At 49.0% G+C, this 70,446-nt stretch overlaps 9 non-coding genes and 1 pseudogene across 9 annotated transcripts; all 10 read left to right on the plus strand.

The window, feature by feature from the left end:
* Nucleotides 1–9,402: 9,402 nt before the first annotated feature.
* Nucleotides 9,403–9,542, plus strand: LOC146184396 (U1 spliceosomal RNA; annotated as a pseudogene).
* Nucleotides 9,543–15,378: 5,836 nt separating this feature from the next.
* Nucleotides 15,379–15,542, plus strand: LOC146184397 (U1 spliceosomal RNA). The gene has a single exon (XR_014709030.1). It is a non-coding gene; the product is annotated as a U1 spliceosomal RNA (small nuclear RNA).
* A 5,837-nt stretch (nt 15,543–21,379) lies between these two features.
* Nucleotides 21,380–21,543, plus strand: LOC146184398 (U1 spliceosomal RNA). Its single transcript, XR_014709031.1, has one exon. It is a non-coding gene; the product is annotated as a U1 spliceosomal RNA (small nuclear RNA).
* A 5,837-nt stretch (nt 21,544–27,380) lies between these two features.
* Nucleotides 27,381–27,544, plus strand: LOC146184399 (U1 spliceosomal RNA). The gene has a single exon (XR_014709032.1). It is a non-coding gene; the product is annotated as a U1 spliceosomal RNA (small nuclear RNA).
* Nucleotides 27,545–33,381: 5,837 nt separating this feature from the next.
* On the plus strand, nt 33,382–33,545 carry LOC146184400 (U1 spliceosomal RNA). The gene has a single exon (XR_014709033.1). It is a non-coding gene; the product is annotated as a U1 spliceosomal RNA (small nuclear RNA).
* Nucleotides 33,546–39,685: 6,140 nt separating this feature from the next.
* On the plus strand, nt 39,686–39,849 carry LOC146184401 (U1 spliceosomal RNA). Its single transcript, XR_014709034.1, has one exon. It is a non-coding gene; the product is annotated as a U1 spliceosomal RNA (small nuclear RNA).
* A 6,141-nt stretch (nt 39,850–45,990) lies between these two features.
* LOC146184402 (U1 spliceosomal RNA) lies at nt 45,991–46,154 on the plus strand. Its single transcript, XR_014708958.1, has one exon. It is a non-coding gene; the product is annotated as a U1 spliceosomal RNA (small nuclear RNA).
* A 6,139-nt stretch (nt 46,155–52,293) lies between these two features.
* Nucleotides 52,294–52,457, plus strand: LOC146184403 (U1 spliceosomal RNA). The gene has a single exon (XR_014708959.1). It is a non-coding gene; the product is annotated as a U1 spliceosomal RNA (small nuclear RNA).
* Nucleotides 52,458–58,597: 6,140 nt separating this feature from the next.
* LOC146184404 (U1 spliceosomal RNA) lies at nt 58,598–58,761 on the plus strand. The gene has a single exon (XR_014708960.1). It is a non-coding gene; the product is annotated as a U1 spliceosomal RNA (small nuclear RNA).
* Nucleotides 58,762–64,901: 6,140 nt separating this feature from the next.
* LOC146184405 (U1 spliceosomal RNA) lies at nt 64,902–65,065 on the plus strand. Its single transcript, XR_014708961.1, has one exon. It is a non-coding gene; the product is annotated as a U1 spliceosomal RNA (small nuclear RNA).
* The last annotated feature ends 5,381 nt before the right edge of the window (nt 65,066–70,446 follow it).

The raw sequence follows: 70,446 nt of genomic DNA on the forward strand, positions 1-70,446 counted from the left end.
GCTGCTGCTGCTGCTGCTGCTGCTGCTGCTGCTGCTGCTGCTGCTGCTGCTGCTGCTGCTGCTGCTGCTGCTGCTGCTGCTGCTGCTGCTGCTGCTGCTGCTGCTGCTGCTGCTGCTGCTGCTGCTGCTGCTGCTGCTGCTGCTGCTGCTGCTGCTGCTGCTGCTGCTGCTGCTGCTGCTGCTGCTGCTGCTGCTGCTGCTGCTGCTGCTGCTGCTGCTGCTGCTGCTGCTGCTGCTGCTGCTGCTGCTGCTGCTGCTGCTGCTGCTGCTGCTGCTGCTGCTGCTGCTGCTGCTGCTGCTGCTGCTGCTGCTGCTGCTGCTGCTGCTGCTGCTGCTGCTGCTGCTGCTGCTGCTGCTGCTGCTGCTGCTGCTGCTGCTGCTGCTGCTGCTGCTGCTGCTGCTGCTGCTGCTGCTGCTGCTGCTGCTGCTGCTGCTGCTGCTGCTGCTGCTGCTGCTGCTGCTGCTGCTGCTGCTGCTGCTGCTGCTGCTGCTGCTGCTGCTGCTGCTGCTGCTGCTGCTGCTGCTGCTGCTGCTGCTGCTGCTGCTGCTGCTGCTGCTGCTGCTGCTGCTGCTGCTGCTGCTGCTGCTGCTGCTGCTGCTGCTGCTGCTGCTGCTGCTGCTGCTGCTGCTGCTGCTGCTGCTGCTGCTGCTGCTGCTGCTGCTGCTGCTGCTGCTGCTGCTGCTGCTGCTGCTGCTGCTGCTGCTGCTGCTGCTGCTGCTGCTGCTGCTGCTGCTGCTGCTGCTGCTGCTGCTGCTGCTGCTGCTGCTGCTGCTGCTGCTGCTGCTGCTGCTGCTGCTGCTGCTGCTGCTGCTGCTGCTGCTGCTGCTGCTGCTGCTGCTGCTGCTGCTGCTGCTGCTGCTGCTGCTGCTGCTGCTGCTGCTGCTGCTGCTGCTGCTGCTGCTGCTGCTGCTGCTGCTGCTGCTGCTGCTGCTGCTGCTGCTGCTGCTGCTGCTGCTGCTGCTGCTGCTGCTGCTGCTGCTGCTGCTGCTGCTGCTGCTGCTGCTGCTGCTGCTGCTGCTGCTGCTGCTGCTGCTGCTGCTGCTGCTGCTGCTGCTGCTGCTGCTGCTGCTGCTGCTGCTGCTGCTGCTGCTGCTGCTGCTGCTGCTGCTGCTGCTGCTGCTGCTGCTGCTGCTGCTGCTGCTGCTGCTGCTGCTGCTGCTGCTGCTGCTGCTGCTGCTGCTGCTGCTGCTGCTGCTGCTGCTGCTGCTGCTGCTGCTGCTGCTGCTGCTGCTGCTGCTGCTGCTGCTGCTGCTGCTGCTGCTGCTGCTGCTGCTGCTGCTGCTGCTGCTGCTGCTGCTGCTGCTGCTGCTGCTGCTGCTGCTGCTGCTGCTGCTGCTGCTGCTGCTGCTGCTGCTGCTGCTGCTGCTGCTGCTGCTGCTGCTGCTGCTGCTGCTGCTGCTGCTGCTGCTGCTGCTGCTGCTGCTGCTGCTGCTGCTGCTGCTGCTGCTGCTGCTGCTGCTGCTGCTGCTGCTGCTGCTGCTGCTGCTGCTGCTGCTGCTGCTGCTGCTGCTGCTGCTGCTGCTGCTGCTGCTGCTGCTGCTGCTGCTGCTGCTGCTGCTGCTGCTGCTGCTGCTGCTGCTGCTGCTGCTGCTGCTGCTGCTGCTGCTGCTGCTGCTGCTGCTGCTGCTGCTGCTGCTGCTGCTGCTGCTGCTGCTGCTGCTGCTGCTGCTGCTGCTGCTGCTGCTGCTGCTGCTGCTGCTGCTGCAGGTAAGGGCAGGGGAAGGGCATACAATGCTCTGGCTGAGGCGATCGCTTCATGGATTCTTGCACAGAGCGGGGGAGAGGCTCCTTCACCTTTGGCAAGGAGACGAAGCGCTAGTTTACCTATGCGCTTGGTGTCTGCGCACACTTTATCCACCGCAAGGCGCCAGGTGATGCGGGCATCAATTTTGAGGCCGAGGTAAACAACCGTTGTGCGCCAAGGCAGGGGGGTTCCGTCCAGGCGAAGAGGGCGTGTTTTGTTGCGGGCTGCAGCACCACGGGGATGGTAGAGCAGGGCTTCAGTTTTTTCGGCCGACACTGCGAGGCCGACACTGCGAATAAACGCGGTGACAGCATCGAGCGCACGCTGAAGGTCGCGAAGCGATGAGGCGTTGCTGCGGGTTGTTGATGAGGCGAACAGGGCAACATCGTCCGCATATACACACACACGCGCAAACTCGCGCTCAGCACGGGGGAGACACAAGGGTAGTTGGGCCAGCACGATGTTGAATAGGAAAGGGCTCAGCACACTTCCCTGAGGGACACCGCATGGCACTGGACGGGGGGCACTACAGGTGTTGCCCACCTTCACGGAGAGTGTTCGCTCGCTGAGGAACGCACTGACGAAGTTCAGGAGGCGGCCGGTGGCACCAATGTTTTTTAGCGCGTCGATCACTGCCCAGTGAGGAAGACAATCGAAGGCGCTTCTGATGTCGAGCAGGATGAGGTATCCCACTTGGCTGGTGTTGCGGGCGTTTTCAAGGGTGCTGACAACATCCGCAATGCAGTCAGCAGTTGCTCGTAAGGGGCGAAAACCACTCTGCTGAGGCGCCAAGCACCCGCTTTCCGTAGCAAGCCACTCCAGTCTGCGAACTCTCTGAACTCTCGCGAATACTCTGACTCTGAACCGCGCCGTAAGGGAAGGGAGGAAGGTGGGAGTGAAAGTGGAATGAGAGAAAGGGGAGCCGTTGTGGAGGGCTACGGAGTAATTTCGACCACCTGAGGATCTTTAACGTGCGCTGACATCGCACCAGCACACGGACGCCACTTCGTTTTGCCTCCATCGAAAAACGCAGCCGCCGTGGTCGGGTTCGGACCCGGGAACTCCGGCACAGTAGTCGGGCGCGTCTTACCACTGCATCACTCACTCACGGCGGGGGCCGTCTACGCCACGTGGTTTATTAGATTTGTTTAAACTGATAGGAATTATATTCGGAGCGAAGCGAAATACACGCAGATTTGCATGTGCTTTTTGTTAAATTGCCGAAATTAGGGTACTGTTTAGTATAGTACGAGAGACGCAGAATGCTCTGATTTCATTCGAAATAGTAATTGTCGTCTAAGCCAAGTGGTTTATAAGGAAAAACAAAAAACAAGTAAGCACGTATGCGTGCCACCTCCACAAGCTGCGTTGCCTGCTCGATTTCTGACGCTGCTTTCCCCACGTAGTCTTTGTACACTGTCTCCGAGTATGAAAGGGAACTATCAGTTTGCTCAAAAAGACGGTTCGTTTTATTTTCTCAAGTAAAGGCGAAAATTACTTTTGGACGTTACATTTATAATCAATAAAACACACAAAAAAGTATACTTGACACATAAACGACAGAGGAACGGGTAACTTAATGAATGGCATAACTTTGCTGCTTTTCATATTGAACAACCCTACGCAGACCGTGAGGGTTAACTTTTTCATATTTGCGCTATGTAAAGCAAGGCGAGGGTCGTGGATGAGCAAACAGGTCAGTGCGTTGAAAAGAAACAGGTAGAAAGGTGGTGAAATGAATTGAAAAAAAAAAAAAGAAAAAAAAAAAACACGGCAGGTATAGAAAGCACGTTAAATCCTAGGACACTTAATGTATGTTAGCACGAAGAGGGAAATGGAGGTAGGGCGTGGTTAGCGGAATATCGGGAAGGAATACGGGACCTCTACAAAGAACGTGCGCAAAAAAAAAGACAAGGAAAAAAGTTCGAAAGAAAAAGCCCGGAAAAGAGTAAAAAAAAGAAAAAACTGCTGAGAGGGCGAGGATTGTAGCCGTGACGCAGGTTCAACGTTACCCTTGTCAAGTGATAGTCCCGTGGCACACTACTACAATGCGATCGGAGTCCGTGACGCCACTTGCGAGACTCACGGGAATGGTTTCTTGCCGGAAACGCGCGAATCGCTGGGACTTTCTCCGGTACGAACTGCTTGGGGGCACGAACTCTGCACGCTCAATCGCTCAATACGCTGCAGTGCATTGCCGCAGTAGAGGAATGCGAGAAGTTGGAAGGCTGGTGAGGTGGCGCCACCACCCGTTAAACATGTCTATTAGCAACACTGAGACATACGCCAGCGTGTTGTGCGAGTTTGTAGCCTATTTTGTGCACATATAATGGTCAGTAGGCTTCTACAAAATAGTTTTGAATTAACAGCTTGAGAGTTCGCAAGAAAACATTTGTTATTCTCCGGGTGGACAAGCAACACGGAGCAGGGAGAGGCACGTTCTTTTATTTCCCAACGGTCGTAACTTGAGCAGAAGGCGGTGTCTCTGTAGGTTGCCTCCGCGGCAGAGACGTCGTCCAAGCATACTTACCTGGTGCCGAGGTTACCGTGTGAGGTGTTACTCTGCCGGATTGCGACCAGATCTTCAAGGCAGACCCTGGATTCTGCCCAACGTTTCAGGCCAGGAGTCCTTTCGCCGAGTCGACCGCCCGGGCACCACAGCAGTTCGCCGTGGGAGCCAGGGCTCCGCCGTGCCGTAAGATGGTCTACTCGGCCCCCCCGCCCAAAGCTCATTGCTTCATAATCAATGCACCAGATGGCAGCACCGTAGATGATGTCATCGATGCACTTGAAATAGTCACCGGCCCAGCCGGAATTAAGTCCCTCCAACACATGGGAGGAGTAAAGTTTGGTGTCGCTGCTGCCTCTAACAGCGCTGCCATGAAACTCAAGACCCGAGGCGCTATTTTGCTTAATGGCGTTTCAGTACCACTAGTCAGCGTTGGTCCAGAAATTGTTCACGTATCAGTGTTTCGAGTGCCGCTGTGGGTGGCCGATGCGTCGCTCGCCGCAGCGTTATCAGCTTACGGCAACGTCCAAAATGTCCATGAGCCGGCTTTCAAAGGGCGGCCAGGTGTTGGTACAGGCATTCGAGTCGCTCGGATAGAGATGAAAAAGCCCATCCCGAATTTTCTAAAAGTCCAGGGCTACACTGTAATGTGCGACTACCGCGGTGTAGAGAAGCTGTGCTCACGTTGCCGCCTGACAGGCCACATCGGAAAGGACTGCCACACCCCCCGCTGCAGTAGGTGTGGCATTTTCGGACACGAAACGGAGGGCTGCGAAGAACCGTGCCGTAAGTGTGCTGGCAGTCACGCCACGGTTGACTGCATCAGACCAAGATCTTTTGCTGCGGCAGCGGCCACGGAGGCTCAAGAAACGCCTGAAGTGCCAGCTACCACCTCGGATGGCAACACAGAAGATGAATTCAACGCTGACACCTTCAAAATTGATGAAAAATCGGAAGACAACGAATGCCCGAGCGAGAGCGGCACAGAATCAGTTGACACATACTTCCCAGCACTGCCAACGACCTCTGAAGAAACCACAAGCGACGAGGCCACTCACCAAAGCTCGCCCAAGTCAGTCACCGTACCAGCGTCACATAGTGCTGCAATCCCCCACGATAGCAGTGCTTCAAGTACTAGCGAGCCACCGCACAACCCTGATGAACGCGGCTCCCGTGCAGCTGAACGAGAGGGCCAAACATCCCGCCACAGCATGCCTGCGTGTGTGCCTCAGCCTCCTCGTGTCGGCAAGCTACGCGTCGAAAGCAGAAAAATGGACTTGAACCACCCACCCAGCCACCGCATCAGTCCACCCCCCTTGGACATCGCCATGGAAGAAGATCGCCACGGCATGAAACGGGGACACCCTGCCTCAGCGGAAAGCGACAGCTCCTCTGAAACCAGTAAGCCCCACAAGATTGCAAGTGCCCCGGCACAGTCAGGGCACACTTCTCCCTAGAATAATGGCCTCATTTCAGTGTTTTCCTCTTTTTCTTAGTTTCAGAATATCTGCGTGCGCTCTTCTCATAATGGCGATTGTACACTTTCTATCTCTGAATGCTCAGGGCTTGCGCAGCCTAGACAAACAGAGGGAGATCGTGAACTTCGCACGAGCACGTAACGTAGATATTCTCTTTTTACAAGAATGCAACTTTAGTTCCCCGTATGATGTTCAGTCTTTTTGTTCCCGGTTTTGTGTTGAAGCATTTTTTACGTTAACTGATGCATTTATGAGTGGAGTCGGAGTTGTATTTCTTACGCCTGCTTATCGACGCGGTGCTCACTGTCATTTCGGGTTTGATGGACGCACGTTGGCAGTTGACTTTAGCCTGCATGGTCGTCGTGTGAGGGCACTTGTAATCTACGCTCCAGCGCAGCGCTCCTGCACCTCTGAATTTTTTGATTCACTCGATGCCTACATGTTTGATAGCTATCCCACTTTTCTGGTTGGGGATTTCAACTGTGTTGAGGACCCTCACAGAGATGTCAGTGGTCGCAGACAGGGCAGGCCTTACACAGGTGTACGAGCACTAAAACGACTCATACGTAGCTTCAGGCTTAGAGATGCGTGGATCGATCTGCATGGTAACGAATTTGAAGCAACGTGGCAACGCGGCTCTAACATGAGCCGATTAGACCGATTCTACTTCCCTGAAAATCTAGCCACTCATGTTACCAGCTGTGACGTCCTCAGATTCCCGCCTGATGTCCCACGCATCTCTGATCACTTCCCCGTATCTGTAAAGTTAACATTCCACCAGTCAGCTCCATTTAAGAATTACTGGAAAATGGACACAACACTCATATATGATCCGGTGAGCGTTGCCACCCTGCGTGTGGCACTCGAGTACACGTGCAGCCGCCCAGTAGAGCCGCGATGTTGGGATGCCTTGAAGGCCAGCTGGCGTGCAGAGCTAATGAAAGGAGGTCGGGAAAGAAAGTTGAGGCTGACAGCTGAAATAAACGACACCCTTCGGAGAGCACGTATAGTGCGGCGTGGTGAGCCTCTCACTTTCACCATGCAGGACTATTTAAATCAGTTAAAAGCTCGTTACGAACTCCTGCTTCGCCTTAGCTCGCGCACAGCCGCAGAATTGTTTGTAAAGGGGAGGCCTGTTGCTGACCCCGCGGTCCTTCGCAGTGTTCGCAGCGGCTCTTTAGAAAGAGGTACATCGATTCCCTTTGTTGTACTGCCGAACGGGACACAGTCTGACAACGCCGAAGACATAAGGGAAGTATTCAGCGCACATTTTTCGCACTTGTTCACGACCGAAGGTAGAGATAGCGAAAGCCTGAACTGTGATGTTCGAGAATTTTGTTCAGGTATAGCTCGCATTCCTGAAGAACTCCGGGAAGATCTTTGCAGTCCAATTACCTCGGATGAGCTTCGGATAGCGGTACAGGGAATGAATGCCTCTGCAGCCGCAGGCCCTGACGGGCTTCCAATCATATTTTATAAGACGTTTTTCGAAGTAATACAAGTACACCTACTGTCAATGCTCAACGGGCTCCTCAGGGAAGGGATTAGACCGGAAACATTTCGCGAGAGTAGAGTCGTACTCATTCTAAAGAGTGGCGGTGAACCGTCTGAACCGAAGGCATGGAGGCCCATCTCCTTACTCAACTCAGATTATAAAATATTTGCTGCAATACTAGCACATCGTATAACAGCTATCTTACCCGAACTGATCAGCAATGCCCAAACATGCTGTGTACCAGAGCGCACAATCTTTTCTTCGCTAGCTCTAACCCGCGATCTTTTTACCTTTGCCACACATACTCAGGTTTCAGGCGCTTTTGTATCCCTAGACCAAGAAAAGGCATTTGATCGTGTAGAACGAGAGTATCTTTTTGCTGTTCTAGAATGTTTTGGCTTTCCGGAGTGTTTAATAGGAACCCTTCGGTTGCTGTATACCGATTTAGAAGCTTACCTGGTAATCAACGGCCAGCCCAGTGATCCAATTGCTGTGAGCAGGGGAATACGGCAAGGTTGTCCTCTCTCATCTCTCCTTTTCGTGCTGTGCATAGACCCTTTGTTGCAGCAGATTCAAAACTGCAAGTCAATACGCGGGTTCCCTCTCCCAGGCCAGGGTGAGGTGAAAGTAGCAGCATACGCTGATGATGTTTCTCTTTTCATAAGAAATATTGATAGTTACAACGCATTTCTGCGTCTTTTTCACATATATAGCTGCCTATCAGGTGCACGCCTCAATCCGGCAAAAAGCCAAGCACTGCGTTTCGGAGCTTTTAACGAAGACTTTCCTGATGGTGTTGCCTGGGTAGATGGTGTGAAAGTCCTGGGCGTTACATTCCTAGCGTCCGGTGAGGTAGCTCGTAGCACCTGGAAAGAAATAAGACAAAAAGCTGAGAAACGGATCGACGTAGCTCAAAAGTTTCACTTACCTTTCTCTGAGAGAGCATACCTCATCAAAAGCAGTGTGGTGGCGTCCCTTTTTTACGTAGCCAAAGTGGCCCGTCCTCCTCGCAGAGTCCTACAGCGGTTAGCTACTGCTTGTGGTTCGTTCCTTTGGAATGAAAAGAACGAGAGTGTTTCAAGGGCTCTGGTCCGCTTACCGACTAGAATGGGAGGCTTCAGCATCCCGGACCTTGAAATAATGTGCCGCGTGCTGGCCCTGAGAGCCACTTGGGATATCATCGCAGATGTAGTATACCGTGGCAAACAACTTACTGTGTATTTTATGGGCACCTCTCGCCGTCTTTTTGGAATGGACTCATGCACAGGTCCGGCAGCCGAGAGACCACCAGTGTTTTACACATATATTGTACAATCACTACGCATGGTTCAGAATGCATTACCCAATTGTGACCCCAAGGAAATGTCCCCCACAGACATATGTGAAAACATAGCTATTCAGCGCCTGGATGATGACCAGCGCAGGAAGGTTTGCGAAAGAAAGCGGAGGCCGTTGATCACAGCCTCCCTTCCAGCGGATGTCCGCGATTTCATTTGGTTACGAGAATGGCAGGCACTACCAACAGCCGACCGCCTTGCAGCGTGGGGCGTGGCGCGCTCCGCGTTATGCCCGCAATGCGGTCGCACTGAAACCTTAGATCATGTCTTGCATGAATGTTGTGTGGCGCGCACATTCTGGCGCCTAGTGACGCGCATGTTTCATGCCAGAATGCAGTGGCAGAGTCGCCACAGAGACACTTTCATAGAGCTTGTCATGTGTATAGGTATGTATGTATTGTGGAAGCGGAGAGGCCTGGCTGTTTTGCGGGGGCGACCGCAAAAAGCCATGTTTCCGATGCTGCATAGATTAAGAACATTAGTATACACTCACCTGAATGAGGAACTTGTCATGCTGGGGGAGGAAGAATTCCTCCGACATTGGTCAACGAGATTCATTGTTGTTGCAAATAGTAAAGTGACCGCGCCTATCCTTCCATACTAGGAAGATAGGCAAGTGAGAGAAACGTTTCGATGGTGTTATCATGAAATAGTTCCACAAAGCAAAAAAGCTGTGCAGAAATGTTATCAGCGAAAAAGCATGTATATTTGTATGTGTATTTGTATGTATACTTGTGTATATGTATGCGATTGAACACCTCTAGAATTATTGCAATTTTTGTCCGCTAAGGCCCCAGACGAATACATTTTTGTTCTGTAGATGTTTTTGAAAAATAAAATTCTCTTCAAAGGCGGTGCCTCCAGGGAGAGGTGCGGGCATTGCACTACGCTCGTGCTGACCCCTGCCACTACCCCAAACTGGGGCAGATGGGGCATGCAATTTTTGGTAGTGGGGGACTGCGTTCGCGCTTTCCCCCTCGCTATACCATCAAAAGTCAGATTTTATAACTCATCGGCGGCTGTTTTGGTGCTGCTCCGTTGCAGGCACTTCGGTAATGCGAGGTCGTTCGCTTAAGGAGAGTTTAGTTACGTAATAATTCAGATCATAAATAGACAAACCTCGTGGAATGCACAGGTTTGCTTAGTAAGAAATGACCTTCAGCAGTCTATTTCGGATATTAAGTATCAGGGGAATCCCTCCTCTCCTCTATCATTTGCCTCTTATCGGCGTTAATTAGTCGCACTTTATCCGCCTAGAGCAAGTTTGTAGGTACACCATCGCTACTGTCGCTGGAAGAAAAAGGCGCAGTATCTGTCACACTTGCTCTGTGTGACAGATAATAATAATGAGATTCTTGTTGAGGGGGGAAGAGAAGGGGGGGGATTACACGGCCCTATAACTGTCTCCTGTACTTGCAGGGATACACCGCTACGGGGCCGAGTAGAGGGTAAGGGGGAATGAAAGAGGGGAGAGGAAGGGGGAGCGAAAGCGTTGTCGTTGGTAGTCAATGTCGAGGACCCCTGGAGAAAAATGCCAAACATGGAAGGGCAAACACTCGTACAACAAGGATTGGTGGATTTTGAAGCGGGGACGTGCCGCGCAAAGGAGAAAGCCTTCATGACATATGTAGAGATAATTATGAGGTTTAAAGAAAGGGAAAAAAAAAAAAAAGAAAATCTGATAGGGAGATTTGGAATGTCATGGATGCTTATGCTAGCAGTTGGATGCGCGCGGTGGGAGGAGTGGGGCCTTGCAGAAGGGGCAAAGAGCCTTGTGGGATAATATAGGAGGAGATAAGATAATAATAATAATAAAAAATAATAATAATAATAAAAAAAAAGTAGTCTGAGGGCATATTTGAAATGCGACAGATAGGCTGGGAAGGAAGGGCCTTTGCAGAGGTTGCATGGGACCTTATGGGATATATAAAGGAAGAATTGATGATAATAAACACCACAAAAAAAAAAAAAAAGAAGAGGGAGAAAAAAAAAAAGTCTGAGGGGATTATTTGAAATGCAGGAGATAGGGCCTTTGCAGAAGGTGGATGGGACCTTATGGAATATGTAACGGAGCAATTGATGATACTAAACAGACAAAAGAAAAAAAAAAAAAAGAAGAGAGGGAAAAAAAAAGTAGTCTGAGGGCATTAGTTGAAATGCAACAGATAGGCTGTGAAGGAAGGGCCTTTGCAGAGGGTGGATGGGACCTTATGGGATATATAAAGGAAGAATTGATGATAATAAACACCACAAAAAAAAAAAAATAATAAGTGGAGGGAGAAAAAAAAAAAAAAAGTAGTCTGAGGGGATTATTTGAGATGGAGGAGATAGGGCCTTTGCAGAAGGTGGATGGGACCTTATGGAATATGTAACGGAGCAATTGATGATACTAAACAGACAAAAGAAAAAAAAAAAAAAGAAGAGAGGGAAAAAAAAAGTAGTCTGAGGGCATTAGTTGAAATGCAACAGATAGGCTGTGAAGGAAGGGCCTTTGCAGAGGGTGGATGGGACCTTATGGGATATATAAAGGAAGAATTGATGATAATAAACACCACAAAAAAAAAAAAATAATAAGTGGAGGGAGAAAAAAAAAAAAAAGTAGTCTGAGGGGATTATTTGAGATGGAGGAGATAGGGCCTTTGCAGAAGGTGCATGGGACCTTATGGAATATGTAACGGAGGAATTGATAATGATAAACACACACACACAGAAAAAAAAAAAAAAGATTCTGTGGGCATTACATAAATTGGTAGAGATAAAAGTTAGACGATTTGCGGGCAGTTGGTTGCGCGCAGGAGTGAGAGAAGGTCCTTGTGCAAAAAGGCCTTATAGGACTTAAAGAAAAAAAAAAACACAAACAGAATAATGATAATAAAAAAAAAAAAAATGGAACTGGTGCTATGCGGGGAATAGCGCGGGAGTGGCACACTGAATTGGTGAGAGTTGCTGGCAATAATTTGCGCACTAGGGGAAGATGGAAAGTGTTCACAGTTTTGCACTTATAGTCCACTGTCCCGTAGGAATAACAGGAGCACTTTTAGGGCACTTTGCACTTTGTGGGGAGGGCCAGACGGGTGAAGGATCTCACATGTGTTAGCACAGGGAAGTCCAAGATTTCGGTAACCTTCCCGAAGGAGGTGTCGCGGTTGCGAGTACACAGGGCACATACACAGAACGTGTTCGAGTGTTTCTGCGTCACCGCACGACGCATACAGGGGAGACATTCCTCGTAGTCGGCTAGCGCGCACACCGGTCCAAACACATCCGATGCGGAGGCGCAACAGCAGAACATAGTCTCTCCGGGCGAAGAGGCGAGTATTAACTGCACGGAAGGGGTGGCCGCTGGCGATGCGAGGGTCAGGGTGGTGGGAAATGGTGTGTCGCGCGATTGCAAGACGAGCACAGTCATATGTAGTGTTGTCCGCGCACATGGGAACGGACGGGTGGTGGGCTGATCGAGCGAGCTCATCAGCAAGTTCGTTGCCCCCTATCCCACAGTGCGATGGGATCCATTGTAGGACTGTATCGCAGCCGGATTCGGCGAGGCGTTGGAAGTTGCGTGCGCATACTTGCAGTAGGCGAGGTCCTTTGCTAGGCTGCGCAAGGGCCTGAAGCGCTGCCCTCGAATCGGTGAGAATGGCAGCATTTTTAATTTCAGGGCTTTCCAGGAGCAGGGTGGCTGCCAGATTGAGTGCAGCTATCTCAGCTGTTTGTGACGAGGAAGGGAAGTGTAGCCTGCATAATTTAGAGGTGTCCAAGTCGGGAATCACACATGCGGCAGCTGCGGATTTTTCTTGCTGACGGACTGACCCATCAGTAAAGATGAGGGTTCGGTGACGAAAATCCGTGTGAATTTTGGATGCGGCCTCTTGCTGAAGGGCGCATACGGGCGTGTTTCGTTTGCTCTTCACCCCTGGGAGACCCTGATAGATGCGGGGCGGGCAGATTTCATGTGGGGGTTGTGGAGCAGCAAGGGGCGGTGGAGAGGGGCCCAGTATCTCACGGAAGAGGCACATGACACGACCGATGCGTGTGTTAGGTTTGGCTGAAATTCTGCGAAGAAGTTCAGAGCCATCTTGTGCTCGGTGAAGCCGCTCGATGTGGTTGAGGGCAGTTTTGAGTGCTCTTAGTGAGAGGGGGATGTTGCGGGTTTCTGCATAGGTCGCTGCCACCTGAGATCCGTTGGGGAGACCATATATGTGTCGTATGGCGTTCCTATGGCATGTGTCCAGCCTTTTCCATTGGAGTGGGCTGAGGCTGAGCAGGGGAAGGGCATACAATGCTCTGGCTGAGGCGATCGCTTCATGGATTCTTGCACAGAGCGGGGGAGAGGCTCCTTCACCTTTGGCAAGGAGACGAAGCGCTAGTTTACCTATGCGCTTGGTGTCTGCGCACACTTTATCCACCGCAAGGCGCCAGGTGATGCGGGCATCAATTTTGAGGCCGAGGTAAACAACCGTTGTGAGCCAAGGCAGGGGGGTTCCGTCCAGGCGAAGAGGGCGTGTTTTGTTGCGGGCTGCAGCACCACGGGGATGGTAGAGCAGGGCTTCAGTTTTTTCGGCCGACACTGCGAGGCCGACACTGCGAATAAACGCGGTGACAGCATCGAGCGCACGCTGAAGGTCGCGAAGCGATGAGGCGTTGCTGCGGGTTGTTGATGAGGCGAACAGGGCAACATCGTCCGCATATACACACACACGCGCAAACTCGCGCTCAGCACGGGGGAGACACAAGGGTAGTTGGGCCAGCACGATGTTGAATAGGAAAGGGCTCAGCACACTTCCCTGAGGGACACCGCATGGCACTGGACGGGGGGCACTACAGGTGTTGCCCACCTTCACGGAGAGTGTTCGCTCGCTGAGGAACGCACTGACGAAGTTCAGGAGGCGGCCGGTGGCACCAATGTTTTTTAGCGCGTCGATCACTGCCCAGTGAGGAAGACAATCGAAGGCGCTTCTGATGTCGAGCAGGATGAGGTATCCCACTTGGCTGGTGTTGCGGGCGTTTTCAAGGGTGCTGACAACATCCGCAATGCAGTCAGCAGTTGCTCGTAAGGGGCGAAAACCACTCTGCTGAGGCGCCAAGCACCCGCTTTCCGTAGCAAGCCACTCCAGTCTGCGAACTCTCTGAACTCTCGCGAATACTCTGACTCTGAACCGCGCCGTAAGGGAAGGGAGGAAGGTGGGAGTGAAAGTGGAATGAGAGAAAGGGGAGCCGTTGTGGAGGGCTACGGAGTAATTTCGACCACCTGAGGATCTTTAACGTGCGCTGACATCGCACCAGCACACGGACGCCACTTCGTTTTGCCTCCATCGAAAAACGCAGCCGCCGTGGTCGGGTTCGGACCCGGGAACTCCGGCACAGTAGTCGGGCGCGTCTTACCACTGCATCACTCACTCACGGCGGGGGCCGTCTACGCCACGTGGTTTATTAGATTTGTTTAAACTGATAGGAATTATATTCGGAGCGAAGCGAAATACACGCAGATTTGCATGTGCTTTTTGTTAAATTGCCGAAATTAGGGTACTGTTTAGTATAGTACGAGAGACGCAGAATGCTCTAATTTCATTCGAAATAGTAATTGTCGTCTAAGCCAAGTGGTTTATAAGGAAAAACAAAAAACAAGTAAGCACGTATGCGTGCCACCTCCACAAGCTGCGTTGCCTGCTCGATTTCTGACGCTGCTTTCCCCACGTAGTCTTTGTACACTGTCTCCGAGTATGAAAGGGAACTATCAGTTTGCTCAAAAAGACGGTTCGTTTTATTTTCTCAAGTAAAGGCGAAAATTACTTTTGGACGTTACATTTATAATCAATAAAACACACAAAAAAGTATACTTGACACATAAACGACAGAGGAACGGGTAACTTAATGAATGGCATAACTTTGCTGCTTTTCATATTGAACAACCCTACGCAGACCGTGAGGGTTAACTTTTTCATATTTGCGCTATGTAAAGCAAGGCGAGGGTCGTGGATGAGCAAACAGGTCAGTGCGTTGAAAAGAAACAGGTAGAAAGGTGGTGAAATGAATTGAAAAAAAAAAAAAGAAAAAAAAAAAACACGGCAGGTATAGAAAGCACGTTAAATCCTAGGACACTTAATGTATGTTAGCACGAAGAGGGAAATGGAGGTAGGGCGTGGTTAGCGGAATATCGGGAAGGAATACGGGACCTCTACAAAGAACGTGCGCAAAAAAAAAGACAAGGAAAAAAGTTCGAAAGAAAAAGCCCGGAAAAGAGTAAAAAAAAGAAAAAACTGCTGAGAGGGCGAGGATTGTAGCCGTGACGCAGGTTCAACGTTACCCTTGTCAAGTGATAGTCCCGTGGCACACTACTACAATGCGATCGGAGTCCGTGACGCCACTTGCGAGACTCACGGGAATGGTTTCTTGCCGGAAACGCGCGAATCGCTGGGACTTTCTCCGGTACGAACTGCTTGGGGGCACGAACTCTGCACGCTCAATCGCTCAATACGCTGCAGTGCATTGCCGCAGTAGAGGAATGCGAGAAGTTGGAAGGCTGGTGAGGTGGCGCCACCACCCGTTAAACATGTCTATTAGCAACACTGAGACATACGCCAGCGTGTTGTGCGAGTTTGTAGCCTATTTTGTGCACATATAATGGTCAGTAGGCTTCTACAAAATAGTTTTGAATTAACAGCTTGAGAGTTCGCAAGAAAACATTTGTTATTCTCCGGGTGGACAAGCAACACGGAGCAGGGAGAGGCACGTTCTTTTATTTCCCAACGGTCGTAACTTGAGCAGAAGGCGGTGTCTCTGTAGGTTGCCTCCGCGGCAGAGACGTCGTCCAAGCATACTTACCTGGTGCCGAGGCTACCGTGATCAGCAAGGCGGTGCCTCCAGGGAGAGGTGCGGGCATTGCACTACGCTCGTGCTGACCCCTGCCACTACCCCAAACTGGGGCAGATGGGGCATGCAATTTTTGGTAGTGGGGGACTGCGTTCGCGCTTTCCCCCTCGCTATACCATCAAAAGTCAGATTTTATAACTCATCGGCGGCTGTTTTGGTGCTGCTCCGTTGCAGGCACTTCGGTAATGCGAGGTCGTTCGCTTAAGGAGAGTTTAGTTACGTAATAATTCAGATCATAAATAGACAAACCTCGTGGAATGCACAGGTTTGCTTAGTAAGAAATGACCTTCAGCAGTCTATTTCGGATATTAAGTATCAGGGGAATCCCTCCTCTCCTCTATCATTTGCCTCTTATCGGCGTTAATTAGTCGCACTTTATCCGCCTAGAGCAAGTTTGTAGGTACACCATCGCTACTGTCGCTGGAAGAAAAAGGCGCAGTATCTGTCACACTTGCTCTGTGTGACAGATAATAATAATGAGATTCTTGTTGAGGGGGGAAGAGAAGGGGGGGGATTACACGGCCCTATAACTGTCTCCTGTACTTGCAGGGATACACCGCTACGGGGCCGAGTAGAGGGTAAGGGGGAATGAAAGAGGGGAGAGGAAGGGGGAGCGAAAGCGTTGTCGTTGGTAGTCAATGTCGAGGACCCCTGGAGAAAAATGCCAAACATGGAAGGGCAAACACTCGTACAACAAGGATTGGTGGATTTTGAAGCGGGGACGTGCCGCGCAAAGGAGAAAGCCTTCATGACATATGTAGAGATAATTATGAGGTTTAAAGAAAGGGAAAAAAAAAAAAAAGAAAATCTGATAGGGAGATTTGGAATGTCATGGATGCTTATGCTAGCAGTTGGATGCGCGCGGTGGGAGGAGTGGGGCCTTGCAGAAGGGGCAAAGAGCCTTGTGGGATAATATAGGAGGAGATAAGATAATAATAATAATAAAAAATAATAATAATAATAATAAAAAAGTAGTCTGAGGGCATATTTGAAATGCGACAGATAGGCTGGGAAGGAAGGGCCTTTGCAGAGGTTGCATGGGACCTTATGGGATATATAAAGGAAGAATTGATGATAATAAACACCACAAAAAAAAAAAAAAAGAAGAGGGAGAAAAAAAAAAAGTCTGAGGGGATTATTTGAAATGCAGGAGATAGGGCCTTTGCAGAAGGTGGATGGGACCTTATGGAATATGTAACGGAGCAATTGATGATACTAAACAGACAAAAGAAAAAAAAAAAAAGAAGAGAGGGAAAAAAAAAGTAGTCTGAGGGCATTAGTTGAAATGCAACAGATAGGCTGTGAAGGAAGGGCCTTTGCAGAGGGTGGATGGGACCTTATGGGATATATAAAGGAAGAATTGATGATAATAAACACCACAAAAAAAAAAATAATAATAAGTGGAGGGAGAAAAAAAAAAAAAAAGTAGTCTGAGGGGATTATTTGAGATGGAGGAGATAGGGCCTTTGCAGAAGGTGGATGGGACCTTATGGAATATGTAACGGAGCAATTGATGATACTAAACAGACAAAAGAAAAAAAAAAAAAGAAGAGAGGGAAAAAAAAAGTAGTCTGAGGGCATTAGTTGAAATGCAACAGATAGGCTGTGAAGGAAGGGCCTTTGCAGAGGGTGGATGGGACCTTATGGGATATATAAAGGAAGAATTGATGATAATAAACACCACAAAAAAAAAAAAAAATAATAAGTGGAGGGAGAAAAAAAAAAAAAAGTAGTCTGAGGGGATTATTTGAGATGGAGGAGATAGGGCCTTTGCAGAAGGTGCATGGGACCTTATGGAATATGTAACGGAGGAATTGATAATGATAAACACACACACACAGAAAAAAAAAAAAAAGATTCTGTGGGCATTACATAAATTGGTAGAGATAAAAGTTAGACGATTTGCGGGCAGTTGGTTGCGCGCAGGAGTGAGAGAAGGTCCTTGTGCAAAAAGGCCTTATAGGACTTAAAGAAAAAAAAAAAACACAAACAGAATAATGATAATAAAAAAAAAAAAATGGAACTGGTGCTATGCGGGGAATAGCGCGGGAGTGGCACACTGAATTGGTGAGAGTTGCTGGCAATAATTTGCGCACTAGGGGAAGATGGAAAGTGTTCACAGTTTTGCACTTATAGTCCACTGTCCCGTAGGAATAACAGGAGCACTTTTAGGGCACTTTGCACTTTGTGGGGAGGGCCAGACGGGTGAAGGATCTCACATGTGTTAGCACAGGGAAGTCCAAGATTTCGGTAACCTTCCCGAAGGAGGTGTCGCGGTTGCGAGTACACAGGGCACATACACAGAACGTGTTCGAGTGTTTCTGCGTCACCGCACGACGCATACAGGGGAGACATTCCTCGTAGTCGGCTAGCGCGCACACCGGTCCAAACACATCCGATGCGGAGGCGCAACAGCAGAACATAGTCTCTCCGGGCGAAGAGGCGAGTATTAACTGCACGGAAGGGGTGGCCGCTGGCGATGCGAGGGTCAGGGTGGTGGGAAATGGTGTGTCGCGCGATTGCAAGACGAGCACAGTCATATGTAGTGTTGTCCGCGCACATGGGAACGGACGGGTGGTGGGCTGATCGAGCGAGCTCATCAGCAAGTTCGTTGCCCCCTATCCCACAGTGCGATGGGATCCATTGTAGGACTGTATCGCAGCCGGATTCGGCGAGGCGTTGGAAGTTGCGTGCGCATACTTGCAGTAGGCGAGGTCCTTTGCTAGGCTGCGCAAGGGCCTGAAGCGCTGCCCTCGAATCGGTGAGAATGGCAGCATTTTTAATTTCAGGGCTTTCCAGGAGCAGGGTGGCTGCCAGATTGAGTGCAGCTATCTCAGCTGTTTGTGACGAGGAAGGGAAGTGTAGCCTGCATAATTTAGAGGTGTCCAAGTCGGGAATCACACATGCGGCAGCTGCGGATTTTTCTTGCTGACGGACTGACCCATCAGTAAAGATGAGGGTTCGGTGACGAAAATCCGTGTGAATTTTGGATGCGGCCTCTTGCTGAAGGGCGCATACGGGCGTGTTTCGTTTGCTCTTCACCCCTGGGAGACCCTGATAGATGCGGGGCGGGCAGATTTCATGTGGGGGTTGTGGAGCAGCAAGGGGCGGTGGAGAGGGGCCCAGTATCTCACGGAAGAGGCACATGACACGACCGATGCGTGTGTTAGGTTTGGCTGAAATTCTGCGAAGAAGTTCAGAGCCATCTTGTGCTCGGTGAAGCCGCTCGATGTGGTTGAGGGCAGTTTTGAGTGCTCTTAGTGAGAGGGGGATGTTGCGGGTTTCTGCATAGGTCGCTGCCACCTGAGATCCGTTGGGGAGACCATATATGTGTCGTATGGCGTTCCTATGGCATGTGTCCAGCCTTTTCCATTGGAGTGGGCTGAGGCTGAGCAGGGGAAGGGCATACAATGCTCTGGCTGAGGCGATCGCTTCATGGATTCTTGCACAGAGCGGGGGAGAGGCTCCTTCACCTTTGGCAAGGAGACGAAGCGCTAGTTTACCTATGCGCTTGGTGTCTGCGCACACTTTATCCACCGCAAGGCGCCAGGTGATGCGGGCATCAATTTTGAGGCCGAGGTAAACAACCGTTGTGCGCCAAGGCAGGGGGGTTCCGTCCAGGCGAAGAGGGCGTGTTTTGTTGCGGGCTGCAGCACCACGGGGATGGTAGAGCAGGGCTTCAGTTTTTTCGGCCGACACTGCGAGGCCGACACTGCGAATAAACGCGGTGACAGCATCGAGCGCACGCTGAAGGTCGCGAAGCGATGAGGCGTTGCTGCGGGTTGTTGATGAGGCGAACAGGGCAACATCGTCCGCATATACACACACACGCGCAAACTCGCGCTCAGCACGGGGGAGACACAAGGGTAGTTGGGCCAGCACGATGTTGAATAGGAAAGGGCTCAGCACACTTCCCTGAGGGACACCGCATGGCACTGGACGGGGGGCACTACAGGTGTTGCCCACCTTCACGGAGAGTGTTCGCTCGCTGAGGAACGCACTGACGAAGTTCAGGAGGCGGCCGGTGGCACCAATGTTTTTTAGCGCGTCGATCACTGCCCAGTGAGGAAGACAATCGAAGGCGCTTCTGATGTCGAGCAGGATGAGGTATCCCACTTGGCTGGTGTTGCGGGCGTTTTCAAGGGTGCTGACAACATCCGCAATGCAGTCAGCAGTTGCTCGTAAGGGGCGAAAACCACTCTGCTGAGGCGCCAAGCACCCGCTTTCCGTAGCAAGCCACTCCAGTCTGCGAACTCTCTGAACTCTCGCGAATACTCTGACTCTGAACCGCGCCGTAAGGGAAGGGAGGAAGGTGGGAGTGAAAGTGGAATGAGAGAAAGGGGAGCCGTTGTGGAGGGCTACGGAGTAATTTCGACCACCTGAGGATCTTTAACGTGCGCTGACATCGCACCAGCACACGGACGCCACTTCGTTTTGCCTCCATCGAAAAACGCAGCCGCCGTGGTCGGGTTCGGACCCGGGAACTCCGGCACAGTAGTCGGGCGCGTCTTACCACTGCATCACTCACTCACGGCGGGGGCCGTCTACGCCACGTGGTTTATTAGATTTGTTTAAACTGATAGGAATTATATTCGGAGCGAAGCGAAATACACGCAGATTTGCATGTGCTTTTTGTTAAATTGCCGAAATTAGGGTACTGTTTAGTATAGTACGAGAGACGCAGAATGCTCTAATTTCATTCGAAATAGTAATTGTCGTCTAAGCCAAGTGGTTTATAAGGAAAAACAAAAAACAAGTAAGCACGTATGCGTGCCACCTCCACAAGCTGCGTTGCCTGCTCGATTTCTGACGCTGCTTTCCCCACGTAGTCTTTGTACACTGTCTCCGAGTATGAAAGGGAACTATCAGTTTGCTCAAAAAGACGGTTCGTTTTATTTTCTCAAGTAAAGGCGAAAATTACTTTTGGACGTTACATTTATAATCAATAAAACACACAAAAAAGTATACTTGACACATAAACGACAGAGGAACGGGTAACTTAATGAATGGCATAACTTTGCTGCTTTTCATATTGAACAACCCTACGCAGACCGTGAGGGTTAACTTTTTCATATTTGCGCTATGTAAAGCAAGGCGAGGGTCGTGGATGAGCAAACAGGTCAGTGCGTTGAAAAGAAACAGGTAGAAAGGTGGTGAAATGAATTGAAAAAAAAAAAAAGAAAAAAAAAAAACACGGCAGGTATAGAAAGCACGTTAAATCCTAGGACACTTAATGTATGTTAGCACGAAGAGGGAAATGGAGGTAGGGCGTGGTTAGCGGAATATCGGGAAGGAATACGGGACCTCTACAAAGAACGTGCGCAAAAAAAAAGACAAGGAAAAAAGTTCGAAAGAAAAAGCCCGGAAAAGAGTAAAAAAAAGAAAAAACTGCTGAGAGGGCGAGGATTGTAGCCGTGACGCAGGTTCAACGTTACCCTTGTCAAGTGATAGTCCCGTGGCACACTACTACAATGCGATCGGAGTCCGTGACGCCACTTGCGAGACTCACGGGAATGGTTTCTTGCCGGAAACGCGCGAATCGCTGGGACTTTCTCCGGTACGAACTGCTTGGGGGCACGAACTCTGCACGCTCAATCGCTCAATACGCTGCAGTGCATTGCCGCAGTAGAGGAATGCGAGAAGTTGGAAGGCTGGTGAGGTGGCGCCACCACCCGTTAAACATGTCTATTAGCAACACTGAGACATACGCCAGCGTGTTGTGCGAGTTTGTAGCCTATTTTGTGCACATATAATGGTCAGTAGGCTTCTACAAAATAGTTTTGAATTAACAGCTTGAGAGTTCGCAAGAAAACATTTGTTATTCTCCGGGTGGACAAGCAACACGGAGCAGGGAGAGGCACGTTCTTTTATTTCCCAACGGTCGTAACTTGAGCAGAAGGCGGTGTCTCTGTAGGTTGCCTCCGCGGCAGAGACGTCGTCCAAGCATACTTACCTGGTGCCGAGGCTACCGTGATCAGCAAGGCGGTGCCTCCAGGGAGAGGTGCGGGCATTGCACTACGCTCGTGCTGACCCCTGCCACTACCCCAAACTGGGGCAGATGGGGCATGCAATTTTTGGTAGTGGGGGACTGCGTTCGCGCTTTCCCCCTCGCTATACCATCAAAAGTCAGATTTTATAACTCATCGGCGGCTGTTTTGGTGCTGCTCCGTTGCAGGCACTTCGGTAATGCGAGGTCGTTCGCTTAAGGAGAGTTTAGTTACGTAATAATTCAGATCATAAATAGACAAACCTCGTGGAATGCACAGGTTTGCTTAGTAAGAAATGACCTTCAGCAGTCTATTTCGGATATTAAGTATCAGGGGAATCCCTCCTCTCCTCTATCATTTGCCTCTTATCGGCGTTAATTAGTCGCACTTTATCCGCCTAGAGCAAGTTTGTAGGTACACCATCGCTACTGTCGCTGGAAGAAAAAGGCGCAGTATCTGTCACACTTGCTCTGTGTGACAGATAATAATAATGAGATTCTTGTTGAGGGGGGAAGAGAAGGGGGGGGATTACACGGCCCTATAACTGTCTCCTGTACTTGCAGGGATACACCGCTACGGGGCCGAGTAGAGGGTAAGGGGGAATGAAAGAGGGGAGAGGAAGGGGGAGCGAAAGCGTTGTCGTTGGTAGTCAATGTCGAGGACCCCTGGAGAAAAATGCCAAACATGGAAGGGCAAACACTCGTACAACAAGGATTGGTGGATTTTGAAGCGGGGACGTGCCGCGCAAAGGAGAAAGCCTTCATGACATATGTAGAGATAATTATGAGGTTTAAAGAAAGGGAAAAAAAAAAAAAAGAAAATCTGATAGGGAGATTTGGAATGTCATGGATGCTTATGCTAGCAGTTGGATGCGCGCGGTGGGAGGAGTGGGGCCTTGCAGAAGGGGCAAAGAGCCTTGTGGGATAATATAGGAGGAGATAAGATAATAATAATAATAAAAAATAATAATAATAATAATAAAAAAGTAGTCTGAGGGCATATTTGAAATGCGACAGATAGGCTGGGAAGGAAGGGCCTTTGCAGAGGTTGCATGGGACCTTATGGGATATATAAAGGAAGAATTGATGATAATAAACACCACAAAAAAAAAAAAAAAGAAGAGGGAGAAAAAAAAAAAGTCTGAGGGGATTATTTGAAATGCAGGAGATAGGGCCTTTGCAGAAGGTGGATGGGACCTTATGGAATATGTAACGGAGCAATTGATGATACTAAACAGACAAAAGAAAAAAAAAAAAAGAAGAGAGGGAAAAAAAAAGTAGTCTGAGGGCATTAGTTGAAATGCAACAGATAGGCTGTGAAGGAAGGGCCTTTGCAGAGGGTGGATGGGACCTTATGGGATATATAAAGGAAGAATTGATGATAATAAACACCACAAAAAAAAAAATAATAATAAGTGGAGGGAGAAAAAAAAAAAAAAAGTAGTCTGAGGGGATTATTTGAGATGGAGGAGATAGGGCCTTTGCAGAAGGTGGATGGGACCTTATGGAATATGTAACGGAGCAATTGATGATACTAAACAGACAAAAGAAAAAAAAAAAAAGAAGAGAGGGAAAAAAAAAGTAGTCTGAGGGCATTAGTTGAAATGCAACAGATAGGCTGTGAAGGAAGGGCCTTTGCAGAGGGTGGATGGGACCTTATGGGATATATAAAGGAAGAATTGATGATAATAAACACCACAAAAAAAAAAAAAAATAATAAGTGGAGGGAGAAAAAAAAAAAAAAGTAGTCTGAGGGGATTATTTGAGATGGAGGAGATAGGGCCTTTGCAGAAGGTGCATGGGACCTTATGGAATATGTAACGGAGGAATTGATAATGATAAACACACACACACAGAAAAAAAAAAAAAAGATTCTGTGGGCATTACATAAATTGGTAGAGATAAAAGTTAGACGATTTGCGGGCAGTTGGTTGCGCGCAGGAGTGAGAGAAGGTCCTTGTGCAAAAAGGCCTTATAGGACTTAAAGAAAAAAAAAAAACACAAACAGAATAATGATAATAAAAAAAAAAAAAATGGAACTGGTGCTATGCGGGGAATAGCGCGGGAGTGGCACACTGAATTGGTGAGAGTTGCTGGCAATAATTTGCGCACTAGGGGAAGATGGAAAGTGTTCACAGTTTTGCACTTATAGTCCACTGTCCCGTAGGAATAACAGGAGCACTTTTAGGGCACTTTGCACTTTGTGGGGAGGGCCAGACGGGTGAAGGATCTCACATGTGTTAGCACAGGGAAGTCCAAGATTTCGGTAACCTTCCCGAAGGAGGTGTCGCGGTTGCGAGTACACAGGGCACATACACAGAACGTGTTCGAGTGTTTCTGCGTCACCGCACGACGCATACAGGGGAGACATTCCTCGTAGTCGGCTAGCGCGCACACCGGTCCAAACACATCCGATGCGGAGGCGCAACAGCAGAACATAGTCTCTCCGGGCGAAGAGGCGAGTATTAACTGCACGGAAGGGGTGGCCGCTGGCGATGCGAGGGTCAGGGTGGTGGGAAATGGTGTGTCGCGCGATTGCAAGACGAGCACAGTCATATGTAGTGTTGTCCGCGCACATGGGAACGGACGGGTGGTGGGCTGATCGAGCGAGCTCATCAGCAAGTTCGTTGCCCCCTATCCCACAGTGCGATGGGATCCATTGTAGGACTGTATCGCAGCCGGATTCGGCGAGGCGTTGGAAGTTGCGTGCGCATACTTGCAGTAGGCGAGGTCCTTTGCTAGGCTGCGCAAGGGCCTGAAGCGCTGCCCTCGAATCGGTGAGAATGGCAGCATTTTTAATTTCAGGGCTTTCCAGGAGCAGGGTGGCTGCCAGATTGAGTGCAGCTATCTCAGCTGTTTGTGACGAGGAAGGGAAGTGTAGCCTGCATAATTTAGAGGTGTCCAAGTCGGGAATCACACATGCGGCAGCTGCGGATTTTTCTTGCTGACGGACTGACCCATCAGTAAAGATGAGGGTTCGGTGACGAAAATCCGTGTGAATTTTGGATGCGGCCTCTTGCTGAAGGGCGCATACGGGCGTGTTTCGTTTGCTCTTCACCCCTGGGAGACCCTGATAGATGCGGGGCGGGCAGATTTCATGTGGGGGTTGTGGAGCAGCAAGGGGCGGTGGAGAGGGGCCCAGTATCTCACGGAAGAGGCACATGACACGACCGATGCGTGTGTTAGGTTTGGCTGAAATTCTGCGAAGAAGTTCAGAGCCATCTTGTGCTCGGTGAAGCCGCTCGATGTGGTTGAGGGCAGTTTTGAGTGCTCTTAGTGAGAGGGGGATGTTGCGGGTTTCTGCATAGGTCGCTGCCACCTGAGATCCGTTGGGGAGACCATATATGTGTCGTATGGCGTTCCTATGGCATGTGTCCAGCCTTTTCCATTGGAGTGGGCTGAGGCTGAGCAGGGGAAGGGCATACAATGCTCTGGCTGAGGCGATCGCTTCATGGATTCTTGCACAGAGCGGGGGAGAGGCTCCTTCACCTTTGGCAAGGAGACGAAGCGCTAGTTTACCTATGCGCTTGGTGTCTGCGCACACTTTATCCACCGCAAGGCGCCAGGTGATGCGGGCATCAATTTTGAGGCCGAGGTAAACAACCGTTGTGCGCCAAGGCAGGGGGGTTCCGTCCAGGCGAAGAGGGCGTGTTTTGTTGCGGGCTGCAGCACCACGGGGATGGTAGAGCAGGGCTTCAGTTTTTTCGGCCGACACTGCGAGGCCGACACTGCGAATAAACGCGGTGACAGCATCGAGCGCACGCTGAAGGTCGCGAAGCGATGAGGCGTTGCTGCGGGTTGTTGATGAGGCGAACAGGGCAACATCGTCCGCATATACACACACACGCGCAAACTCGCGCTCAGCACGGGGGAGACACAAGGGTAGTTGGGCCAGCACGATGTTGAATAGGAAAGGGCTCAGCACACTTCCCTGAGGGACACCGCATGGCACTGGACGGGGGGCACTACAGGTGTTGCCCACCTTCACGGAGAGTGTTCGCTCGCTGAGGAACGCACTGACGAAGTTCAGGAGGCGGCCGGTGGCACCAATGTTTTTTAGCGCGTCGATCACTGCCCAGTGAGGAAGACAATCGAAGGCGCTTCTGATGTCGAGCAGGATGAGGTATCCCACTTGGCTGGTGTTGCGGGCGTTTTCAAGGGTGCTGACAACATCCGCAATGCAGTCAGCAGTTGCTCGTAAGGGGCGAAAACCACTCTGCTGAGGCGCCAAGCACCCGCTTTCCGTAGCAAGCCACTCCAGTCTGCGAACTCTCTGAACTCTCGCGAATACTCTGACTCTGAACCGCGCCGTAAGGGAAGGGAGGAAGGTGGGAGTGAAAGTGGAATGAGAGAAAGGGGAGCCGTTGTGGAGGGCTACGGAGTAATTTCGACCACCTGAGGATCTTTAACGTGCGCTGACATCGCACCAGCACACGGACGCCACTTCGTTTTGCCTCCATCGAAAAACGCAGCCGCCGTGGTCGGGTTCGGACCCGGGAACTCCGGCACAGTAGTCGGGCGCGTCTTACCACTGCATCACTCACTCACGGCGGGGGCCGTCTACGCCACGTGGTTTATTAGATTTGTTTAAACTGATAGGAATTATATTCGGAGCGAAGCGAAATACACGCAGATTTGCATGTGCTTTTTGTTAAATTGCCGAAATTAGGGTACTGTTTAGTATAGTACGAGAGACGCAGAATGCTCTAATTTCATTCGAAATAGTAATTGTCGTCTAAGCCAAGTGGTTTATAAGGAAAAACAAAAAACAAGTAAGCACGTATGCGTGCCACCTCCACAAGCTGCGTTGCCTGCTCGATTTCTGACGCTGCTTTCCCCACGTAGTCTTTGTACACTGTCTCCGAGTATGAAAGGGAACTATCAGTTTGCTCAAAAAGACGGTTCGTTTTATTTTCTCAAGTAAAGGCGAAAATTACTTTTGGACGTTACATTTATAATCAATAAAACACACAAAAAAGTATACTTGACACATAAACGACAGAGGAACGGGTAACTTAATGAATGGCATAACTTTGCTGCTTTTCATATTGAACAACCCTACGCAGACCGTGAGGGTTAACTTTTTCATATTTGCGCTATGTAAAGCAAGGCGAGGGTCGTGGATGAGCAAACAGGTCAGTGCGTTGAAAAGAAACAGGTAGAAAGGTGGTGAAATGAATTGAAAAAAAAAAAAGAAAAAAAAAAAACACGGCAGGTATAGAAAGCACGTTAAATCCTAGGACACTTAATGTATGTTAGCACGAAGAGGGAAATGGAGGTAGGGCGTGGTTAGCGGAATATCGGGAAGGAATACGGGACCTCTACAAAGAACGTGCGCAAAAAAAAAGACAAGGAAAAAAGTTCGAAAGAAAAAGCCCGGAAAAGAGTAAAAAAAAGAAAAAACTGCTGAGAGGGCGAGGATTGTAGCCGTGACGCAGGTTCAACGTTACCCTTGTCAAGTGATAGTCCCGTGGCACACTACTACAATGCGATCGGAGTCCGTGACGCCACTTGCGAGACTCACGGGAATGGTTTCTTGCCGGAAACGCGCGAATCGCTGGGACTTTCTCCGGTACGAACTGCTTGGGGGCACGAACTCTGCACGCTCAATCGCTCAATACGCTGCAGTGCATTGCCGCAGTAGAGGAATGCGAGAAGTTGGAAGGCTGGTGAGGTGGCGCCACCACCCGTTAAACATGTCTATTAGCAACACTGAGACATACGCCAGCGTGTTGTGCGAGTTTGTAGCCTATTTTGTGCACATATAATGGTCAGTAGGCTTCTACAAAATAGTTTTGAATTAACAGCTTGAGAGTTCGCAAGAAAACATTTGTTATTCTCCGGGTGGACAAGCAACACGGAGCAGGGAGAGGCACGTTCTTTTATTTCCCAACGGTCGTAACTTGAGCAGAAGGCGGTGTCTCTGTAGGTTGCCTCCGCGGCAGAGACGTCGTCCAAGCATACTTACCTGGTGCCGAGGCTACCGTGATCAGCAAGGCGGTGCCTCCAGGGAGAGGTGCGGGCATTGCACTACGCTCGTGCTGACCCCTGCCACTACCCCAAACTGGGGCAGATGGGGCATGCAATTTTTGGTAGTGGGGGACTGCGTTCGCGCTTTCCCCCTCGCTATACCATCAAAAGTCAGATTTTATAACTCATCGGCGGCTGTTTTGGTGCTGCTCCGTTGCAGGCACTTCGGTAATGCGAGGTCGTTCGCTTAAGGAGAGTTTAGTTACGTAATAATTCAGATCATAAATAGACAAACCTCGTGGAATGCACAGGTTTGCTTAGTAAGAAATGACCTTCAGCAGTCTATTTCGGATATTAAGTATCAGGGGAATCCCTCCTCTCCTCTATCATTTGCCTCTTATCGGCGTTAATTAGTCGCACTTTATCCGCCTAGAGCAAGTTTGTAGGTACACCATCGCTACTGTCGCTGGAAGAAAAAGGCGCAGTATCTGTCACACTTGCTCTGTGTGACAGATAATAATAATGAGATTCTTGTTGAGGGGGGAAGAGAAGGGGGGGGATTACACGGCCCTATAACTGTCTCCTGTACTTGCAGGGATACACCGCTACGGGGCCGAGTAGAGGGTAAGGGGGAATGAAAGAGGGGAGAGGAAGGGGGAGCGAAAGCGTTGTCGTTGGTAGTCAATGTCGAGGACCCCTGGAGAAAAATGCCAAACATGGAAGGGCAAACACTCGTACAACAAGGATTGGTGGATTTTGAAGCGGGGACGTGCCGCGCAAAGGAGAAAGCCTTCATGACATATGTAGAGATAATTATGAGGTTTAAAGAAAGGGAAAAAAAAAAAAAAGAAAATCTGATAGGGAGATTTGGAATGTCATGGATGCTTATGCTAGCAGTTGGATGCGCGCGGTGGGAGGAGTGGGGCCTTGCAGAAGGGGCAAAGAGCCTTGTGGGATAATATAGGAGGAGATAAGATAATAATAATAATAAAAAATAATAATAATAATAATAAAAAAGTAGTCTGAGGGCATATTTGAAATGCGACAGATAGGCTGGGAAGGAAGGGCCTTTGCAGAGGTTGCATGGGACCTTATGGGATATATAAAGGAAGAATTGATGATAATAAACACCACAAAAAAAAAAAAAAAGAAGAGGGAGAAAAAAAAAAAGTCTGAGGGGATTATTTGAAATGCAGGAGATAGGGCCTTTGCAGAAGGTGGATGGGACCTTATGGAATATGTAACGGAGCAATTGATGATACTAAACAGACAAAAGAAAAAAAAAAAAAGAAGAGAGGGAAAAAAAAAGTAGTCTGAGGGCATTAGTTGAAATGCAACAGATAGGCTGTGAAGGAAGGGCCTTTGCAGAGGGTGGATGGGACCTTATGGGATATATAAAGGAAGAATTGATGATAATAAACACCACAAAAAAAAAAATAATAATAAGTGGAGGGAGAAAAAAAAAAAAAAAGTAGTCTGAGGGGATTATTTGAGATGGAGGAGATAGGGCCTTTGCAGAAGGTGGATGGGACCTTATGGAATATGTAACGGAGCAATTGATGATACTAAACAGACAAAAGAAAAAAAAAAAAAGAAGAGAGGGAAAAAAAAAGTAGTCTGAGGGCATTAGTTGAAATGCAACAGATAGGCTGTGAAGGAAGGGCCTTTGCAGAGGGTGGATGGGACCTTATGGGATATATAAAGGAAGAATTGATGATAATAAACACCACAAAAAAAAAAAAAAATAATAAGTGGAGGGAGAAAAAAAAAAAAAAGTAGTCTGAGGGGATTATTTGAGATGGAGGAGATAGGGCCTTTGCAGAAGGTGCATGGGACCTTATGGAATATGTAACGGAGGAATTGATAATGATAAACACACACACACAGAAAAAAAAAAAAAAGATTCTGTGGGCATTACATAAATTGGTAGAGATAAAAGTTAGACGATTTGCGGGCAGTTGGTTGCGCGCAGGAGTGAGAGAAGGTCCTTGTGCAAAAAGGCCTTATAGGACTTAAAGAAAAAAAAAAAACACAAACAGAATAATGATAATAAAAAAAAAAAAAATGGAACTGGTGCTATGCGGGGAATAGCGCGGGAGTGGCACACTGAATTGGTGAGAGTTGCTGGCAATAATTTGCGCACTAGGGGAAGATGGAAAGTGTTCACAGTTTTGCACTTATAGTCCACTGTCCCGTAGGAATAACAGGAGCACTTTTAGGGCACTTTGCACTTTGTGGGGAGGGCCAGACGGGTGAAGGATCTCACATGTGTTAGCACAGGGAAGTCCAAGATTTCGGTAACCTTCCCGAAGGAGGTGTCGCGGTTGCGAGTACACAGGGCACATACACAGAACGTGTTCGAGTGTTTCTGCGTCACCGCACGACGCATACAGGGGAGACATTCCTCGTAGTCGGCTAGCGCGCACACCGGTCCAAACACATCCGATGCGGAGGCGCAACAGCAGAACATAGTCTCTCCGGGCGAAGAGGCGAGTATTAACTGCACGGAAGGGGTGGCCGCTGGCGATGCGAGGGTCAGGGTGGTGGGAAATGGTGTGTCGCGCGATTGCAAGACGAGCACAGTCATATGTAGTGTTGTCCGCGCACATGGGAACGGACGGGTGGTGGGCTGATCGAGCGAGCTCATCAGCAAGTTCGTTGCCCCCTATCCCACAGTGCGATGGGATCCATTGTAGGACTGTATCGCAGCCGGATTCGGCGAGGCGTTGGAAGTTGCGTGCGCATACTTGCAGTAGGCGAGGTCCTTTGCTAGGCTGCGCAAGGGCCTGAAGCGCTGCCCTCGAATCGGTGAGAATGGCAGCATTTTTAATTTCAGGGCTTTCCAGGAGCAGGGTGGCTGCCAGATTGAGTGCAGCTATCTCAGCTGTTTGTGACGAGGAAGGGAAGTGTAGCCTGCATAATTTAGAGGTGTCCAAGTCGGGAATCACACATGCGGCAGCTGCGGATTTTTCTTGCTGACGGACTGACCCATCAGTAAAGATGAGGGTTCGGTGACGAAAATCCGTGTGAATTTTGGATGCGGCCTCTTGCTGAAGGGCGCATACGGGCGTGTTTCGTTTGCTCTTCACCCCTGGGAGACCCTGATAGATGCGGGGCGGGCAGATTTCATGTGGGGGTTGTGGAGCAGCAAGGGGCGGTGGAGAGGGGCCCAGTATCTCACGGAAGAGGCACATGACACGACCGATGCGTGTGTTAGGTTTGGCTGAAATTCTGCGAAGAAGTTCAGAGCCATCTTGTGCTCGGTGAAGCCGCTCGATGTGGTTGAGGGCAGTTTTGAGTGCTCTTAGTGAGAGGGGGATGTTGCGGGTTTCTGCATAGGTCGCTGCCACCTGAGATCCGTTGGGGAGACCATATATGTGTCGTATGGCGTTCCTATGGCATGTGTCCAGCCTTTTCCATTGGAGTGGGCTGAGGCTGAGCAGGGGAAGGGCATACAATGCTCTGGCTGAGGCGATCGCTTCATGGATTCTTGCACAGAGCGGGGGAGAGGCTCCTTCACCTTTGGCAAGGAGACGAAGCGCTAGTTTACCTATGCGCTTGGTGTCTGCGCACACTTTATCCACCGCAAGGCGCCAGGTGATGCGGGCATCAATTTTGAGGCCGAGGTAAACAACCGTTGTGCGCCAAGGCAGGGGGGTTCCGTCCAGGCGAAGAGGGCGTGTTTTGTTGCGGGCTGCAGCACCACGGGGATGGTAGAGCAGGGCTTCAGTTTTTTCGGCCGACACTGCGAGGCCGACACTGCGAATAAACGCGGTGACAGCATCGAGCGCACGCTGAAGGTCGCGAAGCGATGAGGCGTTGCTGCGGGTTGTTGATGAGGCGAACAGGGCAACATCGTCCGCATATACACACACACGCGCAAACTCGCGCTCAGCACGGGGGAGACACAAGGGTAGTTGGGCCAGCACGATGTTGAATAGGAAAGGGCTCAGCACACTTCCCTGAGGGACACCGCATGGCACTGGACGGGGGGCACTACAGGTGTTGCCCACCTTCACGGAGAGTGTTCGCTCGCTGAGGAACGCACTGACGAAGTTCAGGAGGCGGCCGGTGGCACCAATGTTTTTTAGCGCGTCGATCACTGCCCAGTGAGGAAGACAATCGAAGGCGCTTCTGATGTCGAGCAGGATGAGGTATCCCACTTGGCTGGTGTTGCGGGCGTTTTCAAGGGTGCTGACAACATCCGCAATGCAGTCAGCAGTTGCTCGTAAGGGGCGAAAACCACTCTGCTGAGGCGCCAAGCACCCGCTTTCCGTAGCAAGCCACTCCAGTCTGCGAACTCTCTGAACTCTCGCGAATACTCTGACTCTGAACCGCGCCGTAAGGGAAGGGAGGAAGGTGGGAGTGAAAGTGGAATGAGAGAAAGGGGAGCCGTTGTGGAGGGCTACGGAGTAATTTCGACCACCTGAGGATCTTTAACGTGCGCTGACATCGCACCAGCACACGGACGCCACTTCGTTTTGCCTCCATCGAAAAACGCAGCCGCCGTGGTCGGGTTCGGACCCGGGAACTCCGGCACAGTAGTCGGGCGCGTCTTACCACTGCATCACTCACTCACGGCGGGGGCCGTCTACGCCACGTGGTTTATTAGATTTGTTTAAACTGATAGGAATTATATTCGGAGCGAAGCGAAATACACGCAGATTTGCATGTGCTTTTTGTTAAATTGCCGAAATTAGGGTACTGTTTAGTATAGTACGAGAGACGCAGAATGCTCTAATTTCATTCGAAATAGTAATTGTCGTCTAAGCCAAGTGGTTTATAAGGAAAAACAAAAAACAAGTAAGCACGTATGCGTGCCACCTCCACAAGCTGCGTTGCCTGCTCGATTTCTGACGCTGCTTTCCCCACGTAGTCTTTGTACACTGTCTCCGAGTATGAAAGGGAACTATCAGTTTGCTCAAAAAGACGGTTCGTTTTATTTTCTCAAGTAAAGGCGAAAATTACTTTTGGACGTTACATTTATAATCAATAAAACACACAAAAAAGTATACTTGACACATAAACGACAGAGGAACGGGTAACTTAATGAATGGCATAACTTTGCTGCTTTTCATATTGAACAACCCTACGCAGACCGTGAGGGTTAACTTTTTCATATTTGCGCTATGTAAAGCAAGGCGAGGGTCGTGGATGAGCAAACAGGTCAGTGCGTTGAAAAGAAACAGGTAGAAAGGTGGTGAAATGAATTGAAAAAAAAAAAAAGAAAAAAAAAAACACGGCAGGTATAGAAAGCACGTTAAATCCTAGGACACTTAATGTATGTTAGCACGAAGAGGGAAATGGAGGTAGGGCGTGGTTAGCGGAATATCGGGAAGGAATACGGGACCTCTACAAAGAACGTGCGCAAAAAAAAAGACAAGGAAAAAAGTTCGAAAGAAAAAGCCCGGAAAAGAGTAAAAAAAAGAAAAAACTGCTGAGAGGGCGAGGATTGTAGCCGTGACGCAGGTTCAACGTTACCCTTGTCAAGTGATAGTCCCGTGGCACACTACTACAATGCGATCGGAGTCCGTGACGCCACTTGCGAGACTCACGGGAATGGTTTATTGCCGGAAACGCGCGAATCGCTGGGACTTTCTCCGGTACGAACTGCTTGGGGGCACGAACTCTGCACGCTCAATCGCTCAATACGCTGCAGTGCATTGCCGCAGTAGAGGAATGCGAGAAGTTGGAAGGCTGGTGAGGTGGCGCCACCACCCGTTAAACATGTCTATTAGCAACACTGAGACATACGCCAGCGTGTTGTGCGAGTTTGTAGCCTATTTTGTGCACATATAATGGTCAGTAGGCTTCTACAAAATAGTTTTGAATTAACAGCTTGAGAGTTCGCAAGAAAACATTTGTTATTCTCCGGGTGGACAAGCAACACGGAGCAGGGAGAGGCACGTTCTTTTATTTCCCAACGGTCGTAACTTGAGCAGAAGGCGGTGTCTCTGTAGGTTGCCTCCGCGGCAGAGACGTCGTCCAAGCATACTTACCTGGTGCCGAGGCTACCGTGATCAGCAAGGCGGTGCCTCCAGGGAGAGGTGCGGGCATTGCACTACGCTCGTGCTGACCCCTGCCACTACCCCAAACTGGGGCAGATGGGGCATGCAATTTTTGGTAGTGGGGGACTGCGTTCGCGCTTTCCCCCTCGCTATACCATCAAAAGTCAGATTTTATAACTCATCGGCGGCTGTTTTGGTGCTGCTCCGTTGCAGGCACTTCGGTAATGCGAGGTCGTTCGCTTAAGGAGAGTTTAGTTACGTAATAATTCAGATCATAAATAGACAAACCTCGTGGAATGCACAGGTTTGCTTAGTAAGAAATGACCTTCAGCAGTCTATTTCGGATATTAAGTATCAGGGGAATCCCTCCTCTCCTCTATCATTTGCCTCTTATCGGCGTTAATTAGTCGCACTTTATCCGCCTAGAGCAAGTTTGTAGGTACACCATCGCTACTGTCGCTGGAAGAAAAAGGCGCAGTATCTGTCACACTTGCTCTGTGTGACAGATAATAATAATGAGATTCTTGTTGAGGGGGGAAGAGAAGGGGGGGGATTACACGGCCCTATAACTGTCTCCTGTACTTGCAGGGATACACCGCTACGGGGCCGAGTAGAGGGTAAGGGGGAATGAAAGAGGGGAGAGGAAGGGGGAGCGAAAGCGTTGTCGTTGGTAGTCAATGTCGAGGACCCCTGGAGAAAAATGCCAAACATGGAAGGGCAAACACTCGTACAACAAGGATTGGTGGATTTTGAAGCGGGGACGTGCCGCGCAAAGGAGAAAGCCTTCATGACATATGTAGAGATAATTATGAGGTTTAAAGAAAGGGAAAAAAAAAAAAAAGAAAATCTGATAGGGAGATTTGGAATGTCATGGATGCTTATGCTAGCAGTTGGATGCGCGCGGTGGGAGGAGTGGGGCCTTGCAGAAGGGGCAAAGAGCCTTGTGGGATAATATAGGAGGAGATAAGATAATAATAATAATAAAAAATAATAATAATAATAATAAAAAAGTAGTCTGAGGGCATATTTGAAATGCGACAGATAGGCTGGGAAGGAAGGGCCTTTGCAGAGGTTGCATGGGACCTTATGGGATATATAAAGGAAGAATTGATGATAATAAACACCACAAAAAAAAAAAAAAAGAAGAGGGAGAAAAAAAAAAAGTCTGAGGGGATTATTTGAAATGCAGGAGATAGGGCCTTTGCAGAAGGTGGATGGGACCTTATGGAATATGTAACGGAGCAATTGATGATACTAAACAGACAAAAGAAAAAAAAAAAAGAAGAGAGGGAAAAAAAAAAGTAGTCTGAGGGCATTAGTTGAAATGCAACAGATAGGCTGTGAAGGAAGGGCCTTTGCAGAGGGTGGATGGGACCTTATGGGATATATAAAGGAAGAATTGATGATAATAAACACCACAAAAAAAAAAATAATAATAAGTGGAGGGAGAAAAAAAAAAAAAAGTAGTCTGAGGGGATTATTTGAGATGGAGGAGATAGGGCCTTTGCAGAAGGTGGATGGGACCTTATGGAATATGTAACGGAGCAATTGATGATACTAAACAGACAAAAGAAAAAAAAAAAAAGAAGAGAGGGAAAAAAAAAGTAGTCTGAGGGCATTAGTTGAAATGCAACAGATAGGCTGTGAAGGAAGGGCCTTTGCAGAGGGTGGATGGGACCTTATGGGATATATAAAGGAAGAATTGATGATAATAAACACCACAAAAAAAAAAAAAATAATAAGTGGAGGGAGAAAAAAAAAAAAAAGTAGTCTGAGGGGATTATTTGAGATGGAGGAGATAGGGCCTTTGCAGAAGGTGGATGGGACCTTATGGAATATGTAACGGAGCAATTGATGATACTAAACAGACAAAAGAAAAAAAAAAAAAGAAGAGAGGGAAAAAAAAAGTAGTCTGAGGGCATTAGTTGAAATGCAACAGATAGGCTGTGAAGGAAGGGCCTTTGCAGAGGGTGGATGGGACCTTATGGGATATATAAAGGAAGAATTGATGATAATAAACACCACAAAAAAAAAAAAAAATAATAAGTGGAGGGAGAAAAAAAAAAAAAAGTAGTCTGAGGGGATTATTTGAGATGGAGGAGATAGGGCCTTTGCAGAAGGTGCATGGGACCTTATGGAATATGTAACGGAGGAATTGATAATGATAAACACACACACACAGAAAAAAAAAAAAAAAGATTCTGTGGGCATTACATAAATTGGTAGAGATAAAAGTTAGACGATTTGCGGGCAGTTGGTTGCGCGCAGGAGTGAGAGAAGGTCCTTGTGCAAAAAGGCCTTATAGGACTTAAAGAAAAAAAAAAAACACAAACAGAATAATGATAATAAAAAAAAAAAAAATGGAACTGGTGCTATGCGGGGAATAGCGCGGGAGTGGCACACTGAATTGGTGAGAGTTGCTGGCAATAATTTGCGCACTAGGGGAAGATGGAAAGTGTTCACAGTTTTGCACTTATAGTCCACTGTCCCGTAGGAATAACAGGAGCACTTTTAGGGCACTTTGCACTTTGTGGGGAGGGCCAGACGGGTGAAGGATCTCACATGTGTTAGCACAGGGAAGTCCAAGATTTCGGTAACCTTCCCGAAGGAGGTGTCGCGGTTGCGAGTACACAGGGCACATACACAGAACGTGTTCGAGTGTTTCTGCGTCACCGCACGACGCATACAGGGGAGACATTCCTCGTAGTCGGCTAGCGCGCACACCGGTCCAAACACATCCGATGCGGAGGCGCAACAGCAGAACATAGTCTCTCCGGGCGAAGAGGCGAGTATTAACTGCACGGAAGGGGTGGCCGCTGGCGATGCGAGGGTCAGGGTGGTGGGAAATGGTGTGTCGCGCGATTGCAAGACGAGCACAGTCATATGTAGTGTTGTCCGCGCACATGGGAACGGACGGGTGGTGGGCTGATCGAGCGAGCTCATCAGCAAGTTCGTTGCCCCCTATCCCACAGTGCGATGGGATCCATTGTAGGACTGTATCGCAGCCGGATTCGGCGAGGCGTTGGAAGTTGCGTGCGCATACTTGCAGTAGGCGAGGTCCTTTGCTAGGCTGCGCAAGGGCCTGAAGCGCTGCCCTCGAATCGGTGAGAATGGCAGCATTTTTAATTTCAGGGCTTTCCAGGAGCAGGGTGGCTGCCAGATTGAGTGCAGCTATCTCAGCTGTTTGTGACGAGGAAGGGAAGTGTAGCCTGCATAATTTAGAGGTGTCCAAGTCGGGAATCACACATGCGGCAGCTGCGGATTTTTCTTGCTGACGGACTGACCCATCAGTAAAGATGAGGGTTCGGTGACGAAAATCCGTGTGAATTTTGGATGCGGCCTCTTGCTGAAGGGCGCATACGGGCGTGTTTCGTTTGCTCTTCACCCCTGGGAGACCCTGATAGATGCGGGGCGGGCAGATTTCATGTGGGGGTTGTGGAGCAGCAAGGGGCGGTGGAGAGGGGCCCAGTATCTCACGGAAGAGGCACATGACACGACCGATGCGTGTGTTAGGTTTGGCTGAAATTCTGCGAAGAAGTTCAGAGCCATCTTGTGCTCGGTGAAGCCGCTCGATGTGGTTGAGGGCAGTTTTGAGTGCTCTTAGTGAGAGGGGGATGTTGCGGGTTTCTGCATAGGTCGCTGCCACCTGAGATCCGTTGGGGAGACCATATATGTGTCGTATGGCGTTCCTATGGCATGTGTCCAGCCTTTTCCATTGGAGTGGGCTGAGGCTGAGCAGGGGAAGGGCATACAATGCTCTGGCTGAGGCGATCGCTTCATGGATTCTTGCACAGAGCGGGGGAGAGGCTCCTTCACCTTTGGCAAGGAGACGAAGCGCTAGTTTACCTATGCGCTTGGTGTCTGCGCACACTTTATCCACCGCAAGGCGCCAGGTGATGCGGGCATCAATTTTGAGGCCGAGGTAAACAACCGTTGTGCGCCAAGGCAGGGGGGTTCCGTCCAGGCGAAGAGGGCGTGTTTTGTTGCGGGCTGCAGCACCACGGGGATGGTAGAGCAGGGCTTCAGTTTTTTCGGCCGACACTGCGAGGCCGACACTGCGAATAAACGCGGTGACAGCATCGAGCGCACGCTGAAGGTCGCGAAGCGATGAGGCGTTGCTGCGGGTTGTTGATGAGGCGAACAGGGCAACATCGTCCGCATATACACACACACGCGCAAACTCGCGCTCAGCACGGGGGAGACACAAGGGTAGTTGGGCCAGCACGATGTTGAATAGGAAAGGGCTCAGCACACTTCCCTGAGGGACACCGCATGGCACTGGACGGGGGGCACTACAGGTGTTGCCCACCTTCACGGAGAGTGTTCGCTCGCTGAGGAACGCACTGACGAAGTTCAGGAGGCGGCCGGTGGCACCAATGTTTTTTAGCGCGTCGATCACTGCCCAGTGAGGAAGACAATCGAAGGCGCTTCTGATGTCGAGCAGGATGAGGTATCCCACTTGGCTGGTGTTGCGGGCGTTTTCAAGGGTGCTGACAACATCCGCAATGCAGTCAGCAGTTGCTCGTAAGGGGCGAAAACCACTCTGCTGAGGCGCCAAGCACCCGCTTTCCGTAGCAAGCCACTCCAGTCTGCGAACTCTCTGAACTCTCGCGAATACTCTGACTCTGAACCGCGCCGTAAGGGAAGGGAGGAAGGTGGGAGTGAAAGTGGAATGAGAGAAAGGGGAGCCGTTGTGGAGGGCTACGGAGTAATTTCGACCACCTGAGGATCTTTAACGTGCGCTGACATCGCACCAGCACACGGACGCCACTTCGTTTTGCCTCCATCGAAAAACGCAGCCGCCGTGGTCGGGTTCGGACCCGGGAACTCCGGCACAGTAGTCGGGCGCGTCTTACCACTGCATCACTCACTCACGGCGGGGGCCGTCTACGCCACGTGGTTTATTAGATTTGTTTAAACTGATAGGAATTATATTCGGAGCGAAGCGAAATACACGCAGATTTGCATGTGCTTTTTGTTAAATTGCCGAAATTAGGGTACTGTTTAGTATAGTACGAGAGACGCAGAATGCTCTAATTTCATTCGAAATAGTAATTGTCGTCTAAGCCAAGTGGTTTATAAGGAAAAACAAAAAACAAGTAAGCACGTATGCGTGCCACCTCCACAAGCTGCGTTGCCTGCTCGATTTCTGACGCTGCTTTCCCCACGTAGTCTTTGTACACTGTCTCCGAGTATGAAAGGGAACTATCAGTTTGCTCAAAAAGACGGTTCGTTTTATTTTCTCAAGTAAAGGCGAAAATTACTTTTGGACGTTACATTTATAATCAATAAAACACACAAAAAAGTATACTTGACACATAAACGACAGAGGAACGGGTAACTTAATGAATGGCATAACTTTGCTGCTTTTCATATTGAACAACCCTACGCAGACCGTGAGGGTTAACTTTTTCATATTTGCGCTATGTAAAGCAAGGCGAGGGTCGTGGATGAGCAAACAGGTCAGTGCGTTGAAAAGAAACAGGTAGAAAGGTGGTGAAATGAATTGAAAAAAAAAAAAAGAAAAAAAAAAACACGGCAGGTATAGAAAGCACGTTAAATCCTAGGACACTTAATGTATGTTAGCACGAAGAGGGAAATGGAGGTAGGGCGTGGTTAGCGGAATATCGGGAAGGAATACGGGACCTCTACAAAGAACGTGCGCAAAAAAAAAGACAAGGAAAAAAGTTCGAAAGAAAAAGCCCGGAAAAGAGTAAAAAAAAGAAAAAACTGCTGAGAGGGCGAGGATTGTAGCCGTGACGCAGGTTCAACGTTACCCTTGTCAAGTGATAGTCCCGTGGCACACTACTACAATGCGATCGGAGTCCGTGACGCCACTTGCGAGACTCACGGGAATGGTTTATTGCCGGAAACGCGCGAATCGCTGGGACTTTCTCCGGTACGAACTGCTTGGGGGCACGAACTCTGCACGCTCAATCGCTCAATACGCTGCAGTGCATTGCCGCAGTAGAGGAATGCGAGAAGTTGGAAGGCTGGTGAGGTGGCGCCACCACCCGTTAAACATGTCTATTAGCAACACTGAGACATACGCCAGCGTGTTGTGCGAGTTTGTAGCCTATTTTGTGCACATATAATGGTCAGTAGGCTTCTACAAAATAGTTTTGAATTAACAGCTTGAGAGTTCGCAAGAAAACATTTGTTATTCTCCGGGTGGACAAGCAACACGGAGCAGGGAGAGGCACGTTCTTTTATTTCCCAACGGTCGTAACTTGAGCAGAAGGCGGTGTCTCTGTAGGTTGCCTCCGCGGCAGAGACGTCGTCCAAGCATACTTACCTGGTGCCGAGGCTACCGTGATCAGCAAGGCGGTGCCTCCAGGGAGAGGTGCGGGCATTGCACTACGCTCGTGCTGACCCCTGCCACTACCCCAAACTGGGGCAGATGGGGCATGCAATTTTTGGTAGTGGGGGACTGCGTTCGCGCTTTCCCCCTCGCTATACCATCAAAAGTCAGATTTTATAACTCATCGGCGGCTGTTTTGGTGCTGCTCCGTTGCAGGCACTTCGGTAATGCGAGGTCGTTCGCTTAAGGAGAGTTTAGTTACGTAATAATTCAGATCATAAATAGACAAACCTCGTGGAATGCACAGGTTTGCTTAGTAAGAAATGACCTTCAGCAGTCTATTTCGGATATTAAGTATCAGGGGAATCCCTCCTCTCCTCTATCATTTGCCTCTTATCGGCGTTAATTAGTCGCACTTTATCCGCCTAGAGCAAGTTTGTAGGTACACCATCGCTACTGTCGCTGGAAGAAAAAGGCGCAGTATCTGTCACACTTGCTCTGTGTGACAGATAATAATAATGAGATTCTTGTTGAGGGGGGAAGAGAAGGGGGGGGATTACACGGCCCTATAACTGTCTCCTGTACTTGCAGGGATACACCGCTACGGGGCCGAGTAGAGGGTAAGGGGGAATGAAAGAGGGGAGAGGAAGGGGGAGCGAAAGCGTTGTCGTTGGTAGTCAATGTCGAGGACCCCTGGAGAAAAATGCCAAACATGGAAGGGCAAACACTCGTACAACAAGGATTGGTGGATTTTGAAGCGGGGACGTGCCGCGCAAAGGAGAAAGCCTTCATGACATATGTAGAGATAATTATGAGGTTTAAAGAAAGGGAAAAAAAAAAAAAAGAAAATCTGATAGGGAGATTTGGAATGTCATGGATGCTTATGCTAGCAGTTGGATGCGCGCGGTGGGAGGAGTGGGGCCTTGCAGAAGGGGCAAAGAGCCTTGTGGGATAATATAGGAGGAGATAAGATAATAATAATAATAAAAAATAATAATAATAATAATAAAAAAGTAGTCTGAGGGCATATTTGAAATGCGACAGATAGGCTGGGAAGGAAGGGCCTTTGCAGAGGTTGCATGGGACCTTATGGGATATATAAAGGAAGAATTGATGATAATAAACACCACAAAAAAAAAAAAAAAGAAGAGGGAGAAAAAAAAAAAGTCTGAGGGGATTATTTGAAATGCAGGAGATAGGGCCTTTGCAGAAGGTGGATGGGACCTTATGGAATATGTAACGGAGCAATTGATGATACTAAACAGACAAAAGAAAAAAAAAAAAGAAGAGAGGGAAAAAAAAAAGTAGTCTGAGGGCATTAGTTGAAATGCAACAGATAGGCTGTGAAGGAAGGGCCTTTGCAGAGGGTGGATGGGACCTTATGGGATATATAAAGGAAGAATTGATGATAATAAACACCACAAAAAAAAAAATAATAATAAGTGGAGGGAGAAAAAAAAAAAAAAGTAGTCTGAGGGGATTATTTGAGATGGAGGAGATAGGGCCTTTGCAGAAGGTGGATGGGACCTTATGGAATATGTAACGGAGCAATTGATGATACTAAACAGACAAAAGAAAAAAAAAAAAAGAAGAGAGGGAAAAAAAAAGTAGTCTGAGGGCATTAGTTGAAATGCAACAGATAGGCTGTGAAGGAAGGGCCTTTGCAGAGGGTGGATGGGACCTTATGGGATATATAAAGGAAGAATTGATGATAATAAACACCACAAAAAAAAAAAAAATAATAAGTGGAGGGAGAAAAAAAAAAAAAAGTAGTCTGAGGGGATTATTTGAGATGGAGGAGATAGGGCCTTTGCAGAAGGTGGATGGGACCTTATGGAATATGTAACGGAGCAATTGATGATACTAAACAGACAAAAGAAAAAAAAAAAAAGAAGAGAGGGAAAAAAAAAGTAGTCTGAGGGCATTAGTTGAAATGCAACAGATAGGCTGTGAAGGAAGGGCCTTTGCAGAGGGTGGATGGGACCTTATGGGATATATAAAGGAAGAATTGATGATAATAAACACCACAAAAAAAAAAAAAAATAATAAGTGGAGGGAGAAAAAAAAAAAAAAGTAGTCTGAGGGGATTATTTGAGATGGAGGAGATAGGGCCTTTGCAGAAGGTGCATGGGACCTTATGGAATATGTAACGGAGGAATTGATAATGATAAACACACACACACAGAAAAAAAAAAAAAAAGATTCTGTGGGCATTACATAAATTGGTAGAGATAAAAGTTAGACGATTTGCGGGCAGTTGGTTGCGCGCAGGAGTGAGAGAAGGTCCTTGTGCAAAAAGGCCTTATAGGACTTAAAGAAAAAAAAAAAACACAAACAGAATAATGATAATAAAAAAAAAAAAAATGGAACTGGTGCTATGCGGGGAATAGCGCGGGAGTGGCACACTGAATTGGTGAGAGTTGCTGGCAATAATTTGCGCACTAGGGGAAGATGGAAAGTGTTCACAGTTTTGCACTTATAGTCCACTGTCCCGTAGGAATAACAGGAGCACTTTTAGGGCACTTTGCACTTTGTGGGGAGGGCCAGACGGGTGAAGGATCTCACATGTGTTAGCACAGGGAAGTCCAAGATTTCGGTAACCTTCCCGAAGGAGGTGTCGCGGTTGCGAGTACACAGGGCACATACACAGAACGTGTTCGAGTGTTTCTGCGTCACCGCACGACGCATACAGGGGAGACATTCCTCGTAGTCGGCTAGCGCGCACACCGGTCCAAACACATCCGATGCGGAGGCGCAACAGCAGAACATAGTCTCTCCGGGCGAAGAGGCGAGTATTAACTGCACGGAAGGGGTGGCCGCTGGCGATGCGAGGGTCAGGGTGGTGGGAAATGGTGTGTCGCGCGATTGCAAGACGAGCACAGTCATATGTAGTGTTGTCCGCGCACATGGGAACGGACGGGTGGTGGGCTGATCGAGCGAGCTCATCAGCAAGTTCGTTGCCCCCTATCCCACAGTGCGATGGGATCCATTGTAGGACTGTATCGCAGCCGGATTCGGCGAGGCGTTGGAAGTTGCGTGCGCATACTTGCAGTAGGCGAGGTCCTTTGCTAGGCTGCGCAAGGGCCTGAAGCGCTGCCCTCGAATCGGTGAGAATGGCAGCATTTTTAATTTCAGGGCTTTCCAGGAGCAGGGTGGCTGCCAGATTGAGTGCAGCTATCTCAGCTGTTTGTGACGAGGAAGGGAAGTGTAGCCTGCATAATTTAGAGGTGTCCAAGTCGGGAATCACACATGCGGCAGCTGCGGATTTTTCTTGCTGACGGACTGACCCATCAGTAAAGATGAGGGTTCGGTGACGAAAATCCGTGTGAATTTTGGATGCGGCCTCTTGCTGAAGGGCGCATACGGGCGTGTTTCGTTTGCTCTTCACCCCTGGGAGACCCTGATAGATGCGGGGCGGGCAGATTTCATGTGGGGGTTGTGGAGCAGCAAGGGGCGGTGGAGAGGGGCCCAGTATCTCACGGAAGAGGCACATGACACGACCGATGCGTGTGTTAGGTTTGGCTGAAATTCTGCGAAGAAGTTCAGAGCCATCTTGTGCTCGGTGAAGCCGCTCGATGTGGTTGAGGGCAGTTTTGAGTGCTCTTAGTGAGAGGGGGATGTTGCGGGTTTCTGCATAGGTCGCTGCCACCTGAGATCCGTTGGGGAGACCATATATGTGTCGTATGGCGTTCCTATGGCATGTGTCCAGCCTTTTCCATTGGAGTGGGCTGAGGCTGAGCAGGGGAAGGGCATACAATGCTCTGGCTGAGGCGATCGCTTCATGGATTCTTGCACAGAGCGGGGGAGAGGCTCCTTCACCTTTGGCAAGGAGACGAAGCGCTAGTTTACCTATGCGCTTGGTGTCTGCGCACACTTTATCCACCGCAAGGCGCCAGGTGATGCGGGCATCAATTTTGAGGCCGAGGTAAACAACCGTTGTGCGCCAAGGCAGGGGGGTTCCGTCCAGGCGAAGAGGGCGTGTTTTGTTGCGGGCTGCAGCACCACGGGGATGGTAGAGCAGGGCTTCAGTTTTTTCGGCCGACACTGCGAGGCCGACACTGCGAATAAACGCGGTGACAGCATCGAGCGCACGCTGAAGGTCGCGAAGCGATGAGGCGTTGCTGCGGGTTGTTGATGAGGCGAACAGGGCAACATCGTCCGCATATACACACACACGCGCAAACTCGCGCTCAGCACGGGGGAGACACAAGGGTAGTTGGGCCAGCACGATGTTGAATAGGAAAGGGCTCAGCACACTTCCCTGAGGGACACCGCATGGCACTGGACGGGGGGCACTACAGGTGTTGCCCACCTTCACGGAGAGTGTTCGCTCGCTGAGGAACGCACTGACGAAGTTCAGGAGGCGGCCGGTGGCACCAATGTTTTTTAGCGCGTCGATCACTGCCCAGTGAGGAAGACAATCGAAGGCGCTTCTGATGTCGAGCAGGATGAGGTATCCCACTTGGCTGGTGTTGCGGGCGTTTTCAAGGGTGCTGACAACATCCGCAATGCAGTCAGCAGTTGCTCGTAAGGGGCGAAAACCACTCTGCTGAGGCGCCAAGCACCCGCTTTCCGTAGCAAGCCACTCCAGTCTGCGAACTCTCTGAACTCTCGCGAATACTCTGACTCTGAACCGCGCCGTAAGGGAAGGGAGGAAGGTGGGAGTGAAAGTGGAATGAGAGAAAGGGGAGCCGTTGTGGAGGGCTACGGAGTAATTTCGACCACCTGAGGATCTTTAACGTGCGCTGACATCGCACCAGCACACGGACGCCACTTCGTTTTGCCTCCATCGAAAAACGCAGCCGCCGTGGTCGGGTTCGGACCCGGGAACTCCGGCACAGTAGTCGGGCGCGTCTTACCACTGCATCACTCACTCACGGCGGGGGCCGTCTACGCCACGTGGTTTATTAGATTTGTTTAAACTGATAGGAATTATATTCGGAGCGAAGCGAAATACACGCAGATTTGCATGTGCTTTTTGTTAAATTGCCGAAATTAGGGTACTGTTTAGTATAGTACGAGAGACGCAGAATGCTCTAATTTCATTCGAAATAGTAATTGTCGTCTAAGCCAAGTGGTTTATAAGGAAAAACAAAAAACAAGTAAGCACGTATGCGTGCCACCTCCACAAGCTGCGTTGCCTGCTCGATTTCTGACGCTGCTTTCCCCACGTAGTCTTTGTACACTGTCTCCGAGTATGAAAGGGAACTATCAGTTTGCTCAAAAAGACGGTTCGTTTTATTTTCTCAAGTAAAGGCGAAAATTACTTTTGGACGTTACATTTATAATCAATAAAACACACAAAAAAGTATACTTGACACATAAACGACAGAGGAACGGGTAACTTAATGAATGGCATAACTTTGCTGCTTTTCATATTGAACAACCCTACGCAGACCGTGAGGGTTAACTTTTTCATATTTGCGCTATGTAAAGCAAGGCGAGGGTCGTGGATGAGCAAACAGGTCAGTGCGTTGAAAAGAAACAGGTAGAAAGGTGGTGAAATGAATTGAAAAAAAAAAAAAGAAAAAAAAAAAACACGGCAGGTATAGAAAGCACGTTAAATCCTAGGACACTTAATGTATGTTAGCACGAAGAGGGAAATGGAGGTAGGGCGTGGTTAGCGGAATATCGGGAAGGAATACGGGACCTCTACAAAGAACGTGCGCAAAAAAAAAGACAAGGAAAAAAGTTCGAAAGAAAAAGCCCGGAAAAGAGTAAAAAAAAGAAAAAACTGCTGAGAGGGCGAGGATTGTAGCCGTGACGCAGGTTCAACGTTACCCTTGTCAAGTGATAGTCCCGTGGCACACTACTACAATGCGATCGGAGTCCGTGACGCCACTTGCGAGACTCACGGGAATGGTTTCTTGCCGGAAACGCGCGAATCGCTGGGACTTTCTCCGGTACGAACTGCTTGGGGGCACGAACTCTGCACGCTCAATCGCTCAATACGCTGCAGTGCATTGCCGCAGTAGAGGAATGCGAGAAGTTGGAAGGCTGGTGAGGTGGCGCCACCACCCGTTAAACATGTCTATTAGCAACACTGAGACATACGCCAGCGTGTTGTGCGAGTTTGTAGCCTATTTTGTGCACATATAATGGTCAGTAGGCTTCTACAAAATAGTTTTGAATTAACAGCTTGAGAGTTCGCAAGAAAACATTTGTTATTCTCCGGGTGGACAAGCAACACGGAGCAGGGAGAGGCACGTTCTTTTATTTCCCAACGGTCGTAACTTGAGCAGAAGGCGGTGTCTCTGTAGGTTGCCTCCGCGGCAGAGACGTCGTCCAAGCATACTTACCTGGTGCCGAGGCTACCGTGATCAGCAAGGCGGTGCCTCCAGGGAGAGGTGCGGGCATTGCACTACGCTCGTGCTGACCCCTGCCACTACCCCAAACTGGGGCAGATGGGGCATGCAATTTTTGGTAGTGGGGGACTGCGTTCGCGCTTTCCCCCTCGCTATACCATCAAAAGTCAGATTTTATAACTCATCGGCGGCTGTTTTGGTGCTGCTCCGTTGCAGGCACTTCGGTAATGCGAGGTCGTTCGCTTAAGGAGAGTTTAGTTACGTAATAATTCAGATCATAAATAGACAAACCTCGTGGAATGCACAGGTTTGCTTAGTAAGAAATGACCTTCAGCAGTCTATTTCGGATATTAAGTATCAGGGGAATCCCTCCTCTCCTCTATCATTTGCCTCTTATCGGCGTTAATTAGTCGCACTTTATCCGCCTAGAGCAAGTTTGTAGGTACACCATCGCTACTGTCGCTGGAAGAAAAAGGCGCAGTATCTGTCACACTTGCTCTGTGTGACAGATAATAATAATGAGATTCTTGTTGAGGGGGGAAGAGAAGGGGGGGGATTACACGGCCCTATAACTGTCTCCTGTACTTGCAGGGATACACCGCTACGGGGCCGAGTAGAGGGTAAGGGGGAATGAAAGAGGGGAGAGGAAGGGGGAGCGAAAGCGTTGTCGTTGGTAGTCAATGTCGAGGACCCCTGGAGAAAAATGCCAAACATGGAAGGGCAAACACTCGTACAACAAGGATTGGTGGATTTTGAAGCGGGGACGTGCCGCGCAAAGGAGAAAGCCTTCATGACATATGTAGAGATAATTATGAGGTTTAAAGAAAGGGAAAAAAAAAAAAAAGAAAATCTGATAGGGAGATTTGGAATGTCATGGATGCTTATGCTAGCAGTTGGATGCGCGCGGTGGGAGGAGTGGGGCCTTGCAGAAGGGGCAAAGAGCCTTGTGGGATAATATAGGAGGAGATAAGATAATAATAATAATAAAAAATAATAATAATAATAATAAAAAAGTAGTCTGAGGGCATATTTGAAATGCGACAGATAGGCTGGGAAGGAAGGGCCTTTGCAGAGGTTGCATGGGACCTTATGGGATATATAAAGGAAGAATTGATGATAATAAACACCACAAAAAAAAAAAAAAAGAAGAGGGAGAAAAAAAAAAAGTCTGAGGGGATTATTTGAAATGCAGGAGATAGGGCCTTTGCAGAAGGTGGATGGGACCTTATGGAATATGTAACGGAGCAATTGATGATACTAAACAGACAAAAGAAAAAAAAAAAAAGAAGAGAGGGAAAAAAAAAAGTAGTCTGAGGGCATTAGTTGAAATGCAACAGATAGGCTGTGAAGGAAGGGCCTTTGCAGAGGGTGGATGGGACCTTATGGGATATATAAAGGAAGAATTGATGATAATAAACACCACAAAAAAAAAAATAATAATAAGTGGAGGGAGAAAAAAAAAAAAAAGTAGTCTGAGGGGATTATTTGAGATGGAGGAGATAGGGCCTTTGCAGAAGGTGGATGGGACCTTATGGAATATGTAACGGAGCAATTGATGATACTAAACAGACAAAAGAAAAAAAAAAAAAGAAGAGAGGGAAAAAAAAAGTAGTCTGAGGGCATTAGTTGAAATGCAACAGATAGGCTGTGAAGGAAGGGCCTTTGCAGAGGGTGGATGGGACCTTATGGGATATATAAAGGAAGAATTGATGATAATAAACACCACAAAAAAAAAAAAAATAATAAGTGGAGGGAGAAAAAAAAAAAAAAGTAGTCTGAGGGGATTATTTGAGATGGAGGAGATAGGGCCTTTGCAGAAGGTGGATGGGACCTTATGGAATATGTAACGGAGCAATTGATGATACTAAACAGACAAAAGAAAAAAAAAAAAAGAAGAGAGGGAAAAAAAAAGTAGTCTGAGGGCATTAGTTGAAATGCAACAGATAGGCTGTGAAGGAAGGGCCTTTGCAGAGGGTGGATGGGACCTTATGGGATATATAAAGGAAGAATTGATGATAATAAACACCACAAAAAAAAAAAAATAATAAGTGGAGGGAGAAAAAAAAAAAAAAGTAGTCTGAGGGGATTATTTGAGATGGAGGAGATAGGGCCTTTGCAGAAGGTGCATGGGACCTTATGGAATATGTAACGGAGGAATTGATAATGATAAACACACACACACAGAAAAAAAAAAAAAAAGATTCTGTGGGCATTACATAAATTGGTAGAGATAAAAGTTAGACGATTTGCGGGCAGTTGGTTGCGCGCAGGAGTGAGAGAAGGTCCTTGTGCAAAAAGGCCTTATAGGACTTAAAGAAAAAAAAAAAACACAAACAGAATAATGATAATAAAAAAAAAAAAAATGGAACTGGTGCTATGCGGGGAATAGCGCGGGAGTGGCACACTGAATTGGTGAGAGTTGCTGGCAATAATTTGCGCACTAGGGGAAGATGGAAAGTGTTCACAGTTTTGCACTTATAGTCCACTGTCCCGTAGGAATAACAGGAGCACTTTTAGGGCACTTTGCACTTTGTGGGGAGGGCCAGACGGGTGAAGGATCTCACATGTGTTAGCACAGGGAAGTCCAAGATTTCGGTAACCTTCCCGAAGGAGGTGTCGCGGTTGCGAGTACACAGGGCACATACACAGAACGTGTTCGAGTGTTTCTGCGTCACCGCACGACGCATACAGGGGAGACATTCCTCGTAGTCGGCTAGCGCGCACACCGGTCCAAACACATCCGATGCGGAGGCGCAACAGCAGAACATAGTCTCTCCGGGCGAAGAGGCGAGTATTAACTGCACGGAAGGGGTGGCCGCTGGCGATGCGAGGGTCAGGGTGGTGGGAAATGGTGTGTCGCGCGATTGCAAGACGAGCACAGTCATATGTAGTGTTGTCCGCGCACATGGGAACGGACGGGTGGTGGGCTGATCGAGCGAGCTCATCAGCAAGTTCGTTGCCCCCTATCCCACAGTGCGATGGGATCCATTGTAGGACTGTATCGCAGCCGGATTCGGCGAGGCGTTGGAAGTTGCGTGCGCATACTTGCAGTAGGCGAGGTCCTTTGCTAGGCTGCGCAAGGGCCTGAAGCGCTGCCCTCGAATCGGTGAGAATGGCAGCATTTTTAATTTCAGGGCTTTCCAGGAGCAGGGTGGCTGCCAGATTGAGTGCAGCTATCTCAGCTGTTTGTGACGAGGAAGGGAAGTGTAGCCTGCATAATTTAGAGGTGTCCAAGTCGGGAATCACACATGCGGCAGCTGCGGATTTTTCTTGCTGACGGACTGACCCATCAGTAAAGATGAGGGTTCGGTGACGAAAATCCGTGTGAATTTTGGATGCGGCCTCTTGCTGAAGGGCGCATACGGGCGTGTTTCGTTTGCTCTTCACCCCTGGGAGACCCTGATAGATGCGGGGCGGGCAGATTTCATGTGGGGGTTGTGGAGCAGCAAGGGGCGGTGGAGAGGGGCCCAGTATCTCACGGAAGAGGCACATGACACGACCGATGCGTGTGTTAGGTTTGGCTGAAATTCTGCGAAGAAGTTCAGAGCCATCTTGTGCTCGGTGAAGCCGCTCGATGTGGTTGAGGGCAGTTTTGAGTGCTCTTAGTGAGAGGGGGATGTTGCGGGTTTCTGCATAGGTCGCTGCCACCTGAGATCCGTTGGGGAGACCATATATGTGTCGTATGGCGTTCCTATGGCATGTGTCCAGCCTTTTCCATTGGAGTGGGCTGAGGCTGAGCAGGGGAAGGGCATACAATGCTCTGGCTGAGGCGATCGCTTCATGGATTCTTGCACAGAGCGGGGGAGAGGCTCCTTCACCTTTGGCAAGGAGACGAAGCGCTAGTTTACCTATGCGCTTGGTGTCTGCGCACACTTTATCCACCGCAAGGCGCCAGGTGATGCGGGCATCAATTTTGAGGCCGAGGTAAACAACCGTTGTGCGCCAAGGCAGGGGGGTTCCGTCCAGGCGAAGAGGGCGTGTTTTGTTGCGGGCTGCAGCACCACGGGGATGGTAGAGCAGGGCTTCAGTTTTTTCGGCCGACACTGCGAGGCCGACACTGCGAATAAACGCGGTGACAGCATCGAGCGCACGCTGAAGGTCGCGAAGCGATGAGGCGTTGCTGCGGGTTGTTGATGAGGCGAACAGGGCAACATCGTCCGCATATACACACACACGCGCAAACTCGCGCTCAGCACGGGGGAGACACAAGGGTAGTTGGGCCAGCACGATGTTGAATAGGAAAGGGCTCAGCACACTTCCCTGAGGGACACCGCATGGCACTGGACGGGGGGCACTACAGGTGTTGCCCACCTTCACGGAGAGTGTTCGCTCGCTGAGGAACGCACTGACGAAGTTCAGGAGGCGGCCGGTGGCACCAATGTTTTTTAGCGCGTCGATCACTGCCCAGTGAGGAAGACAATCGAAGGCGCTTCTGATGTCGAGCAGGATGAGGTATCCCACTTGGCTGGTGTTGCGGGCGTTTTCAAGGGTGCTGACAACATCCGCAATGCAGTCAGCAGTTGCTCGTAAGGGGCGAAAACCACTCTGCTGAGGCGCCAAGCACCCGCTTTCCGTAGCAAGCCACTCCAGTCTGCGAACTCTCTGAACTCTCGCGAATACTCTGACTCTGAACCGCGCCGTAAGGGAAGGGAGGAAGGTGGGAGTGAAAGTGGAATGAGAGAAAGGGGAGCCGTTGTGGAGGGCTACGGAGTAATTTCGACCACCTGAGGATCTTTAACGTGCGCTGACATCGCACCAGCACACGGACGCCACTTCGTTTTGCCTCCATCGAAAAACGCAGCCGCCGTGGTCGGGTTCGGACCCGGGAACTCCGGCACAGTAGTCGGGCGCGTCTTACCACTGCATCACTCACTCACGGCGGGGGCCGTCTACGCCACGTGGTTTATTAGATTTGTTTAAACTGATAGGAATTATATTCGGAGCGAAGCGAAATACACGCAGATTTGCATGTGCTTTTTGTTAAATTGCCGAAATTAGGGTACTGTTTAGTATAGTACGAGAGACGCAGAATGCTCTAATTTCATTCGAAATAGTAATTGTCGTCTAAGCCAAGTGGTTTATAAGGAAAAACAAAAAACAAGTAAGCACGTATGCGTGCCACCTCCACAAGCTGCGTTGCCTGCTCGATTTCTGACGCTGCTTTCCCCACGTAGTCTTTGTACACTGTCTCCGAGTATGAAAGGGAACTATCAGTTTGCTCAAAAAGACGGTTCGTTTTATTTTCTCAAGTAAAGGCGAAAATTACTTTTGGACGTTACATTTATAATCAATAAAACACACAAAAAAGTATACTTGACACATAAACGACAGAGGAACGGGTAACTTAATGAATGGCATAACTTTGCTGCTTTTCATATTGAACAACCCTACGCAGACCGTGAGGGTTAACTTTTTCATATTTGCGCTATGTAAAGCAAGGCGAGGGTCGTGGATGAGCAAACAGGTCAGTGCGTTGAAAAGAAACAGGTAGAAAGGTGGTGAAATGAATTGAAAAAAAAAAAAAGAAAAAAAAAAACACGGCAGGTATAGAAAGCACGTTAAATCCTAGGACACTTAATGTATGTTAGCACGAAGAGGGAAATGGAGGTAGGGCGTGGTTAGCGGAATATCGGGAAGGAATACGGGACCTCTACAAAGAACGTGCGCAAAAAAAAAGACAAGGAAAAAAGTTCGAAAGAAAAAGCCCGGAAAAGAGTAAAAAAAAGAAAAAACTGCTGAGAGGGCGAGGATTGTAGCCGTGACGCAGGTTCAACGTTACCCTTGTCAAGTGATAGTCCCGTGGCACACTACTACAATGCGATCGGAGTCCGTGACGCCACTTGCGAGACTCACGGGAATGGTTTATTGCCGGAAACGCGCGAATCGCTGGGACTTTCTCCGGTACGAACTGCTTGGGGGCACGAACTCTGCACGCTCAATCGCTCAATACGCTGCAGTGCATTGCCGCAGTAGAGGAATGCGAGAAGTTGGAAGGCTGGTGAGGTGGCGCCACCACCCGTTAAACATGTCTATTAGCAACACTGAGACATACGCCAGCGTGTTGTGCGAGTTTGTAGCCTATTTTGTGCACATATAATGGTCAGTAGGCTTCTACAAAATAGTTTTGAATTAACAGCTTGAGAGTTCGCAAGAAAACATTTGTTATTCTCCGGGTGGACAAGCAACACGGAGCAGGGAGAGGCACGTTCTTTTATTTCCCAACGGTCGTAACTTGAGCAGAAGGCGGTGTCTCTGTAGGTTGCCTCCGCGGCAGAGACGTCGTCCAAGCATACTTACCTGGTGCCGAGGCTACCGTGATCAGCAAGGCGGTGCCTCCAGGGAGAGGTGCGGGCATTGCACTACGCTCGTGCTGACCCCTGCCACTACCCCAAACTGGGGCAGATGGGGCATGCAATTTTTGGTAGTGGGGGACTGCGTTCGCGCTTTCCCCCTCGCTATACCATCAAAAGTCAGATTTTATAACTCATCGGCGGCTGTTTTGGTGCTGCTCCGTTGCAGGCACTTCGGTAATGCGAGGTCGTTCGCTTAAGGAGAGTTTAGTTACGTAATAATTCAGATCATAAATAGACAAACCTCGTGGAATGCACAGGTTTGCTTAGTAAGAAATGACCTTCAGCAGTCTATTTCGGATATTAAGTATCAGGGGAATCCCTCCTCTCCTCTATCATTTGCCTCTTATCGGCGTTAATTAGTCGCACTTTATCCGCCTAGAGCAAGTTTGTAGGTACACCATCGCTACTGTCGCTGGAAGAAAAAGGCGCAGTATCTGTCACACTTGCTCTGTGTGACAGATAATAATAATGAGATTCTTGTTGAGGGGGGAAGAGAAGGGGGGGGATTACACGGCCCTATAACTGTCTCCTGTACTTGCAGGGATACACCGCTACGGGGCCGAGTAGAGGGTAAGGGGGAATGAAAGAGGGGAGAGGAAGGGGGAGCGAAAGCGTTGTCGTTGGTAGTCAATGTCGAGGACCCCTGGAGAAAAATGCCAAACATGGAAGGGCAAACACTCGTACAACAAGGATTGGTGGATTTTGAAGCGGGGACGTGCCGCGCAAAGGAGAAAGCCTTCATGACATATGTAGAGATAATTATGAGGTTTAAAGAAAGGGAAAAAAAAAAAAAAGAAAATCTGATAGGGAGATTTGGAATGTCATGGATGCTTATGCTAGCAGTTGGATGCGCGCGGTGGGAGGAGTGGGGCCTTGCAGAAGGGGCAAAGAGCCTTGTGGGATAATATAGGAGGAGATAAGATAATAATAATAATAAAAAATAATAATAATAATAATAAAAAAGTAGTCTGAGGGCATATTTGAAATGCGACAGATAGGCTGGGAAGGAAGGGCCTTTGCAGAGGTTGCATGGGACCTTATGGGATATATAAAGGAAGAATTGATGATAATAAACACCACAAAAAAAAAAAAAAAGAAGAGGGAGAAAAAAAAAAAGTCTGAGGGGATTATTTGAAATGCAGGAGATAGGGCCTTTGCAGAAGGTGGATGGGACCTTATGGAATATGTAACGGAGCAATTGATGATACTAAACAGACAAAAGAAAAAAAAAAAAGAAGAGAGGGAAAAAAAAAAGTAGTCTGAGGGCATTAGTTGAAATGCAACAGATAGGCTGTGAAGGAAGGGCCTTTGCAGAGGGTGGATGGGACCTTATGGGATATATAAAGGAAGAATTGATGATAATAAACACCACAAAAAAAAAAATAATAATAAGTGGAGGGAGAAAAAAAAAAAAAAGTAGTCTGAGGGGATTATTTGAGATGGAGGAGATAGGGCCTTTGCAGAAGGTGGATGGGACCTTATGGAATATGTAACGGAGCAATTGATGATACTAAACAGACAAAAGAAAAAAAAAAAAAGAAGAGAGGGAAAAAAAAAGTAGTCTGAGGGCATTAGTTGAAATGCAACAGATAGGCTGTGAAGGAAGGGCCTTTGCAGAGGGTGGATGGGACCTTATGGGATATATAAAGGAAGAATTGATGATAATAAACACCACAAAAAAAAAAAAAATAATAAGTGGAGGGAGAAAAAAAAAAAAAAGTAGTCTGAGGGGATTATTTGAGATGGAGGAGATAGGGCCTTTGCAGAAGGTGGATGGGACCTTATGGAATATGTAACGGAGCAATTGATGATACTAAACAGACAAAAGAAAAAAAAAAAAAGAAGAGAGGGAAAAAAAAAGTAGTCTGAGGGCATTAGTTGAAATGCAACAGATAGGCTGTGAAGGAAGGGCCTTTGCAGAGGGTGGATGGGACCTTATGGGATATATAAAGGAAGAATTGATGATAATAAACACCACAAAAAAAAAAAAAAATAATAAGTGGAGGGAGAAAAAAAAAAAAAAGTAGTCTGAGGGGATTATTTGAGATGGAGGAGATAGGGCCTTTGCAGAAGGTGCATGGGACCTTATGGAATATGTAACGGAGGAATTGATAATGATAAACACACACACACAGAAAAAAAAAAAAAAAGATTCTGTGGGCATTACATAAATTGGTAGAGATAAAAGTTAGACGATTTGCGGGCAGTTGGTTGCGCGCAGGAGTGAGAGAAGGTCCTTGTGCAAAAAGGCCTTATAGGACTTAAAGAAAAAAAAAAAACACAAACAGAATAATGATAATAAAAAAAAAAAAAATGGAACTGGTGCTATGCGGGGAATAGCGCGGGAGTGGCACACTGAATTGGTGAGAGTTGCTGGCAATAATTTGCGCACTAGGGGAAGATGGAAAGTGTTCACAGTTTTGCACTTATAGTCCACTGTCCCGTAGGAATAACAGGAGCACTTTTAGGGCACTTTGCACTTTGTGGGGAGGGCCAGACGGGTGAAGGATCTCACATGTGTTAGCACAGGGAAGTCCAAGATTTCGGTAACCTTCCCGAAGGAGGTGTCGCGGTTGCGAGTACACAGGGCACATACACAGAACGTGTTCGAGTGTTTCTGCGTCACCGCACGACGCATACAGGGGAGACATTCCTCGTAGTCGGCTAGCGCGCACACCGGTCCAAACACATCCGATGCGGAGGCGCAACAGCAGAACATAGTCTCTCCGGGCGAAGAGGCGAGTATTAACTGCACGGAAGGGGTGGCCGCTGGCGATGCGAGGGTCAGGGTGGTGGGAAATGGTGTGTCGCGCGATTGCAAGACGAGCACAGTCATATGTAGTGTTGTCCGCGCACATGGGAACGGACGGGTGGTGGGCTGATCGAGCGAGCTCATCAGCAAGTTCGTTGCCCCCTATCCCACAGTGCGATGGGATCCATTGTAGGACTGTATCGCAGCCGGATTCGGCGAGGCGTTGGAAGTTGCGTGCGCATACTTGCAGTAGGCGAGGTCCTTTGCTAGGCTGCGCAAGGGCCTGAAGCGCTGCCCTCGAATCGGTGAGAATGGCAGCATTTTTAATTTCAGGGCTTTCCAGGAGCAGGGTGGCTGCCAGATTGAGTGCAGCTATCTCAGCTGTTTGTGACGAGGAAGGGAAGTGTAGCCTGCATAATTTAGAGGTGTCCAAGTCGGGAATCACACATGCGGCAGCTGCGGATTTTTCTTGCTGACGGACTGACCCATCAGTAAAGATGAGGGTTCGGTGACGAAAATCCGTGTGAATTTTGGATGCGGCCTCTTGCTGAAGGGCGCATACGGGCGTGTTTCGTTTGCTCTTCACCCCTGGGAGACCCTGATAGATGCGGGGCGGGCAGATTTCATGTGGGGGTTGTGGAGCAGCAAGGGGCGGTGGAGAGGGGCCCAGTATCTCACGGAAGAGGCACATGACACGACCGATGCGTGTGTTAGGTTTGGCTGAAATTCTGCGAAGAAGTTCAGAGCCATCTTGTGCTCGGTGAAGCCGCTCGATGTGGTTGAGGGCAGTTTTGAGTGCTCTTAGTGAGAGGGGGATGTTGCGGGTTTCTGCATAGGTCGCTGCCACCTGAGATCCGTTGGGGAGACCATATATGTGTCGTATGGCGTTCCTATGGCATGTGTCCAGCCTTTTCCATTGGAGTGGGCTGAGGCTGAGCAGGGGAAGGGCATACAATGCTCTGGCTGAGGCGATCGCTTCATGGATTCTTGCACAGAGCGGGGGAGAGGCTCCTTCACCTTTGGCAAGGAGACGAAGCGCTAGTTTACCTATGCGCTTGGTGTCTGCGCACACTTTATCCACCGCAAGGCGCCAGGTGATGCGGGCATCAATTTTGAGGCCGAGGTAAACAACCGTTGTGCGCCAAGGCAGGGGGGTTCCGTCCAGGCGAAGAGGGCGTGTTTTGTTGCGGGCTGCAGCACCACGGGGATGGTAGAGCAGGGCTTCAGTTTTTTCGGCCGACACTGCGAGGCCGACACTGCGAATAAACGCGGTGACAGCATCGAGCGCACGCTGAAGGTCGCGAAGCGATGAGGCGTTGCTGCGGGTTGTTGATGAGGCGAACAGGGCAACATCGTCCGCATATACACACACACGCGCAAACTCGCGCTCAGCACGGGGGAGACACAAGGGTAGTTGGGCCAGCACGATGTTGAATAGGAAAGGGCTCAGCACACTTCCCTGAGGGACACCGCATGGCACTGGACGGGGGGCACTACAGGTGTTGCCCACCTTCACGGAGAGTGTTCGCTCGCTGAGGAACGCACTGACGAAGTTCAGGAGGCGGCCGGTGGCACCAATGTTTTTTAGCGCGTCGATCACTGCCCAGTGAGGAAGACAATCGAAGGCGCTTCTGATGTCGAGCAGGATGAGGTATCCCACTTGGCTGGTGTTGCGGGCGTTTTCAAGGGTGCTGACAACATCCGCAATGCAGTCAGCAGTTGCTCGTAAGGGGCGAAAACCACTCTGCTGAGGCGCCAAGCACCCGCTTTCCGTAGCAAGCCACTCCAGTCTGCGAACTCTCTGAACTCTCGCGAATACTCTGACTCTGAACCGCGCCGTAAGGGAAGGGAGGAAGGTGGGAGTGAAAGTGGAATGAGAGAAAGGGGAGCCGTTGTGGAGGGCTACGGAGTAATTTCGACCACCTGAGGATCTTTAACGTGCGCTGACATCGCACCAGCACACGGACGCCACTTCGTTTTGCCTCCATCGAAAAACGCAGCCGCCGTGGTCGGGTTCGGACCCGGGAACTCCGGCACAGTAGTCGGGCGCGTCTTACCACTGCATCACTCATTCACGGCGGGGGCCGTCTACGCCACGTGGTTTATTAGATTTGTTTAAACTGATAGGAATTATATTCGGAGCGAAGCGAAATACACGCAGATTTGCATGTGCTTTTTGTTAAATTGCCGAAATTAGGGTACTGTTTAGTATAGTACGAGAGACGCAGAATGCTCTAATTTCATTCGAAATAGTAATTGTCGTCTAAGCCAAGTGGTTTATAAGGAAAAACAAAAAACAAGTAAGCACGTATGCGTGCCACCTCCACAAGCTGCGTTGCCTGCTCGATTTCTGACGCTGCTTTCCCCACGTAGTCTTTGTACACTGTCTCCGAGTATGAAAGGGAACTATCAGTTTGCTCAAAAAGACGGTTCGTTTTATTTTCTCAAGTAAAGGCGAAAATTACTTTTGGACGTTACATTTATAATCAATAAAACACACAAAAAAGTATACTTGACACATAAACGACAGAGGAACGGGTAACTTAATGAATGGCATAACTTTGCTGCTTTTCATATTGAACAACCCTACGCAGACCGTGAGGGTTAACTTTTTCATATTTGCGCTATGTAAAGCAAGGCGAGGGTCGTGGATGAGCAAACAGGTCAGTGCGTTGAAAAGAAACAGGTAGAAAGGTGGTGAAATGAATTGAAAAAAAAAAAAAGAAAAAAAAAAACACGGCAGGTATAGAAAGCACGTTAAATCCTAGGACACTTAATGTATGTTAGCACGAAGAGGGAAATGGAGGTAGGGCGTGGTTAGCGGAATATCGGGAAGGAATACGGGACCTCTACAAAGAACGTGCGCAAAAAAAAAGACAAGGAAAAAAGTTCGAAAGAAAAAGCCCGGAAAAGAGTAAAAAAAAGAAAAAACTGCTGAGAGGGCGAGGATTGTAGCCGTGACGCAGGTTCAACGTTACCCTTGTCAAGTGATAGTCCCGTGGCACACTACTACAATGCGATCGGAGTCCGTGACGCCACTTGCGAGACTCACGGGAATGGTTTATTGCCGGAAACGCGCGAATCGCTGGGACTTTCTCCGGTACGAACTGCTTGGGGGCACGAACTCTGCACGCTCAATCGCTCAATACGCTGCAGTGCATTGCCGCAGTAGAGGAATGCGAGAAGTTGGAAGGCTGGTGAGGTGGCGCCACCACCCGTTAAACATGTCTATTAGCAACACTGAGACATACGCCAGCGTGTTGTGCGAGTTTGTAGCCTATTTTGTGCACATATAATGGTCAGTAGGCTTCTACAAAATAGTTTTGAATTAACAGCTTGAGAGTTCGCAAGAAAACATTTGTTATTCTCCGGGTGGACAAGCAACACGGAGCAGGGAGAGGCACGTTCTTTTATTTCCCAACGGTCGTAACTTGAGCAGAAGGCGGTGTCTCTGTAGGTTGCCTCCGCGGCAGAGACGTCGTCCAAGCATACTTACCTGGTGCCGAGGCTACCGTGATCAGCAAGGCGGTGCCTCCAGGGAGAGGTGCGGGCATTGCACTACGCTCGTGCTGACCCCTGCCACTACCCCAAACTGGGGCAGATGGGGCATGCAATTTTTGGTAGTGGGGGACTGCGTTCGCGCTTTCCCCCTCGCTATACCATCAAAAGTCAGATTTTATAACTCATCGGCGGCTGTTTTGGTGCTGCTCCGTTGCAGGCACTTCGGTAATGCGAGGTCGTTCGCTTAAGGAGAGTTTAGTTACGTAATAATTCAGATCATAAATAGACAAACCTCGTGGAATGCACAGGTTTGCTTAGTAAGAAATGACCTTCAGCAGTCTATTTCGGATATTAAGTATCAGGGGAATCCCTCCTCTCCTCTATCATTTGCCTCTTATCGGCGTTAATTAGTCGCACTTTATCCGCCTAGAGCAAGTTTGTAGGTACACCATCGCTACTGTCGCTGGAAGAAAAAGGCGCAGTATCTGTCACACTTGCTCTGTGTGACAGATAATAATAATGAGATTCTTGTTGAGGGGGGAAGAGAAGGGGGGGGATTACACGGCCCTATAACTGTCTCCTGTACTTGCAGGGATACACCGCTACGGGGCCGAGTAGAGGGTAAGGGGGAATGAAAGAGGGGAGAGGAAGGGGGAGCGAAAGCGTTGTCGTTGGTAGTCAATGTCGAGGACCCCTGGAGAAAAATGCCAAACATGGAAGGGCAAACACTCGTACAACAAGGATTGGTGGATTTTGAAGCGGGGACGTGCCGCGCAAAGGAGAAAGCCTTCATGACATATGTAGAGATAATTATGAGGTTTAAAGAAAGGGAAAAAAAAAAAAAAGAAAATCTGATAGGGAGATTTGGAATGTCATGGATGCTTATGCTAGCAGTTGGATGCGCGCGGTGGGAGGAGTGGGGCCTTGCAGAAGGGGCAAAGAGCCTTGTGGGATAATATAGGAGGAGATAAGATAATAATAATAATAAAAAATAATAATAATAATAATAAAAAAGTAGTCTGAGGGCATATTTGAAATGCGACAGATAGGCTGGGAAGGAAGGGCCTTTGCAGAGGTTGCATGGGACCTTATGGGATATATAAAGGAAGAATTGATGATAATAAACACCACAAAAAAAAAAAAAAAGAAGAGGGAGAAAAAAAAAAAGTCTGAGGGGATTATTTGAAATGCAGGAGATAGGGCCTTTGCAGAAGGTGGATGGGACCTTATGGAATATGTAACGGAGCAATTGATGATACTAAACAGACAAAAGAAAAAAAAAAAAGAAGAGAGGGAAAAAAAAAAGTAGTCTGAGGGCATTAGTTGAAATGCAACAGATAGGCTGTGAAGGAAGGGCCTTTGCAGAGGGTGGATGGGACCTTATGGGATATATAAAGGAAGAATTGATGATAATAAACACCACAAAAAAAAAAATAATAATAAGTGGAGGGAGAAAAAAAAAAAAAAGTAGTCTGAGGGGATTATTTGAGATGGAGGAGATAGGGCCTTTGCAGAAGGTGGATGGGACCTTATGGAATATGTAACGGAGCAATTGATGATACTAAACAGACAAAAGAAAAAAAAAAAAAGAAGAGAGGGAAAAAAAAAGTAGTCTGAGGGCATTAGTTGAAATGCAACAGATAGGCTGTGAAGGAAGGGCCTTTGCAGAGGGTGGATGGGACCTTATGGGATATATAAAGGAAGAATTGATGATAATAAACACCACAAAAAAAAAAAAAATAATAAGTGGAGGGAGAAAAAAAAAAAAAAGTAGTCTGAGGGGATTATTTGAGATGGAGGAGATAGGGCCTTTGCAGAAGGTGGATGGGACCTTATGGAATATGTAACGGAGCAATTGATGATACTAAACAGACAAAAGAAAAAAAAAAAAAGAAGAGAGGGAAAAAAAAAGTAGTCTGAGGGCATTAGTTGAAATGCAACAGATAGGCTGTGAAGGAAGGGCCTTTGCAGAGGGTGGATGGGACCTTATGGGATATATAAAGGAAGAATTGATGATAATAAACACCACAAAAAAAAAAAAAAATAATAAGTGGAGGGAGAAAAAAAAAAAAAAGTAGTCTGAGGGGATTATTTGAGATGGAGGAGATAGGGCCTTTGCAGAAGGTGCATGGGACCTTATGGAATATGTAACGGAGGAATTGATAATGATAAACACACACACACAGAAAAAAAAAAAAAAAGATTCTGTGGGCATTACATAAATTGGTAGAGATAAAAGTTAGACGATTTGCGGGCAGTTGGTTGCGCGCAGGAGTGAGAGAAGGTCCTTGTGCAAAAAGGCCTTATAGGACTTAAAGAAAAAAAAAAAACACAAACAGAATAATGATAATAAAAAAAAAAAAAATGGAACTGGTGCTATGCGGGGAATAGCGCGGGAGTGGCACACTGAATTGGTGAGAGTTGCTGGCAATAATTTGCGCACTAGGGGAAGATGGAAAGTGTTCACAGTTTTGCACTTATAGTCCACTGTCCCGTAGGAATAACAGGAGCACTTTTAGGGCACTTTGCACTTTGTGGGGAGGGCCAGACGGGTGAAGGATCTCACATGTGTTAGCACAGGGAAGTCCAAGATTTCGGTAACCTTCCCGAAGGAGGTGTCGCGGTTGCGAGTACACAGGGCACATACACAGAACGTGTTCGAGTGTTTCTGCGTCACCGCACGACGCATACAGGGGAGACATTCCTCGTAGTCGGCTAGCGCGCACACCGGTCCAAACACATCCGATGCGGAGGCGCAACAGCAGAACATAGTCTCTCCGGGCGAAGAGGCGAGTATTAACTGCACGGAAGGGGTGGCCGCTGGCGATGCGAGGGTCAGGGTGGTGGGAAATGGTGTGTCGCGCGATTGCAAGACGAGCACAGTCATATGTAGTGTTGTCCGCGCACATGGGAACGGACGGGTGGTGGGCTGATCGAGCGAGCTCATCAGCAAGTTCGTTGCCCCCTATCCCACAGTGCGATGGGATCCATTGTAGGACTGTATCGCAGCCGGATTCGGCGAGGCGTTGGAAGTTGCGTGCGCATACTTGCAGTAGGCGAGGTCCTTTGCTAGGCTGCGCAAGGGCCTGAAGCGCTGCCCTCGAATCGGTGAGAATGGCAGCATTTTTAATTTCAGGGCTTTCCAGGAGCAGGGTGGCTGCCAGATTGAGTGCAGCTATCTCAGCTGTTTGTGACGAGGAAGGGAAGTGTAGCCTGCATAATTTAGAGGTGTCCAAGTCGGGAATCACACATGCGGCAGCTGCGGATTTTTCTTGCTGACGGACTGACCCATCAGTAAAGATGAGGGTTCGGTGACGAAAATCCGTGTGAATTTTGGATGCGGCCTCTTGCTGAAGGGCGCATACGGGCGTGTTTCGTTTGCTCTTCACCCCTGGGAGACCCTGATAGATGCGGGGCGGGCAGATTTCATGTGGGGGTTGTGGAGCAGCAAGGGGCGGTGGAGAGGGGCCCAGTATCTCACGGAAGAGGCACATGACACGACCGATGCGTGTGTTAGGTTTGGCTGAAATTCTGCGAAGAAGTTCAGAGCCATCTTGTGCTCGGTGAAGCCGCTCGATGTGGTTGAGGGCAGTTTTGAGTGCTCTTAGTGAGAGGGGGATGTTGCGGGTTTCTGCATAGGTCGCTGCCACCTGAGATCCGTTGGGGAGACCATATATGTGTCGTATGGCGTTCCTATGGCATGTGTCCAGCCTTTTCCATTGGAGTGGGCTGAGGCTGAGCAGGGGAAGGGCATACAATGCTCTGGCTGAGGCGATCGCTTCATGGATTCTTGCACAGAGCGGGGGAGAGGCTCCTTCACCTTTGGCAAGGAGACGAAGCGCTAGTTTACCTATGCGCTTGGTGTCTGCGCACACTTTATCCACCGCAAGGCGCCAGGTGATGCGGGCATCAATTTTGAGGCCGAGGTAAACAACCGTTGTGCGCCAAGGCAGGGGGGTTCCGTCCAGGCGAAGAGGGCGTGTTTTGTTGCGGGCTGCAGCACCACGGGGATGGTAGAGCAGGGCTTCAGTTTTTTCGGCCGACACTGCGAGGCCGACACTGCGAATAAACGCGGTGACAGCATCGAGCGCACGCTGAAGGTCGCGAAGCGATGAGGCGTTGCTGCGGGTTGTTGATGAGGCGAACAGGGCAACATCGTCCGCATATACACACACACGCGCAAACTCGCGCTCAGCACGGGGGAGACACAAGGGTAGTTGGGCCAGCACGATGTTGAATAGGAAAGGGCTCAGCACACTTCCCTGAGGGACACCGCATGGCACTGGACGGGGGGCACTACAGGTGTTGCCCACCTTCACGGAGAGTGTTCGCTCGCTGAGGAACGCACTGACGAAGTTCAGGAGGCGGCCGGTGGCACCAATGTTTTTTAGCGCGTCGATCACTGCCCAGTGAGGAAGACAATCGAAGGCGCTTCTGATGTCGAGCAGGATGAGGTATCCCACTTGGCTGGTGTTGCGGGCGTTTTCAAGGGTGCTGACAACATCCGCAATGCAGTCAGCAGTTGCTCGTAAGGGGCGAAAACCACTCTGCTGAGGCGCCAAGCACCCGCTTTCCGTAGCAAGCCACTCCAGTCTGCGAACTCTCTGAACTCTCGCGAATACTCTGACTCTGAACCGCGCCGTAAGGGAAGGGAGGAAGGTGGGAGTGAAAGTGGAATGAGAGAAAGGGGAGCCGTTGTGGAGGGCTACGGAGTAATTTCGACCACCTGAGGATCTTTAACGTGCGCTGACATCGCACCAGCACACGGACGCCACTTCGTTTTGCCTCCATCGAAAAACGCAGCCGCCGTGGTCGGGTTCGGACCCGGGAACTCCGGCACAGTAGTCGGGCGCGTCTTACCACTGCATCACTCACTCACGGCGGGGGCCGTCTACGCCACGTGGTTTATTAGATTTGTTTAAACTGATAGGAATTATATTCGGAGCGAAGCGAAATACACGCAGATTTGCATGTGCTTTTTGTTAAATTGCCGAAATTAGGGTACTGTTTAGTATAGTACGAGAGACGCAGAATGCTCTAATTTCATTCGAAATAGTAATTGTCGTCTAAGCCAAGTGGTTTATAAGGAAAAACAAAAAACAAGTAAGCACGTATGCGTGCCACCTCCACAAGCTGCGTTGCCTGCTCGATTTCTGACGCTGCTTTCCCCACGTAGTCTTTGTACACTGTCTCCGAGTATGAAAGGGAACTATCAGTTTGCTCAAAAAGACGGTTCGTTTTATTTTCTCAAGTAAAGGCGAAAATTACTTTTGGACGTTACATTTATAATCAATAAAACACACAAAAAAGTATACTTGACACATAAACGACAGAGGAACGGGTAACTTAATGAATGGCATAACTTTGCTGCTTTTCATATTGAACAACCCTACGCAGACCGTGAGGGTTAACTTTTTCATATTTGCGCTATGTAAAGCAAGGCGAGGGTCGTGGATGAGCAAACAGGTCAGTGCGTTGAAAAGAAACAGGTAGAAAGGTGGTGAAATGAATTGAAAAAAAAAAAAAGAAAAAAAAAAACACGGCAGGTATAGAAAGCACGTTAAATCCTAGGACACTTAATGTATGTTAGCACGAAGAGGGAAATGGAGGTAGGGCGTGGTTAGCGGAATATCGGGAAGGAATACGGGACCTCTACAAAGAACGTGCGCAAAAAAAAAGACAAGGAAAAAAGTTCGAAAGAAAAAGCCCGGAAAAGAGTAAAAAAAAGAAAAAACTGCTGAGAGGGCGAGGATTGTAGCCGTGACGCAGGTTCAACGTTACCCTTGTCAAGTGATAGTCCCGTGGCACACTACTACAATGCGATCGGAGTCCGTGACGCCACTTGCGAGACTCACGGGAATGGTTTATTGCCGGAAACGCGCGAATCGCTGGGACTTTCTCCGGTACGAACTGCTTGGGGGCACGAACTCTGCACGCTCAATCGCTCAATACGCTGCAGTGCATTGCCGCAGTAGAGGAATGCGAGAAGTTGGAAGGCTGGTGAGGTGGCGCCACCACCCGTTAAACATGTCTATTAGCAACACTGAGACATACGCCAGCGTGTTGTGCGAGTTTGTAGCCTATTTTGTGCACATATAATGGTCAGTAGGCTTCTACAAAATAGTTTTGAATTAACAGCTTGAGAGTTCGCAAGAAAACATTTGTTATTCTCCGGGTGGACAAGCAACACGGAGCAGGGAGAGGCACGTTCTTTTATTTCCCAACGGTCGTAACTTGAGCAGAAGGCGGTGTCTCTGTAGGTTGCCTCCGCGGCAGAGACGTCGTCCAAGCATACTTACCTGGTGCCGAGGCTACCGTGATCAGCAAGGCGGTGCCTCCAGGGAGAGGTGCGGGCATTGCACTACGCTCGTGCTGACCCCTGCCACTACCCCAAACTGGGGCAGATGGGGCATGCAATTTTTGGTAGTGGGGGACTGCGTTCGCGCTTTCCCCCTCGCTATACCATCAAAAGTCAGATTTTATAACTCATCGGCGGCTGTTTTGGTGCTGCTCCGTTGCAGGCACTTCGGTAATGCGAGGTCGTTCGCTTAAGGAGAGTTTAGTTACGTAATAATTCAGATCATAAATAGACAAACCTCGTGGAATGCACAGGTTTGCTTAGTAAGAAATGACCTTCAGCAGTCTATTTCGGATATTAAGTATCAGGGGAATCCCTCCTCTCCTCTATCATTTGCCTCTTATCGGCGTTAATTAGTCGCACTTTATCCGCCTAGAGCAAGTTTGTAGGTACACCATCGCTACTGTCGCTGGAAGAAAAAGGCGCAGTATCTGTCACACTTGCTCTGTGTGACAGATAATAATAATGAGATTCTTGTTGAGGGGGGAAGAGAAGGGGGGGGATTACACGGCCCTATAACTGTCTCCTGTACTTGCAGGGATACACCGCTACGGGGCCGAGTAGAGGGTAAGGGGGAATGAAAGAGGGGAGAGGAAGGGGGAGCGAAAGCGTTGTCGTTGGTAGTCAATGTCGAGGACCCCTGGAGAAAAATGCCAAACATGGAAGGGCAAACACTCGTACAACAAGGATTGGTGGATTTTGAAGCGGGGACGTGCCGCGCAAAGGAGAAAGCCTTCATGACATATGTAGAGATAATTATGAGGTTTAAAGAAAGGGAAAAAAAAAAAAAAGAAAATCTGATAGGGAGATTTGGAATGTCATGGATGCTTATGCTAGCAGTTGGATGCGCGCGGTGGGAGGAGTGGGGCCTTGCAGAAGGGGCAAAGAGCCTTGTGGGATAATATAGGAGGAGATAAGATAATAATAATAATAAAAAATAATAATAATAATAATAAAAAAGTAGTCTGAGGGCATATTTGAAATGCGACAGATAGGCTGGGAAGGAAGGGCCTTTGCAGAGGTTGCATGGGACCTTATGGGATATATAAAGGAAGAATTGATGATAATAAACACCACAAAAAAAAAAAAAAAGAAGAGGGAGAAAAAAAAAAAGTCTGAGGGGATTATTTGAAATGCAGGAGATAGGGCCTTTGCAGAAGGTGGATGGGACCTTATGGAATATGTAACGGAGCAATTGATGATACTAAACAGACAAAAGAAAAAAAAAAAAGAAGAGAGGGAAAAAAAAAAGTAGTCTGAGGGCATTAGTTGAAATGCAACAGATAGGCTGTGAAGGAAGGGCCTTTGCAGAGGGTGGATGGGACCTTATGGGATATATAAAGGAAGAATTGATGATAATAAACACCACAAAAAAAAAAATAATAATAAGTGGAGGGAGAAAAAAAAAAAAAAGTAGTCTGAGGGGATTATTTGAGATGGAGGAGATAGGGCCTTTGCAGAAGGTGGATGGGACCTTATGGAATATGTAACGGAGCAATTGATGATACTAAACAGACAAAAGAAAAAAAAAAAAAGAAGAGAGGGAAAAAAAAAGTAGTCTGAGGGCATTAGTTGAAATGCAACAGATAGGCTGTGAAGGAAGGGCCTTTGCAGAGGGTGGATGGGACCTTATGGGATATATAAAGGAAGAATTGATGATAATAAACACCACAAAAAAAAAAAAAATAATAAGTGGAGGGAGAAAAAAAAAAAAAAGTAGTCTGAGGGGATTATTTGAGATGGAGGAGATAGGGCCTTTGCAGAAGGTGGATGGGACCTTATGGAATATGTAACGGAGCAATTGATGATACTAAACAGACAAAAGAAAAAAAAAAAAAGAAGAGAGGGAAAAAAAAAGTAGTCTGAGGGCATTAGTTGAAATGCAACAGATAGGCTGTGAAGGAAGGGCCTTTGCAGAGGGTGGATGGGACCTTATGGGATATATAAAGGAAGAATTGATGATAATAAACACCACAAAAAAAAAAAAAAATAATAAGTGGAGGGAGAAAAAAAAAAAAAAGTAGTCTGAGGGGATTATTTGAGATGGAGGAGATAGGGCCTTTGCAGAAGGTGCATGGGACCTTATGGAATATGTAACGGAGGAATTGATAATGATAAACACACACACACAGAAAAAAAAAAAAAAAGATTCTGTGGGCATTACATAAATTGGTAGAGATAAAAGTTAGACGATTTGCGGGCAGTTGGTTGCGCGCAGGAGTGAGAGAAGGTCCTTGTGCAAAAAGGCCTTATAGGACTTAAAGAAAAAAAAAAAACACAAACAGAATAATGATAATAAAAAAAAAAAAAATGGAACTGGTGCTATGCGGGGAATAGCGCGGGAGTGGCACACTGAATTGGTGAGAGTTGCTGGCAATAATTTGCGCACTAGGGGAAGATGGAAAGTGTTCACAGTTTTGCACTTATAGTCCACTGTCCCGTAGGAATAACAGGAGCACTTTTAGGGCACTTTGCACTTTGTGGGGAGGGCCAGACGGGTGAAGGATCTCACATGTGTTAGCACAGGGAAGTCCAAGATTTCGGTAACCTTCCCGAAGGAGGTGTCGCGGTTGCGAGTACACAGGGCACATACACAGAACGTGTTCGAGTGTTTCTGCGTCACCGCACGACGCATACAGGGGAGACATTCCTCGTAGTCGGCTAGCGCGCACACCGGTCCAAACACATCCGATGCGGAGGCGCAACAGCAGAACATAGTCTCTCCGGGCGAAGAGGCGAGTATTAACTGCACGGAAGGGGTGGCCGCTGGCGATGCGAGGGTCAGGGTGGTGGGAAATGGTGTGTCGCGCGATTGCAAGACGAGCACAGTCATATGTAGTGTTGTCCGCGCACATGGGAACGGACGGGTGGTGGGCTGATCGAGCGAGCTCATCAGCAAGTTCGTTGCCCCCTATCCCACAGTGCGATGGGATCCATTGTAGGACTGTATCGCAGCCGGATTCGGCGAGGCGTTGGAAGTTGCGTGCGCATACTTGCAGTAGGCGAGGTCCTTTGCTAGGCTGCGCAAGGGCCTGAAGCGCTGCCCTCGAATCGGTGAGAATGGCAGCATTTTTAATTTCAGGGCTTTCCAGGAGCAGGGTGGCTGCCAGATTGAGTGCAGCTATCTCAGCTGTTTGTGACGAGGAAGGGAAGTGTAGCCTGCATAATTTAGAGGTGTCCAAGTCGGGAATCACACATGCGGCAGCTGCGGATTTTTCTTGCTGACGGACTGACCCATCAGTAAAGATGAGGGTTCGGTGACGAAAATCCGTGTGAATTTTGGATGCGGCCTCTTGCTGAAGGGCGCATACGGGCGTGTTTCGTTTGCTCTTCACCCCTGGGAGACCCTGATAGATGCGGGGCGGGCAGATTTCATGTGGGGGTTGTGGAGCAGCAAGGGGCGGTGGAGAGGGGCCCAGTATCTCACGGAAGAGGCACATGACACGACCGATGCGTGTGTTAGGTTTGGCTGAAATTCTGCGAAGAAGTTCAGAGCCATCTTGTGCTCGGTGAAGCCGCTCGATGTGGTTGAGGGCAGTTTTGAGTGCTCTTAGTGAGAGGGGGATGTTGCGGGTTTCTGCATAGGTCGCTGCCACCTGAGATCCGTTGGGGAGACCATATATGTGTCGTATGGCGTTCCTATGGCATGTGTCCAGCCTTTTCCATTGGAGTGGGCTGAGGCTGAGCAGGGGAAGGGCATACAATGCTCTGGCTGAGGCGATCGCTTCATGGATTCTTGCACAGAGCGGGGGAGAGGCTCCTTCACCTTTGGCAAGGAGACGAAGCGCTAGTTTACCTATGCGCTTGGTGTCTGCGCACACTTTATCCACCGCAAGGCGCCAGGTGATGCGGGCATCAATTTTGAGGCCGAGGTAAACAACCGTTGTGCGCCAAGGCAGGGGGGTTCCGTCCAGGCGAAGAGGGCGTGTTTTGTTGCGGGCTGCAGCACCACGGGGATGGTAGAGCAGGGCTTCAGTTTTTTCGGCCGACACTGCGAGGCCGACACTGCGAATAAACGCGGTGACAGCATCGAGCGCACGCTGAAGGTCGCGAAGCGATGAGGCGTTGCTGCGGGTTGTTGATGAGGCGAACAGGGCAACATCGTCCGCATATACACACACACGCGCAAACTCGCGCTCAGCACGGGGGAGACACAAGGGTAGTTGGGCCAGCACGATGTTGAATAGGAAAGGGCTCAGCACACTTCCCTGAGGGACACCGCATGGCACTGGACGGGGGGCACTACAGGTGTTGCCCACCTTCACGGAGAGTGTTCGCTCGCTGAGGAACGCACTGACGAAGTTCAGGAGGCGGCCGGTGGCACCAATGTTTTTTAGCGCGTCGATCACTGCCCAGTGAGGAAGACAATCGAAGGCGCTTCTGATGTCGAGCAGGATGAGGTATCCCACTTGGCTGGTGTTGCGGGCGTTTTCAAGGGTGCTGACAACATCCGCAATGCAGTCAGCAGTTGCTCGTAAGGGGCGAAAACCACTCTGCTGAGGCGCCAAGCACCCGCTTTCCGTAGCAAGCCACTCCAGTCTGCGAACTCTCTGAACTCTCGCGAATACTCTGACTCTGAACCGCGCCGTAAGGGAAGGGAGGAAGGTGGGAGTGAAAGTGGAATGAGAGAAAGGGGAGCCGTTGTGGAGGGCTACGGAGTAATTTCGACCACCTGAGGATCTTTAACGTGCGCTGACATCGCACCAGCACACGGACGCCACTTCGTTTTGCCTCCATCGAAAAACGCAGCCGCCGTGGTCGGGTTCGGACCCGGGAACTCCGGCACAGTAGTCGGGCGCGTCTTACCACTGCATCACTCACTCACGGCGGGGGCCGTCTACGCCACGTGGTTTATTAGATTTGTTTAAACTGATAGGAATTATATTCGGAGCGAAGCGAAATACACGCAGATTTGCATGTGCTTTTTGTTAAATTGCCGAAATTAGGGTACTGTTTAGTATAGTACGAGAGACGCAGAATGCTCTAATTTCATTCGAAATAGTAATTGTCGTCTAAGCCAAGTGGTTTATAAGGAAAAACAAAAAACAAGTAAGCACGTATGCGTGCCACCTCCACAAGCTGCGTTGCCTGCTCGATTTCTGACGCTGCTTTCCCCACGTAGTCTTTGTACACTGTCTCCGAGTATGAAAGGGAACTATCAGTTTGCTCAAAAAGACGGTTCGTTTTATTTTCTCAAGTAAAGGCGAAAATTACTTTTGGACGTTACATTTATAATCAATAAAACACACAAAAAAGTATACTTGACACATAAACGACAGAGGAACGGGTAACTTAATGAATGGCATAACTTTGCTGCTTTTCATATTGAACAACCCTACGCAGACCGTGAGGGTTAACTTTTTCATATTTGCGCTATGTAAAGCAAGGCGAGGGTCGTGGATGAGCAAACAGGTCAGTGCGTTGAAAAGAAACAGGTAGAAAGGTGGTGAAATGAATTGAAAAAAAAAAAAAGAAAAA

This window comes from Amblyomma maculatum, chromosome 7 (assembly GCF_055883805.1).
Source record: "Amblyomma maculatum isolate TAMU_Amacu chromosome 7, ASM5588380v1, whole genome shotgun sequence".
Taxonomy (NCBI): domain Eukaryota; kingdom Metazoa; phylum Arthropoda; class Arachnida; order Ixodida; family Ixodidae; genus Amblyomma; species Amblyomma maculatum.